Below are 72,089 nucleotides of genomic sequence, written 5' to 3'. Positions count from 1 at the left end.
GACTTGCTGCTTTGGGAGTATCTATTATCTATATCAAAGAGCCCATGTTTCAAATTTCAAGTTGTTTCAAATCCATTTGACTAGGTTTTGAATCCCTCAAAGTCGGTCAGTTATTGTTTTCATGCTTTTGCAATTAATTATGAATTCTGGGAAGCCCTGTTTTGACAAGTTATAATTTTGACCTAGTTGAGAAAAATATTAAAACTCTTTTTGCATTGCATTTTAAACATTAGATACTTGTTATGATTCAATTTTCAGCTCATGACGAATCCATTTGATCAGTTTTCAAACATGATTCCAAAAGCAATTTCTAAAGTTTTATTGGTGTCAGCATTTGCAGATTTGTGGGAACACATGTTCATGACATTATAACTCAAAATCTGTGATAGGTGAGATCAAAAAAATTGTACCATCATGTTTTCCATTAAAAATACTCCAAGTTTGTTAGTTTTCAAGTCTTGACAAATTCATTTGCACACTTTTCTAGGTCATTTCCATTCACAAAAAGTGTTTTCTATCAATGTTTCCAATTTGCAAAATCCAAGTAGCCCACTTTGACTGCTTGCTAAATGCATCCTATTATTCATAATGAGCCCAAATCATAGATCCATACTCTTCTCATGATAGAGAACTAACATCCAAATTTTCATTTCCTTATGTGCTCATTTGCCCAATTTTTGAAGCCAAATCTGAACCTAATTTATTGCAATTCTGAGAAGGCAACTTTGATAGCGAATATATTTTGACGCTGAATTTGTCATGAGATGAGATTTGAAGGGGTGAAACTATGTAGAATAAAGATTTAGTATGCTAATCTTTAGAGCTCAATATGGTGTTCTGGTTAGTTTTTAAAGCTAGTCAAGAGACCCTCCGGCATTAAATTGATAGTTTGCAAATAAGTTGTAAGATGAGTTGTAATTGATTAATCAATGGTCAACCTTAGTTCCAATCTGTATGATGGGTTCAGTAGGCCAATTTGAGAAGTCAAGTGCTCGAAAAACCATTTATTTTTTTAGCCTTGCTCACTTTGGGCCCGACTAAATTCACCATGCTGTTATGGCATCCAAAATATTTCAAATGTGGAATAGTGTTAAGTGGTATTTGCAAGTTTGTTGAAATGTCTGATTGTTTCCTTATAGAGACATATGAGCATGGAAATGTTGTAGCTTCATCACATCATAATATTATGGATCATACAATAATGCTCAAATTAATGACAGCAGTAAGTATTTGATTTTTGACACCATAATGCATCTCAACCAGATGCTAAAAATATCAGAGCAAACATTTCCATATACTAACTCACAAGTGTGCATTACTTCTCAGGTTGCATGGGAAGCCTTGATTGATGTTCTTATGCAATGGCCTATACAATCCATGGTAGACCAGGCTTCACCATGAAAGAACTTGTCACCATCAAAAGTTTAACTAACAGCATCAGAAACAACCAATCAGTCCCAACTTCTCCCACCTCTTAAAATTGCTCATGAAGCCCATAGGGTGAGTAAATGAGTAGCAAATGTGATGTGTCTATGCAATTTTCATGTTGGAAAACATAGAACTATGTATTACATAAGTTTGATGGCTCATTAAATGACCCTACTATTCTATTAGTTGTTTTAGATCCAATTTTGAAAATAATATTTGAAATTGGGCTAGAAAAAAAGGTAAAAATAAAAATGGGTGGAGTCATTTCACATTATTCACAAATGCATGAGTAAAAAGAGGGAGTCTACACATTAAAGAGGATCCCACATTGACTTTTATTTCCAAGCATCCATTCCCTTATTGCTACACTGTGCAAACATGTCATGCCTAGAAGTAGAAGTCTTTGATTGGCAAATGGAATAGGGAAGGAATGGCAAGAAACCAATTTCCAAAATTTCAAGTGTGAAAGGAGAGGCTTTAGTGAAGAAGCTCATGCAAAGTTCAAAGTCATAGGTCATCAAGAAATTGCATTAAATACAAATGGGATTACCATAAGAAGAAGTTGTTTAGAGTTGGCAGGGTAGGGGACATTCAAGCCACTAAGAGGGAAGAAAAGGGAATCATAAGGAAGTTGAAAGAAAACTTGTGGCTTGGAAAAGCCGTAGCCTATAATACTTGATGGAGTCAACAACATAATTAAAGCTCTCATGCATCTAACATCAAGAAGCATCTCATGTGAAGGCCAGAATAGTTGTTTATAAAGGAAATCCATAATTAAGACAAAGATTCACATATGATCAAAGTAGCTCCATGCAAGATGCAAAAAAGAGAGTCAATGACTTGAGTTAAAAGAGCCCACATTAGAGAAAAAACTTGGCTAATGCTATAAGCATGAAGACCGTGCCAGGTTTTTTAGGTAGAAATGCCCATGTTGGAGGGGGAAACTAGATCACAAGCAGTAGGGGCCAAAAAAGAATTAAGCACACACATTTTAAAAGGAGGTCTACATATTAAGAGGACCCCCAAGACACCACCCAATCAAGGTAGAACAACAATTCAAACAAAAGCTATTGTTCAAATAGGAAATAGGTCATCCCATTCATGCCAGGCAGGAGTCCAGGATGCATCAAAAAAGTAAAGAGCAAAAACATCGAAGGAATCCATGCCCAGCAAGGAATAGGGGAATCTAAAGGAGCAACCAAGGCATGTTGCACAAAGGTCCAATGTGCAAAGAAGTTATCCATGCAAGGGAGGAGCTCCTAGAAAAGACCCTGCAAAATGGAGAACACATGCATGGGTAGCAAGGAAGTGGTTAATATGAGAGGACATGTAAGAAAGAGAAGCAAAGTTTGAAAATAGAGGAAGGCATGGTGTTAAGTGAAGCACAACTAGTGTTAGAAGAAAGCTCCTTAATGAAAGGAAAAGTGTAAGTAAAAGAAAAGAGCCCCACATGATAGATGAAAGTACACATACAATGTAGTCACAGGAACCTCTGCTACTTTATTTGCCCTCTTAAGACCTACTGCCATCCGCGTGGCTTCATGTCTCTAGAGCACTTTTAGAGGTTTTCTCTACATTTGAAGGCCCATACATTCATTGAAGATTGTAATATTTAAGAAGGATCTCGTGGCAATGAAATGGAGAAGCCATCTAAGGGCATTCATGCGGAAAGAAGTGCAGATAATGGGTGGTGGTGGTGGTAGACATTGCAAGCCATTTTAGATTTATACCACATTGATAAAGTGGGTGTGTATTTTGCACTTTAAATACATCACCACCCATAAGAAAAAATGTCTTGAGGCAAAGGGCTTTTGTAAGCCACGCACTCATGCATCAGGGCCCCACCTTGCAGTCGACTTGAACATTATAGTTGGTGATGTAAGAAATGTTTTCATAGAAGATACAAAGATGCTAATGTGGCAGAGATAAGCTTAGATTGTGACATGTGTCCCAATCTAGCAGTGGGCGTATGCCCACAAAAATAAAGTACTCAACTGATAAACAATGTAGAACTGTGGGATTGGGACATGTGGTAGTATGGGCCCAGTTGGCAATGACATGGCAATCAACAATAGTTCAAGGTGGATGCATAGGATGCTACCATGTGGTGGATCGGATCACCAGTGCATTTTTGCATTTCAATGATGCACGCTTATTAAGGAAAATAGGTAAGCTAGCTACTAACACATGTCAGTGGGCCTCGTTCAGATCATGATGTGGTACTCGATGGAAGGGGTCGACCAATCACAAAGCACCACATGGAAGCCAATCAAATGAAGGTTGACCACTGAGTTAAAGGTAAGGGGAAAATAAAATCATTTTAAAATTGTCATTTTAAAATAATTTTTTCAAAAAGTGGGTGATGTGCAACTTTTAAATCAAAAGGACATTTAATCTAAAGTTAAAACTTTAGATTAATTTAAATTTTTCAAAATTTAAAGTATTTCAAGTTGTAGATAGACCTGAGTCTCATACTAGGAGGGCATTTTTCAAATTGGCTTTTAAGGGGTTTTTGGTAGGTTAAATATGTGATGTTATATATCGCTAGAATCGAGAGAGAATGAACTTTCTAATTCTAAGGTTATTTTTTGCATACAAAGCAATCTGTTGGAGTTATACAAGGGTTTCTCTTAGGTTCCCAATTTGTAACTGTATTTAGGTGACAAAGTTTAGAATTGATCACATTCACTCAGTAAAAACTCAAATTTCACCAGAATTTCATGAGGTTTTTATATATATTGGTTGTAGAATGGTTTTCATCATTGAGTAGAGACATTTACAAGTTTGTTGCAAATTAATAATGAAAACAAAATCAAATCAAAGTGGTAGAGAGAGGAAAGATGTTTTCAGTTGTAGGAGATGGAATTCCAAGTGGACACATGTCAGGCATAGATCAAATCTAAGAATTCATCTTCTTCCTATATCTTTCTTCTTTCATCCATTGTAAGGGATCCAATTTTTTATTACTGAGAAATCAATTGGTTCCAATTTTGAGAAGAGAATGACTCACTACTGAGACACCATTCTTTAGCATTTATTCTTGTATGAACAACATTTAAGTTTTTATGTTGATAGTTCTTACTTGTTAGGTGATTTGTGAGTTAGTTTCTGTACATCTTTCATGCATTCATTTTCAATGAGAATGAATAAAATATAGCAAAGGGTATAATTTTAGTCTAAATCTTGTCTCATATTTATGAATCTATAATTTCTTCTAGTACGTGGCCAAAGGGCATGGATTAGGTTGCATTCTGTTTAAGGATGTATGTGATTGAAATGTCTTGCTTATGGAATAAAGAGCCATGTAATTGCTTGGTGTTTATCACAGGGTTCACAAATTTAGTGATGAGATATTTTGAGTATGAGATTTAAATCTAAAGCATATGTCTATTCACAAAGTGAAAGATATATGAGTGATCTTGATGTAGGAATTATGTCAAAGATTTTAATAAGATGTATGACTATAATTCATTTAATTTCCCAATAGATAAGGCACTGATTAGAGATAGGATCATTCAATTCTATTGCTCATACTATGGTCTTTCTGATATCAACATCATTAGGATCATTCAATTCTTTTGCTCATACTATGGTCTTGTTGGTATCAACATCATTAATCAAACACTTTTTCCCTTTCATGTTGAAGCACTACAATAGAATGCCTTCATTCAGCTTATGAATTTTCTAGATTTGCAATTTTCTATTGTAGATCTATGTTATTGCATAAGTCATTAGGAGAAATAAGGGTTAAATCTACTTTGATAGATTTAGGAGTATGTTTTTGCACTGGTACCATATTGATTGAATCTAAGGTCCACCCGCCTAGGTTTTGTAGAGCCTGAAGTAAAGAAGGGTTTAGTCTTATAGTTGGCCCTGTGTTTGAAATGATGCATTAAAGATGGTAGTTAGCTATTGCTAGATGTGTCATATTCTCATTGGGATAATTCGACACCTATAATGTTTTCAAACACCAACATTCTCCTTTCCTCTCCTTTTTCTATCAGTTTGCAAATGCTCCCACCATAGTGAAGCATGACCTTTAAGCCTTGTAACCACAATCTTCATCTTTCTATTATCAGTAGTGTTTTCATACTCAAAGAACTTCTCCATATCTAAGATCTAATCTAACATAGCATTGGTATCCAATTTTCCATCATAAGGAACAACTTCTATAGTAGCCTTTGAATTTTCCCTAGACAACACTCTCAACAATCTTTCCTCATCTTGATCTTTTTCAAATTCTAGATTGAAGTTTCATCATAAGGAACAACTTCTATAGTAGCCTTTGAATTTTCCCTAGACAACACTCTCAACAATCTTTCCTCATCTTGATCTTTTTCAAATTCTAGATTGAAGTTTCGTGTTGCTAGTTCATCATCACCTACATTATTAAAATGTGCTCCTCTCCTCTATGCTATCTCTATAGTAGCTAATCTAGCTGCAATTTGTCTCAATTAATCCAATATAGCATTATCAATATTTCCTCTACCAAAAACCATATTTACAAATCAGGTTGCTTCAAGATCATAACCCTCTACAAAGGTATAAGTCAAATCTGTAGATCTACAACCCTACAACCAATATTGAAAATATGGTTCTACATGATCCAATCTCCACAAGGATGAAACTCGAGCTTTGATACCACCTGATGCAAGGAAGGATAGTGAAAAATAGGGCCAATGGCACACCTAGCTCTCTGAACCACCCTACAAGAGTTAACACAATAGAAGCAAACCCAAAGAATAGAAAAAAAAAGGAGGAAGAAGAGTAAAATAATTTTATTGACTCTTCAAATATTCGACATGCATGCCTAGCTGTAAGGACTTCTGGGTTATGACTAGATACAAAATCCATTCATACGAAAAGATCAACATTAAATTCATACTTTCCAATTATGCTCTTCAATCCTCTTCAAAACTACCTAAAAAATCTTAACTCTTCACTATCCTAGCTCCTTTCCTAAACACTCTATTTATACTAGCAAAAATTTCTTATAGATAATTGTAGAAAATGGAGAATCCACAAGTCAACTCTTAGAAAATATTACATGAAAATAAACCTAAAATTAAATACACAAGTCAGCCTACATTAGCAATTAACTATCCTCAAATCGATGTCTAAGAAAAAGCACAATATCTCTTAGCTCCAATTGAATTAGAACTCACATTTTGAAAATTAGGTAGATATCTATGTCCTCTACAACCCCTTAAGTGTTCAAAGTTTAATTCATCAAGGAGAAGTGCAAATCTAAGCCAAAATTTGAGCATAGAAAACTATTGTGTAAAACTGCTAGAAACTGATATTCTAGGAGAATTGCCATAACTCCCAACCTATAAGGAGTTAGAACTTTTTTCTTGGGCCATATATAGTACTCTAAGACTTTTTCAATATCTAAATTTTATAAAATTTAATTCATTGTGTAAAATTAGTTACATGCTCTGCAACAGGCACCCAAAAATTAGAAAACATAATTTCAACAAATTACAGTTTTAGTAGCAAGATAAGAACCAAAAACATGCAGGATAGTAGTGCAACCCAGGATGCTCCTGCATCACATAGTTATTGGTAATAAATGCATGTAATTTTATAGTATGCATATTAAAATTTACGACAAATAGAATTCATTTGTATCTTATGGAACTAACATTGTTGGCAATATCACTGCCTACTCAAGCTTGGATGAAGAAGATGATGAAGAAGCAAGAAAAAATGTAGAGAAGAGAAAGATAGAGGAAGAAGAAAAAAAGAAAGAAAGAAGTACAGAGAAAAGAAGCAGAGAGAAAGGAAGAAGAAAAAGGAAAGAAGATGAAAGAAGAAATGAGAAAGAAGCAATAACAGTTGAAAATGAGAAGAGATTAGAAAAAGGAAGAAAGAAAGTCAAGGAATAAAGTAAGAGAAAAGAATAGAAGGAGAAAATAAGACAAGAGGAAGAAAAGAAGAGTATAGAAATGAAAGCAATTGCACTAATTCATACAAAAACTCTAGTAACAACAACAATAGTATCTGATGATGAATATAATCAGAATGAGCTAATGAACTCCTTGAGAAAATTAATTAAAAAGAACAAAATAGTGAAGTCTTTGGAAAGAACACTGATAGAAGTCTTGGAGAGAATGTAGAAGATAATCTAAAAAACTATCACAAATCTAGACTTATAGACCAAGGTGAAAGAGTTGGCTGAATCTTTTGATGAAGAATTCACAACCTTGATTGAAATTGCGTCAGTACAATCACAAGAAAATCATGATGCATCATTATTTAATACAGTATGCAAAAATGTCAGAAATGATTTATAAACATTGGATATATGAAAATTTAAAGAATTAAGGAAGAGCGTAGATGAATGTAAGAAGTTGTATGGATAGTGCACAATGTCATACAATTACCTATTAGATTTTGATAATTAAATCAAAGGCCAAATAAGTGAGTTTGAAACACTCACTACAAGATTACTACTACCAAAGGCAAACATTGAAAATTTTGGAACTAAAATGGAGAAGATTCTAAATGCTATCAAAGTAATTGAAATTGATAAGGAGAAAGTAATAAAAATATTCTCTACTCTTAGAGAAGTTTTGTCACTAAAAATCTTTTCTTTTTGCAAAGGCAATTCGAGTGTCTTGCAACTAAGGCATCCTATGATAAATTTTCCTATGTTGACTTGAGTGCAGTTAAAGTTGCATCATATACACTTTTCAAACTCATTAGTATATTTGACACAGTCAAGGAGAACTAGAAGAAAAATCTTGAGAGACTGAAACTTGGTTTTGCAGATTGTATAGCTAGAATATCAACTTGATTAGAGAAAGGCAACATAGTTTTGTATACATTTTTTTAACACCTTTACCATTGATGTCAAAAGGCGAGAAGTATATGTAAGGAAAGTTGTATATATATATGTTTGAAAAAGAAAAGTATGTGTATATGTAAGGGGAGCTTACCTATGTAAAGGAGTGATAAGGAATGTAATGATCCATTAATACATTAATAGAAAAAATTGTTCTAAAGGAAATTTTGTTTAATTACTTTTTTGCATATATTTTGTTTTGTATGACATCATTTTGGGACTTAGCTAAATTTTCCCAATATTGCCATCAATTTTAAAAGGGGAGATTGTTATAAATATGGCTAGATAGATGTCTAAATTTTGTTATTTATCACAACATATATTTAGCATTTCATTTATGCAATCAGAGTTAGAAAATTGTCTAACTGTTTGAAAGGTTGCAATAGTACAAAGATAGATACAGTATGTATGGATGATAGAGTTTGAGTTTTGATATGAACAATTAAATCTCAATAGATGAAAGTGTCATGTTGATATATGTTATTGCATAGATAGGTATAGATTGTACCACGCAAGTTACATTTTAATTACTAGATCAGGTAATCAACAGAGCATGACATATAATTAGAGTATATCACTTAACAAATTATTTTGGAAACAAAATAATAACTTGATGTTTACCCTAAGTTATTTTATAATTGGTCAAGCAATTAAAACAATCAAGGCCAACTAAGTTGAGATTTATTAATTTGTTGGATACAAGTAAAGATCATATCTTGTGCAGATAAGGATGAAGTGTGAATGTGATGTGAACTATATGTGAAGAAAGCTTAAATGGTATGAAAGACTTATGTGATGTGAAATCTGATGTGTGATCAGAGAAAGTGTGAGATACATCAGTAAGACATTATTGTATGTATATCTACTCTTGTGAATAAACTCCTAATAGGGTTGAAGAAACTCCTAAAAGGGTTGGTGCTTTGATAGGACCTTAGTCCTCTAACAAGGACCTAAGATACTATATGTATTTCATAGACTCCTATCAGGGGTAATATCCTTAACAAGATTTTTTTTTAGTGGATCATCTTGTGTGTATCATCCCCACCTAGGTTTTCCCTTGGCTAAGGTTTCACTAGTTAACAAATAATGGTGTTTCGAGTTCTCTTTGTGTACAGTTAAATTTATTGTTCACTATTGTTGGTTACTTTGATATGAAAGTTATAAAGCAATTATCAATATTCAGTTATGAAGAAAAAATTGTACAATACTGATTCACTCCCTCCACCTCCCCCACACCCCCCCCCCCCCTGAAGTATTATCTATTTCTTATAGTGTCTGGCCCCACCATCAGCTATGTGGAAATATCATGCATTCTTAGGAAAAAAATAATTAGAGATTTTAAATAAATGTGTACCAGTTAATATTTAGGATGCTTAGAATCAAGGTTTACCTTATTGGAAACTATAATTGGAGAAAATGTTGTTTTGTCATTGATGTGAAATCTACTAATGAGACATGTTGCTATTTGATCTAAATGTTATATCTATTTTTATTGATGAAGAGGATTTGAAAGATTTCTCATAACAATGGCATGTAAGAGGATATGTTATGAAAAGGAAGCTACAATGGAAATTTGATTAGTTAGATTCTTATAAGATAAAATTATTATTTATATGATTAATGGAAAGCTTAACTAAGAAAGAGAGTAAACTCTAAGGAATGTCGAGTGATACTAGTGTTAACTGAGCCACAGTAAGTGTCAAACAAAATTAGTGTTGACTAATAATCAATATGAGTTGAGCAAACTAGTTGATGCTGATCCAAGAAGTTCTATAGTGACTGAATGATTAAGTGATGACTAAGTGTCAAAACTTACTTATTTCTTAGTAATAATATTTTGAACACATTTGAGGAATTTTGATTTCCAACTGACTTGGTTGATTTCATGGGATATGGAAAATGTGTTGAAAATAAGATTGATGAGTTGAATCATTAAATTCAAGGAGAGGATTAAGTAGAATACCTAAGATCAAATTAGATGGATGAGAATTTTCTAGAAAAGAAGGAATATGGACAGATATGATGAATTTAATGAACCAGATCATAAACCCTAAGATATATGATAATCAAGGAAAATGACAAAGCAAGAACTACATATTTAAAGAGGTATAGAGAAATTTTTTAAAGGTATGTGGAAATAGAAAGATGGAACAAAGGCACGCAAGGATGAACACAAGTGTATAGGTGTGAGAGCATAGCAAAAGGTATTTTTGTGGAAATACTATTGAAGATGATGAGTGAATATAAGAAAAATACATAAATTTTATGTGAAGAGGCATGACTTCTTGAAGATTTGTCAAGCAAGTTAAGAGAGAAAATTGACAAGGGGGACTTATTAGTGAATCAACGCATGAGTGGAACAATAATCTAAACTTGCAAAAGTGAGTTGTGAACATACATATCAAAACCCTAATATTTTTTCTAATAATTGTAAACAATTTTTATTGAAATCCTTTTAACATAGGTTGACCTAATAGTCATTTGAAGGACATAATAACCTATGTATATCATTTAGCAAGGTGACATTATAAATGGAATGATCAAATTCTTTTGACAAGACCACTCCTAATAGGTTGATTAAATCCTCTAACCAGGTCACATTTAATAGTGTACATTGTAACCTTTAACATGGTTGGTTCCTAATAGAGCTCACTTTGAAAGAGTAAAAAAGTGGTGACATTTTGTTGGTAGTTTTTCACAAATTGGGTTTCCATGTAAAATCATAATGTCAAGCTTGTGTCTAATTTTTTATGATGTTTTACATTTGCATGTTTACATTCAGAAAAATTTGTTGTAATAGGATAGTAAACTACTAGTAATTTTGTTAATTCAATATTTAGTAGAGATTGAGTTACAACATGATAAGAAGAATAGTAAATGTCTATGTTTGACTATTCAAATGGTACTTAATGTACTGCCTCTCCCATTTGACTTTTGTAAGTCATCTCGATGGATGAAACCTTGTTGATCTCTCCTTGAGAAGGAATCATGATTGTGACCATGAGTGGTCTACACCATTGAGGTGATTGGATTTATGTTTAGTATTAGTTTCTTTGATTATGCTTTGGTTGATTTGTGAGATTATGATGTGATTTATGGTTTGTTGAGGTTTGTGCCAGTGGTTTCTAGGATTGATGTGGTATCATGATGTCACTCCATGATTACCCTAAGATGTGTGCAGAGATTGCACTATGTACTATTACCATGCTACATCAAACTAGGTTCCTGTAGCAATGGTTATTCATGTCAATGATTGTGTTCTCTATTGTTTTGTAAGTGTTCTTCCATGTTGTTAAAACAACCATTCTAAAATTCTTAAATTATTAGAAATGAATTGACCACGTTGGATTCATTGGTTATGTGTTGTGGATATTTACCTTGTTATATTTTGATTGGAGAGATATTTGTTACTTATGTTCTGTTTTACATTTGAGATGACTTGAGGGTCAAATGTTATACTTTGATTTTAGTATCATAGATGTTAGACTACTATGTTGTTCACTAGATCATATTACATGATGATGCCATTTTGAGATGATAGTGTGTTTTATGATAATATATGGTTATCCAGTATTTGAACATATCACTAATTATGTTATGTCATAGATTTAATGCTATAGTCATTTACTTCATTCCTACGTTGTTATGCTTTATACATTTACATCAATGTGTAAATTGATTATTTCAATATAACTAAATAAATGGTTAAATTAGTCATTTAATACATTTATTTCTTTAGCTATGTTATTTTATTCAATTTCACTTGATCATGTTGTTTAGTGTGAAGGATTTATATCCCTAGCGGTGGCACATTGAGTTAGTGACTCAATCATTTATATTTCACCAATGTTATCCCTATATGGTTGATGTATACTTATTTTAATTTTTTAATTAATCATTTTAGTAATTATTAAATCTAAACTCATTTGCATTATGTGATTAGACTAGTGAGTGTGTCTGTGCATTTCGAGGTTCATTGCATTGTCAAAAAAGTTGATAAGGAAATTTTTGTGTTTTTGGGTTTTTGGGCCTTATTTAATTTATTGTTAATTTCTGGTAGCTTTTCTAGATATGAATTCCTATTTCCATGAATAGCATATTTTTGTTTGGGTCAATTTAGGGTTTAATTAGGTTGGCTAGTTATTTTCCCTAATTGATTATTCGCATGAAAAGTGAATAAATATCCAAAAAGGAATTTAATTCCTCACTTCTCACTTTTGAATTTGAAAGTTTGAGAATAAAACCCAAAATCCTCTTCATGAGGATTTACTATTTTCTTTGTTGTGGGAACTATGGGAATGGGATCAATGTGAGGTTGGTCTCATTGGATCTAGCCTGGGGAGACCTTAGATTGCTATGAAGCTACTTCTGTGGAATTTTTATTTTATGGTTTAGATTCCTATTTTGCCCTTTTGGCTGTGAGGAATGATTTTCCTATGTTCATGTTTCTGCTCTATTTCTACTTTTGTTTTTGGTAGTCATTTTTTAGGAGGCTGAGAACTAGTGTTCCCCTCTGTTTCTATTTGCTAGTTTCGCCTCATTTTGCATGCTACCCTATTTTCTCAAGTTTTCTTGGCATGAGTTTTTTCATGGACCTAGATCATTTTTTTGCATGTCAATCAAACCCTAGTTGCAATTTTATATTTAAATTGCAATGCATGCCACATCTATACTCCCAACTTTGTGTTTAGTTGAGTGATTTTATACCTAGTGTTATTGTTTCTTTAGGACCCTTGTTATGGTTTCAAAGAAACTAGAATTCATGTAGAATCCATACTCTTAGATTGAGGCTAGTTGAATGAGTTCATGATGTTTGGTCTTATTGCATCATTGGGACTCATGTAGAATCCATACTTCCAGATTGAGGCTGGTTGAGTGAGTTCATGATGTATGGTATTATTATTTCTTAAGATTCATGTAGAATCCATCCTCTTGAGTTTTTTTTTGGTGGAGTGATACTTTTCCTATGTTCTCATCCAATCCTTATTTTATGATCTTCATGATGGTGGTGCACCACACATGACCACGTGCACATACATGTTTTGAGTGACTTGTGAGGCCCGATCTTCCATGGTAGTTTTGAAAGTTATGATCATTGGGGTTGGGTTAGGAGTTTGCATGCCTTTAGGTGCTCATCATTGGATGAGCATGGGTAGTGTAGGGTAGCATAAAGAGGGGGATTCTATCTCATAGCCATGTGATCATGGCACCATAGTTTGGCAGAGGGAGCTTTATATAAGTGATAATTAAATAAAACACTAGGTGGTAATAAAATTTAAGATAATGAAAAATGTTTTGTGCTTGAGCCTTCCATTAAGGGAGTTGAAACTGCATTATCTGAGCTTAAGCTTATCGATGCCAAGTAACTCTCCATGATGTCAACCCCTACTAAGTATCCCATTGACTGTCTGACTAGGACCTATTGTACTTGCATTGTCTATGTTCTTGGTTTTAGTCATCACACTATATGACATCAGTGTTAGCCATGGATGTTGTGCTTTATGTGTGTTTTTGGTAGGATCATTATCTCCATCAACATGGTAGGAGTTGGCCTACATGTTCCATGTGGTTGGGAGGTGTAGCTACCTATACCACTACTAGGGACTGGTGTCCTAAGATGACTTATTGTCCTAGTGTGACTGTTGTTGGATGTTTTCACTTTGTACATCAGGTTCTAGAGTATTCTTTCTTGTGATTTATGCTTTCATTAGAATTCTTGTATATCATGTTAGATGATATTGGTTACAATTGCATTTCCTTATTATGATGATTAGCATATGATGGTTGATGTTAGTCATATTTCTAGGATTATCTAATGCTTTACTTCTAGCATGTTAGATTTCCTTATGCTTATTGTTGGTGTAAATAAGTATTTACTATTTACACTTTACTTAAGTTTACTAAGGTTAATACATTATTTTATTATTTATTTAGATGACACACTCATGAGTTTGTGTACTCTCATGAGTTGTCATGTTGACAACACCAAAGTAAGCAACTCTAATTTAGCACATGGTGTCTACAATATTGGAGTTTGCATAATTAACTGAGTTTTCATGTAGACAACAAAGTTATTTGCACTCCTATTTTAGCACATGTTGTCTACACCATTATTTTGTGTGCTACACTTTTGTAGGCTTATCCTTTCATCATTTTACTTCTATGCTTAATGGAGGATAACCCATATCTCGTGGACATGTTTTTGGTTGTATGACTTATCATGTTTCTAACTTCTATGCATTCTAGAAACTTTCCAGAGGCCTTTATATACAAGCACTCCTAGTGTACTTTCAATTAGTATTGAATGAATATATCATCATTTTGATCATACTCTCTTTGGTCTACTATTTTCCTTGTGCTTGAGCTCCTTGGTCTTGGGTGAATTTTTTCCTAAGGAAAATTCTTACATGGTATCAAAGGTTGGGGAGATTCTCTTCACATAGTCATTCAAGACCATAGTTGCTTCAACATCTTAACCTAAATTCAGAGAATTTACATAAATTAGGAGTGTCTAGAGCCAAATTAGACCTTGCAATTGCATCTAGCACGTTGATTTGGTGAAAATCAGCTATAAAGTTTCCTATGCTAGGCTAAAGTCGATCATGAGGCATAATCTTTTTGCAAACTGACACCCAAAGGCCAAATTTGCAAGTTGGGTATGGTCTTTTATTCAATCTATTAATCTATTGTTCAGATTTGAATTTTAATTTATTCTCTACTTTTTTGAATTTGTGTTCTCTTTCAAAAAAAATTTAGCTATACATGCCTCTATAGAGAAAATTATTTTGCAAGAAACGGGTAGTGACACCCTGGCTTCTGCAAGGAATACTCCTTGAGCAACTCAAAATATTCCTTATTTATTTTATTAGGCAATTCATTTACCATTTTCTAGCACATTCAAATAAATCTTGACTGTAGCTTCACACTTACTAGCCACACAATAATTTTGGTGAGTACACAGTCCAACTACCAATATTTATTTTGAATTTGGCAACATACATATTATTGACAACCAGAACCAATCCCCACTGACAGACAACAAGAAACTTTGGGCACTTGGGGGTTGTTTGAGTTTATAAACTTGGCCCTTCTCTTTTAAACACATATTGTGTTTGTTATCTCATGCATGTGGGATTAATCGTAGACACTCTAGCACCTAAAAAATCAACTTTTGATGATGATAAACACATTTATGGTGACTACTTTTTTGGGCACAATAGACCTCATGGATCTATCTTCCATTTGTCCTATTTACCATGTGGACCCAATTTGAAGCACGTGACATGGTAGCTAGCCCTTTGTTAATGCAGTGATAGTATCAACAAGACATGTGTCTTGCCAAGTTGGACCTAGACTTGCGACACAGTCAACAGTCACCTAGTCATTATACTATATACATGTAAGCATGCCAAATTAGTAGTCTATACTATGCCATGCAAGCCAAATAGTCTACAAAATTTGTACAATTTTATATATGATGACATCATCATGATGTCACACTTATATCATCATAGGGCTTGAGTATGCTGACATCATCAAGTTCACTAGCCTAAATTTGATGATTGTTTGACTGTTATCCAAGGGAAAAAGAGAATTAGTGTGATGACCATATGACTGCCAAATTTAATCCCATCTTTTTCTGATGCAACCCCTCTCCAAATGCATTTTTTATTTTTTTGTCCAACTTTGGGAGGCCATATTTCAGTCATCCAAACTCCAATTTAGCTGCAATTTTTTAAAATTTTGGGTTGAATTTTCTAAAAAATTTAGTGGTGTAGCTCTTTTCTAGTTTTAGTGCACAGATTTGTTAGAAATTGCATCTTTTGGTGATTGTATCTATCTAATCCTGCATTTTGCAACTTCAAATGCTCCATACGGGCTCATCTAGACACAAAAATAGATTTTTGTTTTGAAAGTACATTATTTTTTGTCTACTTTCTAGATATGAAATCAAATTATAAGGTTGTGTGGATAAAAGTGTCACTTTTAGAATTAGGTCCTTTTCTACAATGTAATGCTTTGATATATCTTCATAATTGTTGTATATCTGAGACACATTGTAATGATTCAATTTTGAACTCCGTAAGGAGGTTGTAAAAGGAAAAAAATAGAAGTCCATGAAGGCCAAAATTGGTAAGTGGCCATTGTAAATGTACTACATATAAAGTGTCAAAATCATCTTTTTTGAGGGGTTTCTTGATTGAGTGAAAGGGGGATTTTTTGGTGTTGTGTTCCTCTTTTCCTGCTATTTTTCTTTCATTTTCTACATTATGGAAAATTTTAAGTTTCCAAAATTAACTCCACATAACTATGCTACATGGTCCATTAAAATGTGGTGACATTTAATGAATAAAGGAGTTTCTCAATATGTAGACGGTATCCTTCCTAAACCAATAGGTGATCAAGTATCTACCAGTGAAATTACTAATTGGCAAACAATGGATAGGAAAGCCCTAGGTGATATTTGTTTGGGGGTTGAAGACAAGATCATATATTAGATTCAAAAGTCTCATACATCCAACCAAGCTTGGGATACCCTCAAAAACCTATATGGGAAAGTGTTTGAGCAAGATGTTTTCAAAATTAAAGATGAGATTGTCTCCTTAGATCCTAAGGCATTTGATTTCATACAAGATTTTATCATAAAAGCAAATGAATTAAGAACAAAACTAGATGATTTTGGTAGTCCTATTAAAGATGATAGGTTAATCTATCTCATTCATAATAAGCTACCATCTGATTACTCCATATTTGTTTCTACTTATAACACCTTAAAGACTACATTAGGGTCTACCTATTAGAAAGTTTCTTTTCATCACTATGTTGAACTATTGGCTAAAGAAGAAAAGAAGTTGAAATCAATGGGGATTCTCAATTCACCTAAGTTTAAGGCATTGGTGGCCAATAATGAGGGTTCTCAAAATTCAACTGGTCAATCTTCAAATTAAGAAAAGGGCAAGAATAAGAAATGGAAGAATACCAAATTAGACGATGCAAAAAAGACAACATCACAATCAAATCAACAAGGAAAGTCTTCCTTGAATTCAAATAAGAAGGGAAACAATAATAAGGAGAAGAAAAAGTGTGCTTATTGTAAGAAATTGGGTCACGAAGAACATGATTTTTATCATAAAAAGATTGATGAGTTGATGACTCTCATGAAGAAACCTAATGTTCCACTGCCTATTGCTTATAATGATAAAGGGTATTATTTAGATTCAAAGGGAAAAGGGCAAGCATTCCTAGAAAATTCAAGTTCTTCATTCTTGAATCAGGTGCCTCATATCATATGGGTTCTTCAAAAGGACATTTTTCTTCATTGAAGCACTCAAAGTTACTGCACATCTTTGTGTGAGATGATACAAAAATGGAAGTTGAAGGGAAAGGAAATGTGGAGATGGAAAATGGAGAGTTCAAAGATTTTCTCTATGTTCCACACCTAAGTTGTAATATCCTCTCAATTTACCAAATTGCTCACCTTAGAGATGGTCACAAAGCTGAGTTCCTTCCTAACTTAGTAAAGGTGTATAGTCTAGAAGATGACTCATTGGTTACAATGGGGAAAGTTAATCATAAAAAAAGGTTGTATTCTTTCTCCCACTTTTTTCCCAAGTCTGCTTTACAAGCCTTGTTGATTTAATCCAATTAGAAAACCAAATTATGGCATGAGTGGTTTGGTCATCTTTCCTTTCGCTATATTCAAAAAGTTTGCTCAAACAAAATGGTCAAATGTCTACCTACAATCAACTTTTTCAATGGTGAATGTTTAATAGGTTAAGTGGATATGCATCTAGAGGAGAAGTTATATAAAGGGAAGTCTTCAAGAGCACCAGTTGTTCTATAGTTGGTTCACATGGTACTAGTAGGTCCTTTTGTAGTGACATCAGTCAACTAGGGTTGCTACATACTCACTTTCATTGATGACTTTTCATGCTACACTTGGGTCTATTTTCTTCATCACAAGAATGAAGTATTGGACAAGTTTCTATCCTTCAAGACTCATGTTGAATAGAAATCAAGGAAAGCCATCAAAGTTTTAAGGATGGACAATGATAGAAAATATGTGAACAAAAGACTCAAAGAATTTTGCATACTTGAGGGTATTGATCTTCATAATCTACCAACATTCAATTCACATAAGATATATGTTGCAACATTGAGGATACAAACTCTTAAGTCTATGGAAAGTTGCATGATACAAGCCAAGTCTCTAGATCCATCACTTGAAGTTGAAGCAAGTAGTAGTGCCAATCACATACTGAATAGGTCTCCTCATTCTACCTTAGATGGAAACACTCTTTTTGAGGTATGGTGTGGTAGAAAACTAATTGTGACACACTTTAGAGTCTTTGATTGTACAACATGGGAAAACATATCTTCTAGGGGATGTAAGGAACCACCACCTAGGCCTTGTACTTTCATCAGATATGAAGGCATATAGCTTATAGATCCTATGACACATGAGATATTTGTGGAGAAGGATTTACACTTTGAGGAAAGTTTACCCAACTTATCCTCTAATCCTCTCCACACATCGTACCTTGTGGAAACTAATAGTGACACTAATGATAGTGCTTTAATAGATTTAGATACATGGGGTTCTATCGATAGTTATAGTGAGCAGTCGTGACATCAGCACATTCCACATGCATATATTGCCATAGTGATAAGTCCAACACAATGGGGTACACCTAGATTTCTAGCTCCAAAATTAGAGGATGACTACATAGCAGATATTTCTAGTTTGTTTGTGGATTCATACATAGTGGATTTTGGGGAGATCATTAATGATATACATCTTCTCTTTGATGGAGAGATCCTTTTTCAGTTGTTGTGAGGGCTCACTCTGACCCTTGCATTCATTCTCTACATGATCAATCTTTGTATGTTGATGTAATTGTTAATAATTATGTACAGTAGTTGTAGGAGATCTCTTTATCAGTTGAGGAGATAGTATGTTATTTGAGATATGTTCTACATTCATCCTTTACCAGGATAGTTCAAATGGTTTTAGAGGCATTAGTGATCATTAGGATTCTTTCTATGCATAGAGGAAGCATCTCACTTGTACCTATGGTATTGTTTCTTCCAAAGGGGAGGAACAATATTCAACATTTTTGGATCAAATTCTATATCAAAGCAGCTATCTCTGATCGACACTCCTCCTTTGGCATGGGAGACTACCTTGTCTCTCTTCTTCATCTCTCTTATGGGGGGGGGACATTTTCTTCTTTTGGGAAAGTGTTCTTATCACATTTCTCTATTATATATACTTGATGTATATCGTAAGGGGGAGTCCTAATTGCTCCATCCATCCATGCATCTAATTTTTTCAGATCTCTTTTTGGGGTAGGGATTTTCCCATGAGGTTTTCCCTCTTTCTTCACTTTATGAGAGATTGCATTTCATTATGTACATTGGTACCTAACATGGCCTAGTAGCTAGGACCCATTATCCATTTCATTCTAGCTCTCGTAAGCTTAAGTGCATTCCCCTATGTTGCACTTGGAGGGGGGGTGGGGGGGCTATTGGTGTAAATAAGTATTTACTATTCACACATTACCTAAGTTTACTTAGTTTAATGCATTATTTTATTATTTATTTGGATGAGGCACTTAGGAGTTTGTTCACTCTCATGAGTTGTCATGTTGACAACACTAGAGTTTGCATAATTAACTTAGTGGTCATGTAGAAAACATAGTTATTCAAACTACCATTTTAGCACATGTTGTCTACAAAATTATTTTGTGTGCCACACCTTTGTAGGCTTATCCTATCATCATCACACTTACTTTCTATGCTTAATGGAGGATAACCTATATCTAGTGGACATGTGCCTAGTTTTATGACTTATCATGTTGCTAACATCTATGCATTCTAGAAGCTTTGCAAAGGCCTTTTTATAATAACACTCCTAGTGTACTTTCAATCAATATTGAATGAATATATCATCATTCTAATCATACTCTCTTTGGTCTATTTTTGTGCTTGTGTTTGAGTTACTTGATCTTGGGTAAATTCTTCCCTAAGGAAAATTCTTACACTTATGTTGTAGCATGTTTTAGTAGTGACACCCCTTATATGATAGTACCTACAATTTGATTGGTAGCTTGGGATATTATATGTGAGGGATGGCTAGGGCCCATGATGGTCCTATAATTTTGTTATGGTTGGGAGGAACCATGTAGTTAGTTTGGTTGTATTGTTCTTTCCAATGTTATTTATGTTCTTTACAATGTTATTTCTATTCATTGTGATGTTATTTTTGTTAATTGTGATGTTTTTTCATACATTGTAATGTTTCCTTTTGTACCTTCCCTTCACTAATTGTTAGATGGTTAGAATGTGTTTCCATATTTTAGTATTTTTCTCAAGAGTTCATTCCTTGATCTATGTGGATCTGATACTCCCCAATGTGGAGGTTCTAAACTTAGTTTACCTCTTTTGTTTGTCCTTAAGAGTTTTTTCTTTTTTTCTTGGGTGACCATATGTTAGCATGGGTTAATACAATAGTGTGTCACTTGTCCATTAGATTTATGTCATATGATACTAGAAAGTATTGCACCCTCATTGAAGAAGTGTCATACGGTACTGGTATATTATTGCATGCCCTTGAGAGAGGTATTTCCTAAACCTTGAAAGTTTCTACAACCCCTTCTTGAGAAAGGTCGCATGATACAAGAAAGTATCACCCAGTGCTAATTTAAAGTATCACCTGGTAATTGTAAAATCATATTCAGGCATATAGTAGGCACTTTTTGATATGACCCAAACTTTTTGGGAAGTGTCTCGGCTACCCTCTTAGGTGATCTTCAATCCTTTGGCATTACATTTTGAATTCAAGATGTTTTGATTCAAATTCAATTGTGTGTCTTTTGTAGTTTTTCATTCTATGTTTTTGTGGTGGCATTTGGAGATGTATTGGTTGCCTAGATTGTTGGTGAAGTGTTCTATTGTGATCTTTTTGATCCTTGTATGATGTTTTCATGCACATTCATACTTATTCAAAATTTTTTTATCTTGGCTTGTATTTCATCCTTGTTCTAAGGATCTCTGGGTGGTGCATTACATCTGGTATTAGAGCCCATGTTTAAAGATTGGGATCTCTACATATATGTTGCCCATATGGTTGATTTTGCATGGTGTGAGTGTGAGTGTCTTGGTGAGAGCTCATTAGTTTTTTTTCTTTGGTATCTACTTGTGATGGAATTTCTTGTCCAGTAGATGCAGCTAGAGCAGTGTGAGGAGAAGGAAGCAAGTCTTCCTAGTTTTTCAGATGGAATTGATGTTCCTTGTTTGGTTGGTTGCTTTTATGACCCTTTTTGAATGGACCACTAATTTTAATGTATGTGCCTTGAGTGCCTCTTTTATTCTCCTTGTGGAGTGAGGTGCATTGTTCCTTGTTTTCTCCTAATTGTAAGTAAATAAATGAATCTTATTTGTGATTCTTTGTTTTGTCATTATAGTAATGAAATGGTTCCCTTTTTTGAAAAATGAGCATTTATTGTGAATCATTAAAATTAAGTAGGTGTTGTATTAAGATATTTTGGGTTAATGACTTAAGTCCCCAAACTATGTACTTTATAAGCTTATGGAAATTGTATTCAATTGATGGATATCTAAATGTTGTATTGCATGGAAAAATAATTAATAAAATTATTGTAGTCTACATATGCATCAAGTTATTTTTGGTATACTGCTTGATGTGTGGGAGCATGTTCTCTAACATTGCTAAGATGATGTATCCCTTAGCTTTGTTTGGTGATTTATCCCTCTTGTGTAACCATCTTTAGTCATCACATGTAACATGATTTGATTGATGACTTATTTTATTTGGCTAGAGGTACTTTCCTCATGTTGTTGGGCTAGCATTGGTTTTCAATATTTCCCTCTCTTAGAATAGTCATCAAATTTTATCTATCACTCTTGTTGTTTCTATTGTCACACTTGAATTATTGTTGAAATGAGCTCTTTTCTGATTTATTATTGGTGTTGAAAATTCCCCCATTTGGGCTTTTTTATTATGGTTCATGATGACTATTATGAATGTGTTTTACTACTATCCAGTTGTGTGTTGTGACTCTATCATGTTCATATTGAACCTCTAGTAGTACATACAAGGGATAATATCATAGAGAACATGCTAGTGTTCTTGTAGTAGATGTAAAGTTGTTAGTATAATTGGATGATTTAAATGGTGATTAAACATAATGATTTTCTAGAAATAAATTTGAAAAGATAGGTACTTGTTATATGGAAAGTGACTCTTGAACCCTTTCTTTGGAAACCTTTTAGTTTCATTGTGCATTAGTGCTTATGTTATGCTTAATTAATGAAATTATGAAAGAAAAGTAATGATGATTTCAATGTGTGAATTACCTTCCTTTTCATGTCCTATGTCATTTTGGTCTTGTGTATCTTTGGTTTTTTTCGATGTTTCCTTTGTTTCTTGTCTTGGTAATTGGGACAATATGAGTTTCCTATGATGTTTTATTTGGAGTGGTGATTAAAAATCTCAGGTTTTAGGACTCTCTAAGCTCCATCATGTCATAGGCCTCGTTGATATCTTTTACTCTTGTATTTTTCAAGATAATTAATGATTCTCCTTTGTAATGCAATTCTCTTATCATCAAACTTGGAGATATCATTAGTGAATTCATAAGTGTCTTCTATATGTTCACAAGACAGAGTAATAACTAAAAAACACAAAATAGTGACATCTTTTTCCCTCTTGATCCACTTATTGACAATTGGCTTTAGAGCATCATCACTTGCTTTCAACTTGTCGCATATGTTTATTATCTTTTCTAATTTTTCATAAAAAAATTTCCAACCAATACATGATAGCCTTCCTTAGTCTATCCTCATATTGAATATCTAACTCTACATGCAATGCCCATATTTTACTCCTTTCTTCTTCAAAATCCTCTACATTATAATACCAAGGTCTTTAAGGTGTATCTAGAATTTTAATAAGAGGAGTGGATTGTAAAGGCTCCACTAGTGGGTGAGGATTAATGATCCTAGGCCTACTAGTTTGCGCTTGGTGCCCCATCAACTTATTTTCAAACTCAATTCTCTTTTGAAATTCTCTATTTTAAGTATCTAAAATTTTCTCATACTTATCCTATAACTCTAATCTTTCATGTTTAATCCTCTGAGTTGTGGCTAGGGTGAACTTGACTGGTCCAACACCTAGCTCTATGACCTTTTCACAATTAAATTTCCTATCAAACAAATATCATCAAGCTAGGAAGAGTTGGTTCTAGATCCTTTTTTCATTGACCAGATCACCAAAATAGCATGATCCTCATTGAACTTGGTACCTTTCATCTCTTTCTTCACCTTCTCATCTACATTTAATATTTTGGTAATAGAATTAAAGACCATTGCATCAACAATGTCCCAATTTGGTAGTAGCAAAACTCCAAATGATTTTATCATTTTCCTACCCTCTTCAAGGTTTAAGGTTTTAAACTCTTGCATCATTTCCTACTTTATTTGGTTGTATAGATCTACCTCCTCCATATCAAGATGCTTTATTTTCATCTTATTAAACCTTTCTTTAAACAATTGAATATTGGTCCTCCATGGAAACTGGAAAAGGCTCTAGATTTAACAAAATTTTCATCATAAATGAATTCATGGATGGCTTGTTTTACAATAGGGTCCAAATACCTTCCTCTATAGTTAGCAATAGTTAACTCAAGGCTTGGCATGTGAGGTTCTTGAGGATTCTCCTCATCTAGTTCCATGGCAAGGATAAAGACTCCCCCTTGGGATCCCAATTGTTAGATCTGCTCCTTAGTGAGATGTTCATCCCCTAAATGTAATGGGGACTAATTGCATGAATATTTCTCTATTTGAGGCACCTATTTTTCTTTGACCTTTTGTCTCTTGGGCATGGGATCATTAGGCCTTGCTTCCAAAACAACATTGGTTGACCCAGCTATTTGTTTTCCTTTGTCCATTGTAGGTCTCTTATTCTAAATTATATTATAGCCAGGTCTCCTTTGAATCACTAACTACCCTAATCCTACTACAAGGGTGAAACAAAATATTCTCATCACCTCTCAGGACATATCAAGATAAGAATTAATAAAGAATTATTTGTTCTCATTCATAGCCTCCATGATCTTTAGAAAAGTGATCATCAATTTATTAATTTATCTGCCTCTATGTTTGCATCTTCTAGAGGCATATAATTCCTATCAAAATAATTAATAAATTCTAAAACCCTAGATTAAATTCTCCACTTCTTTTTAATCTCTTGCTCTTGAAGAGAGAATTCATTCCTTATTATGTCCTCAAGGAAGTAGGGTTGATGGTCCTTGGCACCATTCTTAGCCCTTCATCTAAATATATCAAAAAATCCCTCACTGTCATTGAAACAAACATGGCAGACAACCATTTTATACCAGTCCAAAAATTTATATAGAAACAACCAACCATCCTTTGTGATTATGAACTAGTGAGCAATACTACACGATGGGAAAATTGAGCCCCTATAACTACCAGTCAATTATGCTTCCTCCAATCTACCTATCTTCCATAGAATTTTAGCTATCCCTACCTTTAGAGATACTTGGTTAGGAAGTACATGGGGAGTCCCTTGGAATCCATATACTCTAAAAATTGTAGACATAGGGTAGGGCATGATATCTGCCCAATTGTGGGATACCTTCAAACTAGCAAGGTTGTCTGTAGGCCTAATAAAATGTAGTGGTGCCTTGGGAATTTTGGGGATTATCCCTTAATATGAGGTTTCTCAATTGGAATGTGAAGTACCTATAAAATCTAACAAATCTAGCCTCCTCTATATCCTAGGTCATATCTACACTCCACAACTAGACTTGTAGAGCTTCTCCCTTATATTCTCTATTTAAAACCATCTATGTTTCAAAGTAAGTAACCCCTTTAAATAAGAACATATGCATCAATAATGAAAAATGGCCAAATTTTTTCTCAACTTTTCTCTTTGCAATCCTAATCAATCCTACATGAATTTCCTCTACTAGATATGATGCAAAATAAAAGTGATATCCACACCAAAAGAGGAGATTTGTGTCATCATGTACATGAAATTTATGGACATAAAATTTTGTTCATCCTCACCAAAAACCCTACATAAAGTCATGTAAATGTCTATGGCCCTAGTAGTGGAAAATTCCTTCTTGAAAGGCTCTTTAATTGATGCTATAACAAAGGTCAAATTCCCAATTGTGGCTAGGTGTTCTCTCAATGCACCTTGCTTGATTTGGTCCTTTTTAGATAGATACTCCTTTTCCAACCCCTAAAAGTCAATGATCTCATGGTAATCTATGATTGGCTCCAGCCCAAAAACCTCTTGAATTTCTTTAGCATTAATTCTTATTAGACAGTCCCCATCTACTCTCCTCACTATCCTAGCCACTAGGTCATAACTTGGGCTATGGCTATAAGAAGGTTTGAATCCATGAAAACCTCAAGGACTACTAATTTACCCAAATCAAAATTCCAAATGTTTCCATTGGGGGAAAACAACTTCCTTTCCAAGAACCATTTCTTAAATAGCCAGAGCCCTATTTTAGAAGTAATGACATCCCTAATCCAATTCACTTTATCATATAAACTATCTTCAATCTTGAGTCTATGATTCACAAGAATTAGCTTTTTCATTTGGGCTGACTCATTCATGGACTGGTTAATTGTTCCAAGAAGTCATCATGAATATTCCTACTTGCATATTCTACTCTTCCCAAGAAACCCTTCTTTGGAGGAATATTTGATGATAATAATCAAGAAAAACAAAAATTCTCTGAGTGATATATGGGCTGAGATACTTTCTTGATTCTCCCATTTGTTCTTTGAAATTTGTAGTAAATCATTGATATAGAAAAATTCTTTCACAATTCTACCAAGCAAAAAAATCTCTTCAATAGATTCTAGATCTTAGAAAATTAAAAATATGTTTGCACGAAGGAAATCTTTGAGTTCTACAATAAGTCCTTCGTTTTTACTTTGCATGGCGAGCCTTAATTATTATAAATGGATTGTAGAGAAAAATAGAGTGGCACCAACTTCCAATTTTAAAAAAAAGCCATCAATTTTTGAAAAATCCAATGATTGAGGAATAAAATCTTTAATGACTCAGCTTCAACCCTCCAAGTTGGTGATCAACCCAATTAAATCCTTCCACATAAGCCTTTTCCTTCACTACTAAGAATTTACATTGGACTCACTTGTGCCTTTGAAAATGTACCATGCTCTCACTATGTCACCAAGGGTAAACATCAAGAAACATCCCTTAGCAACATAGTGACCATCATCAATTTCCCTTACATTAGATGGTAGAACTCATGTGATAATCTTTTTATGAATAGGGTGGGCCACAAGATTTTCCTTCAGTTTCTATGTCACTAGTAGAGAAGTTCATGCAACTTCTCATAGCAACAAGGCAACCACAATCGATCTTGAAGAGATTTGACAATGCAGATCAATAGTACATTTATTTTAGTGTGCATCCTCAATGGCATCTAACACTCTAAAAAATTGACATACTGATGAGGCTATTAATGATAAGTAAATTCACAGCATCATCTTTAGGTTTGGTCCCACTCTATTTCCTTTTTGTGTGCGCTCGCTATGTTACTAGTAGTAAGGTTCATGCAACTTCCCATAGTGACAAGGAGACCTATGTCGATCATAGGGAGATTAGATAGTGTGGGTTATTCACCTTGAAACAATGTTTACTTATTAACTAGGTCATGCATGTAATAGTTGCTTGGTCACTATGTCACTAGTGGTAAAAGGCACATGATTTTTATAACATAGTGATCATCATCAATCTTGAAGAGATTAGATGGTAAAGATTATTTCAAAAGCTTTAGGGAATAATGAAAACAACCTTTTAGAATGTTCTCAGAAATATAAAGGGGTATTTTAAAATGATTTCTCCTGCTCAAATTAAATTGAGAAGGCACCTAAGCCAAAAGTTTTTCTAGGGAAACATTTTAGTGAAATAAATTTTAGTTTTTTTTTAGGGTTAAGAAAATTAAAAACACCAAACCTTAATTTTCACAAAAGAAACATGAACCATTCACTTTGAGATATATTCAAATAGGCACAAAGTTAAAACATGACCAACATGTACAATGATTTTCTGCATTCTTGAAGTAAGTAGTAAAGTCATCCTAATAAGCAACCATAAACTTATCTATAAAATAAGAAAAAGCCACATCCATAGCTCTTTGGAAAATTTCCCTAGTAGTAGTCAATCCAAAAGGCATCCTAACATATACATATGTATTCCATGGTGTGGTAAAAGTAGTTTTATATTGTTCAACTTCATCCACTAAGACCTAATTTTAGCTTGAGAACCCATCCATCATGGACATCAACTTAAAACTAGTAAACCTTTTGTAACATAGCCTCCATGTCTAGTAACCCGTAGTTATCCTTTAAATAAGATATGTTTAAATTCCTAAAGTCTACATAGAATCTGATGTCCCCATTTTTATTCTTACAAGTACTAGATTTGAAACCTATGTGGAGTGCCTAATAGACTTGATAATATGTTCATCTCTAAGCTTCATGAGTTCTTCTTGTATCCTAGGTGCCAAAGTTGGATTTATGGGCCTTTTTTTTGTCTAAATGGTTTGTCATTTTCTTTGAGATGGATTATATGTTTGAATAGATATTCCCTATATGCATTGAGCTAATCATATGACCTATCAAAAACATGTCTATACTTTCTTAATAATTCAATCATAGATTTCCTAATAGCAGGAGATAGCTTCTTAACAATGTATATTTTCTTAGGTGTCTCATTTATCCCTAAGTTGACTTCTTCCAACTCTTTAGGGTTGTTTTCTTTTATGTCACCTTTTACCCTATCCTAGTTATTAAACATATTTTCTAGAACAACCGTTCTCTTAGAACTTTGTTGGTTTTAAGCTATATTAATTCATTCCAAAAGATGGTATCCTTTCCATCTATGTTTAAAACAAAAGAAGCACAATCCAATTCTTTCCCATGATATTTATCTTCTCTCTTAAGTAACTTCAATATATCTTAATCATCTTTAAAAACTTTCCAATTTTCAACATTGTTAGGGATGGAGGGCCTTGCCTATACTTCAACTTTTTATACTCCTACAAAAGATATATTTTTTGTCTTGATAGCCATATTTTCCAATAGGTCTACCACTTTATTATTTTTCCTATCCATCCGATTGATTATTGATGCATCAAAGGCTTTAATTTCATCTCATAAAAAATTTCTATATTGTTGAAACCTTTTTTCCTTTGATGCATATGTCTTCCTGAATTGATACACCACTAATTTAGAATCACCAATTACATGTAATTTCCTTATGCAATGTCTAGCATCTACTCTCAATCCTAGCAATATTTTATCATACTTTAAAATATTATTTGTGCACATGAAATCCAAAGAAAAAAATACCAAAAAATTTTCCTCTCTAGGGAAAGGAGCACTACTCTAACTCTTGCCCTTTCCTTAGAACTAGCACCATCAAAAACATAGTCCATAATCTATATTAGGACATCTTCTCACTTCATGTCGAATTAAAGTATTTGGGTTCCCCTTTTCTAGAACAATCTCCTCAACTCTAAAGGTATTTATGTCAATATCTAAGAAACATGTAGCATCATTTTCTATTTTTTCTTCTATCATATGGGTGACTTGGGGCTCTCTTTTTACTTTGACAACTTTATCACCAATATTAAAAGTAGCACAAGACAAGTTACATTGTATACTACCCCCCATAGAAGCACTCCACTTTCTTGATAACAAAATACCATATTGAAAAGGAATATTCACTTCCATACACTCATGGTTAGGTCACTATCTTAATATTCAACTAGTTTGTATGTTAATGCATTGATAGTTCCTATAATAGGTACCTCTTGGAAATCTAAGGAGTAACAACATCCTTGTCTATTATATACTTTAAAACCTAAGGAATACATGATTATAAGAGGCATAATAGTATTGGAAGCACCTCAATTTATCATGCAATTCTTTATGATTAGGCTTAGAAAGAAAGGGTCAATATTTTTAATATAAGATACTATAGAATTGTCAAGATACATAGGTGGGATTTGAGATAGTACTCCTTCATATTTCATTTTTAGGGTATGACTGGAATATTTCCTCCATATGATAACCTATTCTTAGTATTACTATCTTTTCTAATTTCTCCTATCCATGGTAAGGCTTTATTTTTATGCTTCTTTATCCTAAGCATTTTAGATAAAGGAACTTTCACAACGATTTGAGATGATGTAGTCATCATATTAATAGGAGTATATAGAGGTATTTTAGTAAATGTATCTTCATTTTCTTGTGGAAGATCATATCCAATTTCAACTATCTTATATGTCTTTGGATTAGATTCTGGTACTTGTGTAATTTCTTTTCTTTCATTTGTGATTTGGATGTGAACCTTCTTCTTTGGTTTCCATCTTTTGGCTTTTTTATTTATCACTTTCATAATTAGAAAACCATTTTCCTTATCATTACAAGCCATCTTGTTAGTGATATCATTGTTGAACATGCTAGATGACTTGGTAGTGTCATTTTTCACTATCATATTCCTCAAGTTGCAAGTACTTTAGATGTGAGAAACCATTTTTGTATTTATTCTATCAATTTCCTCTTTTTAAGGCTTTCTCAAATTAATGTTTCCTACATTAGATATCATATTACATTATCTATTATCCACCTCTTCCTCATTATCAAAAAAGATCTATTGATGATAACTTTCATACACATCTCTTTGATTATTTACATTTGTGTCTAGTTCCTCTTGATCTAACTCACTTCCATAGTCACTATAAGAGTCTACTAAGATAAAAGTCACATCATTAGGATTTTCTTTTTTAAAAAACCCTTATCATTCAAGATGTTGAGATGCAATAATTGATTGGGCCACATTGCAATATTGAGGGGCATGAGGAAACTCACAAGCTATACACTAGGATACTTCTTCTACAATATTCAAAATATTTCTTTGTAACATATCTAGAGCTTTTTTTTTCATTAGCATCTTTGGATGTATTATTAACATGCTTACCATCCTTCCATTTTGTGGTGTATAGGTAATTTTGCATTCTAGGCTACATATTTAAATTTTGTCTAAATTGGTGTCTATCATTGGCAACATTCTTTTTTGCATTTACCCATGGTAGGCCTCATCTCCTTCAACATACTTAGAACCTTGTCCATTGTATCCTACTCATGCTTCATGTTTCTAGTAGGTGTTTCATTTTATCTTCTATTATTTTTGGTACCAAAAATCTTGGGATCATCCCTTCTTCCCAATATCTTAGATGCTCTCATGTTGTTCTGTATATTTTCTGCAATTCTAAAAGAATCTCTTAGTGTTCAAGGATCCTTGTCCCTAAGAAAATAGGTCATCTTATTGTCAAAATTATTTAAATATTTTGTAAGGAAAACATTATCATCAAATCTCATGACTTGAAACAATTTGTACATCCCCTTTTGTAATCTAATATTGAAATCAATGGTTGATTCATTTTGGTTCTTCTTGATGTTGTTAAACTCATTGAGTATGAAACTAAATTAATATTATCTCCATATTGCTCCTTCAAAAAATTTTCTACATCATTCTAGGAAGTAATATTGTTGTCTAGAAGTCTCCTAAACCAATCTCTATTATCCTTAGTGAGATAATTTACAAATAACTTCATTACAACATCCTTAGGTTCAATGTCATAATCATTCAACATGTCCACAAAGTGAATTTGGTCACCTTATCCCTAATCTCATTTGGGACTAGATATATATATGAAAAAAATCTATTAATATCATTCTAGATATATGGGTCTAATCTAAAAACCAATTCCTATATTTTTACTAGCACCAAGATTATTTGCAATAGGATTCACCACATTTGTATTGACTAGTTAAGCATATGAAATGTTTCCATATCCACTAGAAATGATAATAGGATTAATCTAAGAATTTCTCACATTAGTTGTTGTTACTCTAGGAACATGGCAAGGGGACATACCTTGGGATGCTTTCATAGGTCCAGTGTCCTAGCATGAAGTAGACTTAAGGAAGTAGATTTTCTTCTTCGTTTATGCATCTTATGACTCATTTTTAGCCTTCTCAAATTATTTCTCCACTTCCTCTCTTTCCTTCCTAGCCTTTTCTAAGTCAATGTCCAACTTAGATATAGATTGTATATCCTTTTGGACCACAAGAGACTCATTTATGTGAAACCAACTGCCTTTTCTTTCCTTTATCTATGACCCTAATATCAACCTTAGTTGTATTCTCACTAAAATTAATCTTTTCAATGGGTTCATAAGGGTGAACTTGATTTATCACTTTCCCTTCCTTTTCAAACTCAGAGTAGGCATGTAGAGCCTTTTCTCTAGTTAGAAATTTAGATATTAGATTTCCTAAGTCTCCAAAAATATTAGCATGTAAGGATGTAGATTTTTCCTCTAATCTCTTATTTTTTTCTTTCAATAGAGCTATTCTTCTAAGAAAATTTTCTCTCTCCATTAGAGCATTCATAGTCTCAATTTCCTTATCCTTCTCCAACAACTTTCATCTAGTGTCTTCTTCAAGTTCTTTCCTCATAAGGATTTCTAGTTAGCATACTGATCACTTGTATTAATAGTAGTTTCCTAAGACTCAATGGTTTGACTAAGATCTATAAGATTTCTCTCAATAGAAGTCTCCTCTTGATGAGATCCATGGGGATGAGAATTCATTGAGACTTTATGTTTATTTTCTCCTCTAAAACAACCTATTCTAGATCTAACATATTCTACAAATGAGACTGCTTTATCCTCACATACTTCTTGTTCTTGGAAAGGGGTGTTGAAAAAATCACCTCTAAGACTAGTATTATCAAACTTAGAACCCTTGGAAGAAAAACCCTCTTCTTCTACAACTTGAGGTTGTAAAGTGCTTTCTACATTATTTTTGGGCTTCCATGGATGACTAGTCTCTCCTTTCTTCTTAGGCCAAACCTTTTCATTTCCTCTGGGTAAATCTATTCATATAGGGACCCTAGGATGTGTTTTCTTGTAGGTCCTCATGTTTTTCCTCTCGTCTACCATGTAAAATGTGGCAAATGTTAATACTAAAACACTAATAATGGAACCTTGGTTGAGTCATCACCCACATAATGGATTAAATGTTTTGAATGAAAACTTACAAATGAGGATAAAATAAGGTAATGTAGAAGTAATAATCTCATGAAAATATGAAAACATAAGAACATGTCAATTCCATCTTTCAAAATAAAATATAATACATCATTTCTTGGAAGGGACTTACAACATCATCTATGTGGGGATATACCAAACATGGCACTATTCTGACATGTATACACATAACCCATTTCAAAAATTCACTAGCAAAGTCATCATTTTGTTGGGCCATGATCTGATATGTTTCAAATACCTTCTGAAATGGCAAAGAGAAATCTTGGAATCAGCTATAGAGCATAATATATATCCTCACACAAATCAATCAAACCAACTAACAAGGCTTAGCAATCTTATGCCCTTCAATTCTACAAGATTCAGGTGGGTATACGTAGGAGTTCATTACATCTATTTCTTGTCAACAAACAAAATGAATTCCCTCTTTATAATAGACATTTTCCTTCAATTCTTCTAACTTAGAGACTATACAAGGATTTTAATTTAGCTACCATTACATACCCTAGATATTTTCTCTAAATCAAGCATAGGCTTATCCTTCAAGATATATAAACAAAAAAATAGATATGTGGCTTTGATTTATTAAATTTGATATTGTACAACTTTTAAAACCCTAGTTATTGTGACCTAATGATCAATGCCTTTATCCTTTTGGGAAGCTTACTCATAGAGCTTAAACATACTCTAATGGATCTATTTCTTTCACTTTGTGAGAATAACATCAATACTCAATTCTAAATCCTATACTTATCAGATTTCCCTGTGATATATCCAATTTTCTTAAATCATATCAAGCATTTACATAATCACTTTGATTAATATTAAAACATGTAATAAGGTATAATACTTAAAAGAGTCATACTTGGAGCTTAGAGCTTGTCCTAAAGCCTTAGAAGCCTAGAAAATAACACAAAAAGAGATAAGATCATAATTGGGCATTCAAAATACTTCTTTCTTTATATTCATTGTGCTGGAAAATAATACAATCCTTAATTTGAAACTCTATATATATCAACTCAAAATAGATATGAAATTTTTTTACTCCAACATTCTACATCAAAAAATGATACACACTAAATGGACTGACTTTGAGAAAAACATAGGAAACTCTAATCTTTTCAAAAATCTCATACCATCCTCTAGCCTTGGGAACTCATTTATATAGATGAGTTACAAAAAGCTTTAGGCATAGAAACCAAGACACATGTCACCTTTTGATTTTATATTTCAATTTGCTACAAACAATCAATTAGCTAGTTGTGTATAAAAAAAGTTAATCCATTAACAACTTGATGCGACACCTTGTACTCACATGACCTTGTGTCTCCTTTTATCATTTGCACTTTATCTTGTTCAAAATATTCCTTTATTATGGCCTTTATAGTAATGAATCTTCATAATTTGAGTCCTTGGTTTGATTATACCTTCAAACCCACTCTTCAAATTCATCATTTTTTGGCCACATATAATCTAAGATTTGATATGCTACCTACCTATATGGGTTGTATTTATCTGTGGCATGAGTAAACTCTTTCTCAAAATTCTCATAGAATATCCCAGAGTTAACCAACTTGGATATGCATTCCTAGAAGACTAGCATGTCCATATTTTCTACTATCTTTTTTACTATGTCACTAACCATGGTAATGGCCTCATTTCTGGAAGTAGTAAACTCTTTGATATTTATGTAATTATCAAAAATAAGTGGTACTAGAGGATCATGGAAACCCTCTATTATGTCCTTTAATTCTACCATTTTACTTTCAATGTAATCATGTAATATAGAAAATTTCCTATGTAACTTAACACTTTTTATTGTAGTCATAACATTTGGGGAAGGATTAGGGTCTACTCTTACACAAGTACTTTTTCAAGTATTTTCTCAATCCATTCTACCCATTTTTGATATGTTGGTTTAACCAACTTCCTTTCATCCTCCATCTTCCTAACAACTAGATAAAGTATTTAATATACTTCATGAATCCTAAACAATTTAGAATTTATCTTGTCATGTAAAAATATTAATGTGGTTCCAACAATAACTAATTTTTTATAATCAAAATCATTTTCTTGTTCTCCAACTTTATTTTTAAATCCACAACCTCCTTTATTAGTGCATAGTCACTCTTTCTTTTCTTTAAAATATTTTTCCTCAGGATGTGTTTGAGTAAATAATTTTTATTTACCCTTTTACTTAAGTTTACTTAGGTTAATGTATTTATTTAATAGTTGTAGTTGATGAGTTATTGACAACATAGAATTTTGTTCCTATCTAAGTCATACTTATCTCCTCACATTGATCAAGGATATTCCACCTTTTGCAGATGTATGCTTAGTTGTCAACCTTATCTTCTACAAAATTCTAGCTTGTTCTACAAGCATCCTAGAGGCCTTTATAAATAGGCTCTCCCTTTGCATTTTTGTACAATAATTTCATTTTCGCATTGTCGCAATATAATTTCTCCTTGTTGCTTCAAGCTCTTGTTTCTTCCTTTTTTTATTTCTCTTTAGCAAGTTATTTGCATGCAGCTGATCTTGGTGCACTATGAAGTTTTCTTTCATCAACTTCTACATGGTATCAGAGCCTCCCTATTGCTTCTTATTTCAAAGGATTTTTGAAGCTACAATTCGGAGACACAAACCTTAGTTTGTTTGTGATTTTTTCTTCAATCGCAAGGAAGAACATTTTTTTAGTATTTGGAGAAAAAGAAGAAAGAGGGTTTGAAATAATAGATCTGAAATTTTTTGGATTTTTTTCTTTATTTTTTAGAGGTGCGACAATAGCGATTTAGAAAAAATAACTACAAAGGTGATTTTCAAACAATGATATCTCCCTCATATAGACTTGTTTTTTCGAGCAATTTTTTGTTTTGGGGTAGAATTACATGATCTACACATTGGTGTAGGAAGTTTGACATTTTTGTTCCTCAATTTTTTTGCAACTCAAAAATCCCATTTTTTGCACCTTCAAAGGCTTCATTCAGGCTCATAGGGATACATATTTCAATGTTATTTTTTTAAAAGTGCATGATTTATTGTCTACTTTCCAGATCTAGAATTAGTTTGGAGTAATATTGAGCTCCTATTGTTGGTGTTGAAGTAGAGGCTTCAGTTTCCTCCCTCTCTACATCTAGAGTCCAGTGCTTTCTATAGTTGTTTTCTTTGGTATTTGAGGGATATCTTTATGAGTTGTTGGTGGGGTGGGGGGGTAATTTTATTTTCTATAATTTACTTTAGAATAAGACCCTTCTACTTCCATCTTCTTCTCTAAATGTTGGATCCTTTTGTGGCCTGGCTCATGCCACATAACTATCACGCCTAGAAAACAAAAATTACTAGGCTTCTTATGTGAAGAGGCTTATGGCCATGTCTGGATGAGAACCAACCTATTTTGTAGTGCCCTTTTGAGGTTCTTTAGAATAGAAACAAAATGGATGAAGCCATGGGATTGATTGCACTAAACATATCTGATAGTCTATTGTTTCACTTGGATGGTTTGACCACTCCTTGGGCTATTTGAACCAAGTTTCATAACTTGTTTGGCACAATGAATGAATTATGGGTATTGTAGCTTGAGGTAGAGTTGACTTCTTTGACACCTGATAGCTTTCCCACCATTAAGGACTTCTTGATGAAGTTCAAATCTTTGCATACAATTTTGTAGGGATATGGGAAAAACAAAATAGATAATGAGCATATATTTTTTATACTCTCCAAGTTGTGAGGCCAATATCAGATCTTCTCTTCCAATTTCTACTCCACTATGGATGCCTTGTGTAATAGACATCAGATGCCATCTTTTGAGACATTTTGTGATCAGTTGACATAGGAAAGTCCAAGATCACTTAGATGGATTCAGTTATAGGTTCATAGTCACAGGCATTGCTTGCCAAGGATACATAGGAGTAGAAGTCGAAGTAGATATCTAATTCCTCCTCTCAGAACTCTTCTAGTACATCCTCTTCTTCTAAGGAGAAGGAGAAAAAGAACACTAAGATTCCTACTTTTTCCTATTGTTAGAAAGGATCTCATGATGAGGCAATTTTTTTTTGGAAGAGATTTGATGGCTATGAGAAACTAATTACAAATTTGCAAGCTCCTCTTTAGAAGAGTACTATTTCCTCTCCATCCTCTTCTACCTCACAGGGGTCTTCCTTTTAGTCTTCTTCCATATCTTCATCCTCTACATTAGATTTTGTATAGGGTCATGCATTATGGGAATCCATTGCATCCCCTTCCTGGGTCCCTTGGATACTAGATTCAAGTGCTTTGCACCATATGACATTTTCTCATGGTGTCTTCTCTACTCTTGAGGCTTCTCCCATTCCTCATATTTAGTTGAGGAATAACACTGCCCTACCATTCTATGGGAAATAATTAGTTAGCATTCAGGATGGCACCTTCAATGATGTATTGTATGTTCCATCTTTGTTTACAAACCTTCTCTCAATTTCTCATATTACATGCAGTGGATCAGGGAAGACAGTTGAGTTCACTATAGATTTAGTCTTCATTTAGGATTGTGCAACAAGAGGTCTTATCACTATAGGGGTAATCGATCCTTCCACCAATCTCTACACCTTCTCACACTTTGGTCCACCATCTCTATTGTCAGAGCACACTTCTTCTCTTTCAAAGTAGCATCATATGGTGTAATTAGGATACTTGAACCTTTGTATTATTCCTAAGATCCCTATTTTGACTTCCTCACCACATCCAGTTGAGGTCTTTTATCTTTAGTAGGATTCTTCTTCTACTCTACCTAATCCTCCAACTCAATTCATCAAGCCTCCAAGTGCACCTATTGTGGATTCTATAGTGGACATTCATGACAGTGCCATCACACATGCCTTGGGGATTCCCTTTCAAGATCCTCATATTTTCCCCTTTCAACATCAGCTAGGCCTTCTAGTTTTCCCTCTCATTCAAGGGTTTCCTTGTTTTGTTCCCTTGTTTCCTTCACATTAGAGTTTCATTGGTTTGATTCTTTCTCTAGGGGCACCATTATTCTTTTGGGGCTTTAGTGTCTTTTCTATCTCTCATGGGGGGGTTGGTTGTACTTATGGTTTCAAGATAGTCTATTGAGCCATTTCTAGTGGAAGTTGTCTTTGGGGGGTCTTGTTGAGGCCTTCCTTCCTTCATGTTTTTTCTTAGCATGTTTTTATTTACCTCTTTTTGGGGGAGGGTTTTTCCCATGCAATTTTCCCTCTTTCCCCATTTTTAGAGGTTGCATTTCTTTGCATTGTACATGGGTACCCAACATGTCCTTGTTGCTAAGACCCATTCTGCATTTCATCTTAGCTTTTGTAAGCTTTAGTGCATTCCCCTAAGTTGCACTTAAGGGGGGATATTAGAGTAAATGATTATTATTTACCCTTTTACTTAAGTTTACTTAGGTTAATGCATTTATTTAATAGTTTTAGTTGATGAGTTGTTCACAACATAGGAGTTTGTTCTTATCTAAGCCATACTTATCTCCTCACCTTGATCGAGCATATTCCACCTTTTTTGGACATATGCTTAGTTGTTAACCTTATCTTCTAGCACTTTCTAGCTTTTTCTACAAGCTTCCTAGAGGCCTTTATAAATAGGCTCTCCCTTTGCATTTTTGTATAGCAATTTCATTTTCTCATTGTTGCAATATAATTTCTCCTTGCTACTTCAAGCTCTTGTTTCTTCCTTTTTTGGTTTCTCTTCAGTAGATTATTTGCATGCAGGTAATCTTGGCACACTATGAAGCTGGCTTTCATCAACTTCTATAGGATGTACTAGGGTAACTACTAAAAAAAAAGGTACTATGGTCAACTATTTTGATGAGGTGGCTTGTTCTTTTCTCAATGACTGATCCGTACTAGAATTTTTACTTGATTCAAGCTTAGCTGTCCTTTTCTCCAACATATTTACTTGATTTTTTAGATGGACATTTTTTTCCCCTTTTCTCCTATGCTTCAAACATATGGTTTTATCTATCTTGTAACTACTCATATATCTTTTATGTTCCTTCTACAACATTATGAACATAGACAACATGTTTTGAAGATTCTTTGTGAAATGTGAAAGGTTAGCATCTTGCACCCTCTATAAAACTACATTCCCTCTAACTCCATTATCCTTATCAATAATTTGACCAGAAGAAGAAGGTAAGAAATACTAATTAGCTAAAATGGCTAACTTGTCACTATAATACATTCTAGGGATGGACAACACAACTTCCTTTTTAGGCCTATTTAAGATCATGTCTTTCATGAATGAATCAAAGGAAATTGCATAAACAATATTAAGATTTGGAAATAATTAGATCCTTGATTCTTTAACAATTGTCATCCCTCCTTTATGGGTAATTTCATCAAACTTTACCATCATTTCATGTTCCATTTCTTGAGCAAGGTCACCAGGATCAAAATCTGGCTTTGGTATTATTTTATCTTCAGCATCTTGGAGAGAATTCTCCCTATAGTATTGCCATAAAAATTTCTTGAAGTGGATTGATTTAAAAAGTTCATCATTAGTCACATCTACCTTACAAGACTCTATTCTCAACTCCCTTGGGAAAGGTCCTTTTATCTCTTGTGTTGTGAAATCAGAAATTGGTACCCAAGGAACTTGAAGATATTTTCCTTCCATTGCTTCTTGAGGGACATAGATGTATTCTTCTTCCTCATCATCCTCTCCATAATGAAGATTTAATTCCCCAAATTTTTCTACACCCTGAATGTTCTATGTATCCCTTGGGACCTCTCCTTCAACAGTCTCTCTTTCCTCGAGTATATCATCATGATACCCTTCATATGGTGAGGCTATAGAAGGTGGTCTTGGAGATTCTAAAGAAGAAGATCATCTTATTGGGTCTACTACCTCTATTGCTTCTAGACTTACTAACTCAACTATCCTTGGATAAGTGGGTCTCTCTCCTTGTCTTTCCTCTGATAAATTTTCAAACCCTCTAGAGTTTCAATATCCTTATCTGAATCATCACCATGATTTTGTGACTCCTCTCTTATCCTCTTCCAACCTTTTCCTTCTTTAGGGACTACATCATTTGACTACACTAACACATTTAAACTTTCTGCATAATCTACAAAAATTAGCTCTATCTTTTTTTTTTCCCCAAATTTTTGTTCATGGTACCATGTATACTTAAGAAGTTATCAAAAAGTATTCTCAACTTCTAATCCAAGACCTTATATTTTGAAAGTGGATCATAAATTAGATCATCCTCTTTAATTTCTCCAATGTTTCATGACATGTATGCCAGTATGTTTTCTTTCTTTTCTGATAGTTCAAGTCTTTATCATTTCTAGTGATGTCCTCTGGATAATGAAATGCATTCTTACCCCTAGGTGCCATATCTATTTTGTGCATTAATATATCATAGAAATATTTTGTGTCATTCATTCTTTTTGAAATAACTTCCAAATTGTATGCTCTAAGAAACTAAACCAGATTAACCCTTCCATCTTCAATGATTGCAAAGTGGTGAAAATTTGTAAGATCATGAAAGAATGTTCCTTTTCTAGTGAGAAATGAGTATCTTGAAGCATGGTAATCTACCTCAACTAATTATTAATGGAATGTACTTGGGTAGCACAAAATGCCTTACTAGAAATCCATATAATTTGATAAGTGTTGTATGAGGGTAAAAATATATATCCCCTCATTAGTGGCACATCTATAGTTTTGTACTAAAATCAATTGGCCTCAAGAAAATTATCAAAGAGTGAGGAAAATAACTAACAACTAGAAAAATATTTCTTCTTAGAGTAGTCCCAAATTGGTTGTAAAATAACACAAAACTAGAACCCTCCCAATCCATTGACAAAATGGTTGACCTAAATTGAACAAGAAACACTTCATCATCCCTTTCAAACCCAACATCCATGCACTGTGAAAAATATTTTTTTATTGTGAAAAGAATGATATGCATAAGTAGTAAATACCATCTAAAATATGTGGAATCACCTTTCTTCAATGCTTCCAATCCCTCACTGATATTTTCTTCAAGATACCTAGAGGTATCATAGATTATTGTATCCCCATTTTTCTAAATTCCAAGACACATCCACATTGTATTTTTACAAAAATTTCTCCTCTTTGTCAACTATAATCCCTAGTAAAGATTAGTATGGGTATTTACCAAGGTATCATTATAATGTTCACAATTAACTATGGTGTGTGATATAGTTAAAAGGTGTTTATTTTATTCCATCTACCTCTTTTAAAAAGGAAACTACCAATTTATGTTGCATGTCAACCCCTCCTTGATCAAAAGCTTCTTCAAACATTTTAAAATCTATCCTATATGTTACATCTTTAGTTGGATGGAGACCAAAAGCTTCTCTAATGGAATCAATGTCTATTTTTAACGGAACCTCCCTACTTATGTCCCCAATTATGTGTGAAATTAGGTCATATCTATCCACTAGCTCCAATAGTAAGTCAATATCGAGGAAAATAATAGGCATTACCAATTTACTTAAAACATATTGCCAAACATAATTGAGAGGGCTTTCTAAAGTAGCTTGACCATACAACCACCTAAAAACTTCTAAATCTTTGGTTAGCATATTTGTGTCATAGAAATTTTCATTCCTATCCTTCAAACCATGATGAAAATCATTTTTTAAAGTTTTCTATACATCAAATGCTTCCTATTCGTCTTTTTGACATGGGTAATTGTTCAACAAAATCATCTTGCAATCTTCTATCTTTATAATTGAACTTTCTAGAATACTTCTACTTGGGAGGCATGATTTCTTATTACATGGTATCCATACAACTAAGGCTTATTCAGGGTTTGAAAACTCAAACTAGGGATTATCGATCAATTTAGATCACATAAAACACAATATCTTAAACTAGAGCATAGAAAGAGAAAAAAAACTACTTATTTGTTTGTTTCACAAATTTTTGGAACACCCTTAATCTAATTTTTAAAACCTTCGAGCTTGGATTTCCCAATCTTGCAAATTTTTCATGTAAATGTTAATAATTTAGTATGAGGCTACAACTTTTAAATCCATTTAGTAGCATTAACACCATGAATTTTTAAAAAATGTCCATCATGTTGCAAAGCTAAAGAAAACCTATTTTCTCATCTCAAAACCAAATTTAAACATCTACTATTGATTATCTCCCATCTTAAATCAGATGGTTGCAATCTCCCTTTGACATTCATTAACCATCTGATTTATCCTTTAGGATCCATCATCAAATAATAAGAAACTAGGAAAGTGATCAAGTGAAATCCTTTGAAAATTCCACACACTAAAGTAGACAAGACATGTAGAAGCATCATGCTTGATCCCACATAGATGTGGATTCCTTGCATTACAACATGAGATGTTCAATCATTTTAGGATTAAAAGTGTAGTTGCTTACATAATTAGATTCACTGACACTTTCCACATGGCCCATTCATATGTTAGGCCCTTACTGACTCCTTAGGTCCCACTAGAAACCTTTCTACCGATCAAAACCATGTATGATGATCTCACTTTTTCATTATAATATTTGTTAGATTTTGCGAGAACACAATAGCCATCAATTCAAAGAAAAGAGGACCCATTGTATTATAAAGGAAAACCTAATCCTCATGTCTACTTGGAAACATCTTGGCATCTCCATTATTTGATTCATACCTCAAACCTATTCATATTGGCTGACATGGATGTATGTGGATCAATAAGGATGCAATAAATTCTTTTTGTAATTAGTCCCAGCAAATAACTTGAGCTTGGGCCTATTCCACATGACAAGATCTCACTTCATCGCTATAGTTATTGCCCACTATTGTAAGTTAATGAGGACCATTGATTTCCTTTATATTTGAGAAGACACCAGACCATCTCCTAGAACACATGCATATCTTGCTACATTGTTACATAGAGAAAGAAATTTTGCAAATGAGAGGTAGTTGTTGATTTTTTTCTTCTATTGGCTTACAAAGAAAAGTATTTGGCCTTACCATCATCCATGTGGAAAAATTGCACATTCTTTCTAAAATAATTTCCAAAGCTTGTGAATAAACATGTACCATTGATCTTAAGTCCCACCATATCATGCACTTAAAACCAATTAATATTTAGGATGCACACAAGCAGATTTTATCTATCAATTAAAGTGTCGGCCATAGGAAATATAAAGTTCAATACCTAGGATATTTATGAAAGGGCCCTAACTATGAATAAATAACCCTTGCCTTTTTTTAGATATAAAAATATTTAAAATAAAAAGGTACAGGGTCGTAGTTTAAAGATAACAATGCCTAGGCTAAAACACATGATGTTGGTCATGTCCCTCTTTAAGAGAGTCAAAAAGTAACAAAGGAAAATAAACCTTTAGGGTATTTTCAAATTTGACTTAAGGTTTTCACTTCAAAACTCTTGTACATAGGGGAAATACAATTTGGTATATTGCCAAGAAAAATTTTAAACCCAATTCAAAGAAAAATTTCTTGCATAAAACTACACCAACACTTGGAAAGCCTAACTTTTGAATCTTCTCTAGAAGCTAACTTGTGAGGCATGGCCAACAAGTAGTGCATTATCTTGTGCCCAATTCACCAATAATAGGTGTTTTATAGGTTCAAATAGATCATATTCTAGGTGAAGGAGTGAACCCTAACCTAAATATCAATAGTTTATATAAGGTCATAGGAAAGGCCAAGTTCAATGAAAATCATCCTTTGAGGATGAGCATTAATCAAAAAATCAAGTTCCATACAAATCACCTTGCCAAAGGTTTGCAAAATGACATAGGTAAAAGATCAACAAGGCATGAGAAGACCTAGGAACTCAAACATAATAGGGACCTTCAACTTCTTATCATTTGAGATAGAGAAGTCATCAGACCATCACTGGAAAACCATCAGCGAAGACCTAAATATTAAGGGCTTGTGGTTAAAAATCACATCAACTTGGGAAGGGTTTGAAAACCAAAACAAGAAAATTCCCTTAGTGAGACCCCATGAGGAATCTAGGACTTGGTAACCCATTTTTTTAAGCATACTTTTAGGAGGAGTTCTACCCACAAAATATAGTATCAAAGTGTGCTTCTCTAACCTTTCACGGGCATTACCAAAACTCTAAATGTTGAGAAAAAATATCAAGGGACACCTTACCTCATGAAACACTTCTAAAACAAACTTGAGAGAGTGTTTGTTCTGTGAAGGCACCATGAGCATCTATTGCAACAACTCCAACTTTAATATTACCTACTAGGCTAAAGTTAGTTGGAGCCATGATAAGAACCACTAATTCTCTTGTAATTAATGTGGTATGACATGTGCAAAATCAAAGAAAAATTTAGAGAAAAAGTATTACTACATGCAAAGCCCTAGAAGAGTGCATCACTATCTCTCCCTTGACAAAATTTTATCTTTGTGTGACTATCAGAAATTGGATGAATGGAATATTTTTAAAGGAATATGTAGTGAAGTTCTTACTTTAAGCATTTTACTTACTTGAGTAATATTTTAACCACAATAAGTTTTAAGGTTTATAAAATTTTCTTGGTATATATGAATGCTAGTTGGTGTAGAGAATTTGAAATGACAACATTGATATTTTGTTCAAAATATTATTTTCAAAATCCAAAAGCTAAACCCCATTTCAAAATCTTCATTTATCAATACCTTGCCTATGCTTGAATTTGACTTGGTACCTCTTGGAATATGTAGGTAGATATTACATGGAATCTTTGCATTGTGTACTTCTTCTAATACAAGTAAATATCTAATAGACATATACTACATGAAATATCCATCTTCCTATTTCATGATAGATATTAGATGAAATATGTCAAGAAAGTCGAAATATATTGCATGAAATATTTTCATTGTATCAGATATTTCAAGAAAAAACCTCTCATGAGTAGAGAGTAAGGTATCATAACTAGCGGTGAAAAAATTTAGAAAAACATATTTGGAAGCCGTTAATCCATAAAGCTAAAAGCATCATTTATGTCATAAATGTCATAGTATATGTCAACCTAGAACTTGAATGAGATATCTAACATGACATGTTGAATAAGCTAAAACCCTTATTTACAGAGTAAGAAGGAAAGGTTACATATAAAAAAGTCACATGTTTTCCAAAAAAAAAATTCAAAAAATAGTACAAACATTCATTTTATGGCATTCTTGACATGTTTATCATTGAAAAGGATTTAAAATTTGAGACCTAGAAGCTCCAGGAAGGATAATTATATATTTGCATATGTTTATGCCACTAAAAATAACTAGTACATTGAGAATTTTCATTGGAATTTAAAATTCACAAAGAAAAAAAAGCTATAAATCAGAGATACCTAAGCAAAAATTAGAGTTTATAGAGAGTTTTAACAATAATAAATTTAGACTAGAAAGATGGGATGAACATGCCTCTATAATCGTTGAAAATTATATCAATGTCTCAATGACCCAAGGAATACCATTTATTTAGCCATAGCTCTTTGATCTATAATTTTTACCCCCTATTGTTGCACATTTAATTTTGATAGCTTAAGACCATATGAAAATATTAAGAAAATTCTAAAAGAATTTTGTCATCTTCTAGAATTTTTTTATTGCATTCATTTTCTAAATCAAAATTATACAAATACATAAGATAAAGAACTAAATGTTACTCCAATGGTGATTCCTTCAAAGAAAACCAATAACGAGGGCTTTGATAAACACTCTTGTGCCAAGGGAAAATTCATAAGAAGTCTTTGTGAAAACAACTAGTCTCCCTAAAACCAACAAATGTACATGGAATAATAAGTTACTATTAGATACCTACTTTTGTAATGTAGGAAAAAATGGCAAAACCCGAATAGATCTAGGAGAAAAGAGAAAGGGAATTTTACTTTTACAAATAGAATAGCAATTGTGCCAAGCCACAAAGCCAAGAATTGTTCTTGTTATAAAAAGGGTATTGTTAGTAGAAAAATACTCTACTCGTCAATAGCCATCGAAAGATTCAAAACAAAATGTAGGTCTTTTGGGTAAGTACAATTGATATTAAGAAATTCTTAGATAATGGAAATGATCTAACCTTGTTGAAAGGACAGCTAGTGTGCTCATTGCATGGAGGAGATGATGATTTAAACTCACTTCTAATGCTCAAGGGGGATCAAAATGCTAACTGTTGGAATTTCTACTATAAGAAAACTTGACTTACTTTATTTGTTTATGCACAAGTCTCTTTGTTTAATTCATAGTGGTGATGTTGATGTCTAGAAATAGATTTTATCAAGATACTAACATCATACTCATTTCATAACATCAAATGGTATTAATGATCCCATAAAATGCTACAACAGTAGTGGTGAAGATAAATTTCAAAATAGAATTTTACAGAAATTACATTTTTTAACTTTTAAAATACATTCAAATTAATAGAACTTTTGCAAATATTAATATATCTCAAAAAATTTAAGATTAATTTACTCTCTCAAAATCATATGGAATATAATCATTCCATTTGTTAGATTCCATTAGTTACCTAACAAAGACATGAACTAGTAATTAATTAAAAATTATATTTTATTTATAATATATTTCTACCACCTCGTTGATTATTGATATATTCCAAAGAAACTCAATTATTTTCTTAAATTATTAGGTTGGCATACCTCTCCCATGTGATTGATTACTAAGATATTTCAACCAGGTTCATTAGTCAAAATTGTGTCAAATCAAAGTAGACAAAATAACATACAAGTCTTGTCAAGTTAAATAAATGCATATAAAAATTAGCTACCTACTTTTTTTCTCATTTTAATTTTATAAATTATATTTAAATGAATTAAAAAATTATGGTAGGTGTACAACTATTTCATTTTTTTATTCTAGTGTATGTACCTCTCACAAGAAGTAAAAATTCATTATATTTTTTTTTTTGACATTCACTCAAGTTTGTTATTAGTGACAACACTTATTTAGATTTTGTATACAGTGTTTGTGAAGCACTTCAATTTAGATCAAGTAGTTTAATGTTTGTCGAGATTTACAATTTCTACTAAGTTAATAGCTTGATTCAAGTGAAGCTAGTGTTAACCAAGTTGAATGGAAAATAATGTCTAGCAGGTACAGTCATAGTAAAAAGGGAATGTAGTTTATACCATGTTACATAGTATCTACCAAGTCACTAGTGGATACCAAGTTTGAAACTATGTTGAAGTGATTAGTGTGGACCAAGCTTCTACTTCTACCGAATGTATGACAATGTCAAGTAATGATAGTGGATGTCATGTATCAAAATTTCACCAACTCAATTTTTAGAACCCAAGTATCTACATTTAGGCCAACTTTGTAATACTAGTGTTAACTTGTGTAATGGATGACTTTGTGATTGGATTGATATATATAATATATCATTTCCTTAGATGACATATATGAGATAATATGAATGGAATGTAAGCACACAAATTTGAATTAGTAGAGTTATATCTATCACATAGAGATGAATACTTCAAGGATCTCAATTAAAAATTCAATTGTAAGTCAGAGATCAACTATTTCATCCTAACAGGTGAATCAACTTCAAATCCTTTCACAAGGTAGACTTAATAGTCTTTTGTTAAATCATTTTACTAAGTGCATAGTTCATTGTATGTTTGTAAAACGTCTAACAAAGTGGACCTAGGAGTCCTAATTTCTCCTAATAGAGTAGATCATGAAAAGTTATTAATGTAAGCCTTAACTAACCAACTTTATGCGACAGTATTGAAGTTTTGTGGGTATCATCCCCACCCCAGTTTTACTTTCTATTTGGAAGGTTTCTAGGTCACCAAATATTGTGTTCATGGTGTCATATGTTTCTCAATTTCTTATGCATGCAGTAGATCAGATTTATTAATATTAATGCAATTAATTTTTGAATTTGTCAAAAGTTTTTTAGGTTGCTGATTCATCCCTCCCCTCTCAATAACCTAGCTAGTCCTAAATATTTCCAATAATAGGTATTAGAGCATTGTGGTTCTCAAGATAAAGTTTGATAGCTTGAGAAAAGATCAAGGAGAATGGAGATATTTAGACTTGGCAAAGCTATTGACAATGGAAAATTAGATCTAGAGATGGCCATTGTTCAAATTAAGAAAGAAAAAGAGCATCTTTCTGAAACTCTAAAACGAAGGAAGTAACTTGCAAATCAAATGAATAACCTCCAATATATTGAAGAAAAGATTGAAGATTTTCTCTCTTCAAATAGTTTAGATGAAGAAAATGATGTAATCAAAGAACTCCTAGAAAAGAATGGTTCCCTGCAAGAAGAATTAAAAAAAATGAAAAGAGAACAAGAAATTCAGTCAATAAGATTGTGTGAAATCTCAAAACTGAGAAATAAGGCAAAAGAAGACTTGGATGTAAGGAACAATGAAATTCAAAGTTAATCCCTTCAGCAAGAAAATCTTATTGATCAACTCTCCAATGCAAATGAACAAATCATGAGTCTGAGATCTAAAAATGAAAGAATAAGGAATGATCTGAACTTTGAAAGACAAATCAATGAAAGGTTAAGGAATGACTTAATATCATGCCCAAACTACATGGGCAAAACACAAATTTTTTTTTTGAATAGATTTAATTGGAATAATTCAACCTTTGCCAATAATTTCTTTTTAAATGAAAATCCATAAAGCCTAATTACAACCTTAACATACAAGAATATGAATTATCCATTTTAAATCAATAATGTAAGAATTGTTTGATTCAAATAATCATGCAACCTGAATCTACATCCATGATCATAATTTTCATTTTCAACATGAAAGAAAACTAGAAATTTTACCAAATTGAACATCATCAATTCCATCCTATTTTGAGATACATCCATCTAAATTTAAATCACGATTTAATCACATGATACCCAATTATACTCAACCACCAATTTTATCAGCAAACCTAATTGAAAGGCTCAGCCGAAAAGAACCAGGAAGAAAACCCGGCTTCGTTTCCATTTACAACAAATTTTAAAATACAATTTACAATAGGATATCAATCCCAAATTTCAAAAATATAGTTGAATTTTCTTCATGTCCCTCATTGAGAGATTCATTTCAAATTTTGCAACACATTTATACGAACCGAGGAGGAAACAAATATCTGATCGGGTGACAACCAAGCATAACCAAGAACAATCAAACAAGCATAATCATACATGGTTTACACAATAGGATTCACAATGAATCAAAACTAGGCAAAGGTGGATTCTTCCAACCAGGAGAAGTCAAGCACAACACCAAACAGATGCCCAATTGGGGCTATATACCAAGAACTTCCGTTCTTCCATTTCAACATACCAGAATCATACAAGGTTTGTGCTGACAGGTAGGGGCCCATAACACCCTACCCTTTCTCCCTCTTCTCATCCTGAGAAGAGACTCTACACTGGATGGAGTCCAACTAAACAGACCTTCCCCAAAATTGGTCACTTCTGCCCTCTCCAAGGGTGAGTAATACCAAAACACCCATGCAAGAAAAAATCTCAAAATTGCAACATAAACATGAAAGAAAATCAACCAAAAATAACATGGTTTCCAAAGCTTCCCAACATACCCACAAACATACAAACATTGAAACAATAGCAAGGTAGCATAAGCATGAAACAAGAATGAAATCTGAACAAGGGAGATGAGAATTCCAACCTTCACAAAGAGGTAATGGCAATGAACAAGTTTGAGTAGAGTTTCCACTTCCTTTCTTCAACCTTCCAAAAGCTTCTCTCTAAATGTAGAGATTGGGTAACAACCTCCCCAAGTCCAAGAAGGGCCTCTAAATAAGCCTCTAACTTAACCACCCAAAAGGAGCAATAACTACACCCACCCACTTACAATTCTAGAAACTCCTAACTCAACCTACACTATGGTTAGACACTAAAAAGGAGGTGGGGTAAGACAACTCATGGCAACCACTTGTAATTTTCGCACAAAGGCAAAAAGAGACTTTTTGAGTGGCCTCAAAAGTCAACAAAAGGGGCTTAAGGGTTGGAAAAGACCCCTATCCCATACCCATACCCCTTGGGTATAATTATTTCATGATTTGAAGCCTAAGGAATGGGTTTAGAGCCAAACAAAAGCTAGGAAAATTATTAAGACCAACTAACAACTCAAGTAATGCAAATTAAGCACTAATCTAGATTAAGGGTGACTAAACATGATTAAGAACCAAATTAGCAAAAGATACTAACTTAATCCGACTTAGGTCCAAGGGTTATACAGCTAACCCTAACTAGCACGCTAAAGAGCACAAACAATTCACGAGTGTCAAGTGACACTAAAAGAACATAGTTATGAATATTAACATTTACTAATCACAAAAAGATACATACATACATCTCACAATTAAAATACATGAATTACGAACAGTAGGGTTTCCAAAATTAACACATAGAGATCAGTTCTGTTCCTCCATCAGTTTCCTCAGCTAAAATATCTGCACACTCATTGCACACATCAGTAGTCCCAAAAGTCACATGTACATATGTATATATACGTATCAAAAATTTACATAAATTGAAACATACATTAATCAGGGTTTCTTTCATCCTACTTATATCTTTTAATCATAAAGATTCCAAAAATCAATGTGTTAATCCTACATTTTACTTAATTCATCTACATCCATATACCTAAAACCAAAAATGACGAACATCAAATATCTAGAAGTAACATCACACAGCATGAAATAAAAATATTTTCAAGCATCAGACAATGTCTTGACATCTCGAATCGTGAGTATCCAAATAATATTAATGTATCGCTATGCTACGATGGATTGGGGAAAACTCAGAACATAATGCTTCAATTAATTAACTATTTAATTTATTTCTACTCACATTTAATCATCAGTAATTACATAATCAATATGACATATAACTTATTCATTAATTCAAATTAAGTACAAGAATAATCATTGTCAAGCATGCATATACCTAAACATCATAACATCACCAATAGTGAATATTGAACTATCTAAATGCATAAAATCCTAATCATTGAGGTAACACAATCAATAACATCATCATTAAGTGAGACACCTTGTACTATTGTTAGTGCAAATTAAATGTTTAAATAGTCAAGACAACATAGTCGTTCTCTATTCTTAAGTATTAAAGCATGGATGTATCTCTTCTCAATTTTCATAAGGACATCTAAAACCTTACAACATTACTCCATATCCATTCAAATCTCCTACAACAGATTTGACAGATAAATTCATATTTAATAGGTACATGCGAGGAGGGACCTTACACTTAAAATCTGAAAGGCAAATAAATGAAAGGATGAAAATTGATCTAAATTCTAAAAAACATCTCAATGAAAGAAAAATGAAATCCCAAGCAGACATGGATCAACCAAATTAGCAAAATGAGCAAAATCTTTATAGGCAAAAGGGTAAGGCAGGAATTGGATACAAAGAAGAAGACGAGTCCTCCAACCAAGGTGCACAAAAGAAATAAAAACCTACTTGCAATCAATGTGGTAAGATAGGTCATACATCTAACAAATGTTGGAGTAATGGAAAAGAAAAATTCAATGGAAATTGCCACAATTGTAGTCAGCATGTTCATAAAGCTAATGAATGCAAAGAAAAACCAAAGTTTGAGGGCAAGTGTCACAAATGCAAGAAACAAGGTCACAAGGCATTTGAATGCAGATCTAAGTCATTCAATCAAGCTAAACAATTTGTAAAACCAACATCATGTTGGGACTACAACACTTGGTGTAGATGTCATTACTATGGAGAATATGGACACTTTGGCATGAATTATGTTGAACATCACATGAGAAGAAAGGATACCACCATAAGATGTTACACATGTACCAAAATTGATCATATAGCCAAGAATTGCATGAATATAGGTAGAATTGAAGATGAAAAGAAAGAAAAATTAGATAGCATTAGGAAGAAAATGAGATAGCAATGGATTCCTAAATCTATTGAGCAAGCTAGTTGAAGCGATGATAGTCATGTCACTCAAGAAGTGCACGACTCCACCATTTTTGATTAAGTTCTTAAGAATTGAAACTATTCTTTCAAGGTCACATCTTAAATAGTTTCAATTGAAAGGAAGAAAAGATTCATATTGGTATTTAAGATACAGAAGGATCATTAGTAAGATCGGCAATATTTATCACCAAATTGACTTCTGTAGCGAGCAAGGTTGGGTCATGGATTCTAGTGAGGAAATTCGAGAGTAACATGGTTATGTTTGGTTGCTGAGTTACAAGATTTCACTAAGCAATTCATACAAATAGTGGATGATAGGATGTCATACATGATGTCATCACAGCTCCTGCCACACCAAGCATTAATGGGAAGTTTTATCAAAAAGGTGTCAAATTCACTTCATTTTCACTAAGAATTCAAAATATTGCAAATAGAGTGATTTGCAACATATCCAAGTGACTTTGAGTAGAATTTGTTGTGAATTTATTTTGAAAATTTTCTTAGCTTACCAAGTTACCATGGCATCTAGTAGTAGTAGCAAGGAAAAGAAAGGTTCTTAAATGTTGCTTCGAGGTGTTGAATGGAAAGCCCCTAATTTCAAACTTGTGCCAGAGATAGCTGAAACTCTCGACCCAAATGGAGCTCAATCACAAATCCCACCTAAGGTACTTCTCATAAATGATATTTGAACTCACTTTAAATGTGCAATTCAGGAGATAGGAACTCTTGAAATGGATAATTCCCTAAGTGAGCTTTGTGTGAATGGAATTCTCAAACCTGAGCACAAACCTTTGGAAGACAAAGGTTTAACTCATATTCCTCATCTGCCTCAAAAATTTCAAATCAAATGGATTAGGTATATCCTAAGCCAAGTTAATAATGGTCAACTATGGTTAGAGCAACCAATTTTGATCACCAAGAAAATGATACATCACATTACTGGTCCCCCCATTCTCACCAAAGCTAAAGCCACTAAAACCCTAGGTCAAGATGAGTTACAAAAGAAAACCCTAGCTGAATTGGATGGTAGAGGAATGGAAATTGGTAATGTAACTAATACATAACTAAAATTTCACATCCATGTGATAGCACACATGATTTATAGTTTGAGCTGACTCAATAGTGTGTCATGTGAAGCAATTGACTTAACTTTTAAGGTTGTGAAGAAGAATCTATTATATGACTTAGCAAATTAGATTGTGACAACCATTAATACATCAAATGTCCAATCACTCCCTATTACCTCTTAGCTCAGCACATCATTGATAGAAGTGTCTACCATTTCATCCGCCGAACTATAGCATCCTTCAGTTATTGGCTCTACTTCTATAATGGATACAGAATGTTCTACAATTTTAAGCTCCTTAGTAGTACATACAGTTTTAGATTCTACAATTTTGGCAACCTTAGTTGTGCATACTCCTATAAGCACCTTAGTTGTGCATACTCCTATAAGAGCTTTTTTGTAAATACTTTTTTCATCACTTCACTTGTGAATATTTCAATTTTGAAAAGTTTGGTAAAAACATCAATTTTGGATTTTGCAAGTATTCCAATTAGTATTCAACCAATAGGCACTATACAAATGTTCACCGCTAGTCCTACTATTTCCACTATTCTTTCTATTCCAAATTCTAAAGCATTAACTTGAAGGATAGTTGAATTGAAGATTCAACCAAGACTTTTTATTAGTGGAAAGGAAATAGATGAAGATATAGATATGGATGAGGAAATTGAAATTCTCAAATGGGACTTTGATAATATCTCTATAGATCAAATGCATATAGTTGACCATCTTCTCCAAAAGAAGACAAAGCATAAGAAACTTAGAGAAGAGAGAGAGAGATATAATATAAGATTATTGAGGATGCAAAGAACATTTTAACTAAAGCTATAGGTGTTGAAGTTTGATACTTCTCAACACATTTTGTTACAATTAGAAGAGGTAGTCAATAAATTCAATGAAGATTCCAGTGGTCAAGATAAATTGATTGAGAAAGAAGAAAATACATTTGATAATGAAGTACTTTAGCACATTGCTCAACAAATAGCTATCCAGTAGTTAGAGCTTTCTTCAATTTTGACAAGTCTTGAAACCTCTTGCACAAATGTAACATCACATTTTGCAAATTTATGTGATATTATCGAACATACTAAGGAAATAAAGAGAAAATTGAATAAAATTGATGAAGATGTGATGGCTAGTGCAAAGTAGTTGAAACTTGACCCTAGTTCAAGCTCTGCACATTATATGAAGATTAGATTCTTATTAGATATGTAGGCAGAATTTTTGAGAGAGGAAGCAAGGATCCAATCTACACTCCTAGATATTCAAAATATGATCCTTCCCAATCATAGATACAATGTAGAATCACATTGCCTATTCCAAAACATTGATCCATGACAATAATTTCTCGATTGCATATCACATGATCAAACTATTTGTAGAAGTGTAAGTTGCTCTACAAATGTGAAAAGTTTTGCAAGATAACTAGGATAAGGCCTTAACTCTCATTCTTAAAGTACATTCTAATTTTTTTTCACATTTTGATGTTTCCTTATAAATAGATTATGTATAAATTGTTGGCATTATTTTCAAAAAGGGGGAGATATATTTATATAATTAAGGGGTAGAGATATTTGTAAATACCAAGAGAGAAAGATACCATACTAGGAGATACACTTAGTATGTCAATATGCCTAATATGATATGTACATTGTATGGGGGAGAATCATGCAAATAAAAATTATATATAACAGAGTTACAAAGACAAATTTTGAAAAATCTCAAGAATCAGCATGCCATACCAAGCTAAGTATCACGCTATGTTGTACATAATTTTTGGCTAATAAGTGTTTTTGTCACTGGGGAGATTGTTGACATTCAGTCAAATTTTTTATTAGTGACAACACTTATTTAAATTCTATATATACATTATTTGCCAAGCACATTAGTTTAGACTGAGCAGTTCAATGTTTGTTGAGCTTTACAGTTTCTACCAAGTTAATAGCTTAAGTCAAGTGAAGCCACTATTAATTGAGTTGAATAGAAAATATTGTCTACCAAGTACAGTCATAGTAAATAGAGAATGCATTTTATACCAAGTTATACAATATCTACCGAGTCACTATTGGATACCGAGTTCAAAACTACATTGAAGTGATTATTATGCACCGAGCTTCTACTTCTACCAAATACATGACGATGTCGAGTAATGATAGTGGACACCATGTATCATAACATCACCAAGTCAATTTTAAGAACCTGAGTATCTACATTTGGGTTGACTTTGTAATATTGGTGTTAACTTGTAAAATGGTCAAATTTGTAATTAGATTGATATATATATATAATATATCATTTCCTTAGATGACATATATGAGATAATATGAATGGAATGTAAGCACACAAATGTGAACCAATAGCAAAGTAAAGAGTATTGTAAGGCCATATCAAGAGCAAAAAAGTTATATATATCACATAGATGATGCAAGAGCATCCAAACATATAAGGGCAATCCTATGTCACCAAAAAATATACCTAAACATAGTTTCTATTTCATGTGTTTTCATTTTTGAATGCCCATTTGGGTCAAATAAAGGTTCCACCTCTCGCAGTTCCACTACTAGTGTTTTGGTTTAGATTTTTAAAGCACCTTGGGATACGTGTAAATGCCAAAAAATTAGGACTATGTAATTGAGCCATGATTATGGTGAGTTAGAAGGTGTAAATTGGAGGGATGATTATAATTGTAATTTTGAACATCCAAAAAAAGAATCAGGTCAAAAGGCCCCATGGTTTGAAAGTTATTGTAGTTTTTCAATTTTTGTAGACCTCCTAAGAATGCTTCAAAGTCAGGTTAGAGGCACTAAATAACCTCATATAGGTCCAAAAAAATTAGGGTTATAGAACACTTCGAGAGCTTTCCAAAAATGTAAGCAATTCATGAATCAGAGCTATGGTTCAAAAGTTATGCCTCCCGAAAGTTTGATTACCATTTCTGGTTTCTTCTAATTTTGCACCGACTTCTAATGCTATTTTTAGAGCCTTCTATTTTGGTGGTGGATGCCAACTAGCACTTTTTAGAATATATTCCTAATCCTTAACCCTTTGGGGTCTATTTAAGAACATTTCTAGCATTGTAAAAGGCAATTTAGAGTGGAGTTTTAGAGGAGGTACTAAAGAAGAAATTATCTCTAAATTTAGACTATTTTCTCTGTACTGAGTGTATTAGCATATTTTCATAGCTAATAAAGTTTTCCCTTTCCTTTTATGTCCATTCTATTATTAGGTCTTGACTTCATCAAGTGGTATCAGAGCAAGGTTTTCCTGAGTGTGTAGACAGAGCACTGACTATGAGGCAGTTTGCACCAGGACTGTGTGGTTGTGGGTTTGAGTTAAGAAGATGCCTCCATGAAGAGAGCCTGGTGGAAGGGCTACAGCTATTAATCCTGAGGAGGTTAGATCCCTCCAAAGTCAAGTTCAAGCATTACAACAGGAGCTCCATAGAGGAACAAATGTTGCTGCAGGCAATAAAAGTGAGGACGACCATGAAGAAAAAGAGTTAAATCAATCCAAGAATATACGAAGGAGTTTTACTGACTTCTAATTAGAGTAGGACATGAAAAAGTAAATAACGAGAAAGTTTCTTGATATGTTAGTGGGTTGGGACCTAGCATCTAGGAGGAATTAAGTCTACTAAGAATGACCAGCATTGAAGAGGCATACTAGTTTTCCCTACGAGTTGAGGAGAAGCTAAATAAAAGGTTTGAAGGGAGACAAAGAGGGTGTGGTCAAGGAGGAAGGGGTAGTGGTAGATCATCTGGAGGCCGAAATGAGACCCAAAAGAAAAATGAAGATGTGGGTACTAGTAGGAACCATAGGAACAAGGATTTCAACCGCTCTCGTGATCAAAACTTTGGAGATCAGAGAGGAAGAGGTAGAGAATGTGGACAAGGAAGAGGAGGCTTCCATGGTACCTATTTCCATTGCAATGAAGAAGGTCATCATGCCTTTGAATTCCTCAATCACAAGGAAGGATAGATAGAAGAGATGAGGGTCAAGCTAGGGTTGCTCATATGGATGAGGATGCACAATCATCACATATAGAGGATGCAAAAATATGAGATACTTTAGTAAATGAAAGGGTCCTACAAAGTGGTGAGATTGAACTAGGACAAAGGAGGAGTCTATTTTGTACCAGGTGTAAGTGTGAGGATAAATGTTTTGATGTCATGATTGATGGTGGTAGCACTAACAACTTGGTGTTAGAGGAGACAGTCTCTAAGTTGAAGCTCAAGAGGGAGAAACATCCCTAGCCCTATTGAATCGATTGGGTGAAGGATGATCATAAGGTCCTAGTAAGTGAACAATGTTTAGTGAAGTTCAAAATTGGGAATTACCATGATGAAGTTCTTTGTGATATTATTTCAATGGATGTCTTCCATCTATTGTTGGAAAGACCATGGTAGTTTGATAGGCATGTAGTACATGATAGTCATGCAAACACATACTCTTTAACAAAGGATGAAGTTTTCCACAAACTGAAGCCCATGATAAAGGAAGGAAAAAAGGTATGTAACAGTGCTAGGATCTATCTTGTTGATGGTAGAATGTTTATAGATGGCATGAAACATGAGCATATGTGTTATGCTTTGATTCCTAAAAAAGATAAGAAAGGTAGTAGTGAAATACCACTTGAAGTTTCAAAATTATTAAGTGAGTTTGGAGATATAATCTCTGATAATGTTCCAAAAGGATTGCCACCAGTAAGGAAAATTAGTCATCAAATAGATTTAATCCCTGCAGCTAGTTTTCCTAACAAGGTTGCTCATAGGATGACTCCTACTTAAACTAAGGAGCTAAACTGATAGGTTCAAGAGCTATTGAGGAAGGGTTTAATTCAAGAGAGCCTGAGTCCATGTGCAGTACCTACAATACTGGCACCAAAGAAGGATGGAGAGTGGAGAATGTGTATAGACTCTCGAGCTATAAATAGGATAACCATCAAGTATTAGTTTCCTTTGCCAAGAATGGATGATCTTATGGATTGCTTGAGTGGAGATCAGTACTTCACAAAGATAGATCTCAAGAGTGGCTATCACTAGATATGGATACAAGAAGGAGATGAGTGGAAAATTTCCTTCAATACCAAGGAGGGCCTTTACGAGTGGCTAGTCATGCCCTTTGGATTGACAAATGCCCCAAGCACCTTCATGCAGCTTATGAATGAGGTACTTAAGAAGCTCTTGGAAAAATTTGTTATTTTTTATCTAGATGATATTTTAATTTTCAACAAGACCTTGGAAGAATATTTATTGCATATTCATAGTGTCCTTGAAAGGTTGAGAGAAGAGAAACTATTGATTAATTTGAAGAAGTGTAGCTTTGCTAAAAAGGAGTTAGTCTACTTGGGGTTTGTTATATCACCTAAAGGTCTCAAAATGGATCCAAGGAAGGTAAAAGCCATCTTGGAATGGCCTAATCCAAGGTCTTCTACTGAGGTGAGATCATTTCATGGTCTGGTTATTTTTTACAGGAAGTTCATTAAGAATTTCAATGGCATATGTGCACCCCTAACTGACACAATAAGAGGGGATAGAAAAGAGTTCAAATGGACTACAATACCCATGAAAAGTTTTGAATTGTTGAAGAAGAAGGTGACAGAACAACCTATTTTGGCACTTCCTAATTTTAGTAAGGTGTTCCAGGTGGATTGTGATGCTAGTGGCAATGCTATTGGGGTTGTATTGAGCCAAGAAGGTAAGCCTATTGCATATTTAGTAAAAAATTGAATGATGCAAAGAAGAAGTATTTGATTTATGATTAAGAGTTCTATGAAATAGTTCAGGCCCTAAAGAAATGGAGGCATTATTTATTGCCAAAGGAATTTTTTATGTATACTGAACACCAAGTATTATAGTACCTAAATAGCCAAGGTAAATTGAACCAGAGGCATATGAAGTGGGTAGAGTTCTTGCAGAGCTATAATTTTGTGTTGAAGCATAGCAGTGGATAGTCTAATAGGGTTGTAGATGCATTGAGTAGGAGGCAATTTTTGCTTATAGTAATACAGGTTTAAGTAGTTGGGTTTGATGAACTCAAGAATCTGTACCCTGACGATCCTAATTTTGCTGAAGCATGGAAAGTTTCTAAAGAACCTGTTGTTGTAGACATAACCAAGTGGCTAGACTATTTGATTCAGGATGGTATGTTGTTCAAGGGTAGTCAATTGTACATTCCAAGGAGTTCCATGAAGGAAAAATTGATTAAGGAGAAACATAGTGGAGGGATGGCAGGACATTTTAGTCGAGATAAGACCATTGGAATTCTTAGAGAACATTATTTTTGGCTTCAAATATCACAGGATGTGAAAAATTTTGTATAGAGTTGTCAGGTTTGTCAAGCGGCCAAGGGATTTAGTCACAATACTAGACTATATCAGCCATTTTCTATTCCATCAAAGCCATGGAAGGACATAAATATGGATTTTGTTCTTGGATTTCCAAGGAGAAAAAGGGGTAACAACTTAGTATTTGTGGTGGTTGATAGGTTCTCCAAAATGGCACATTTCATCCCATGCCACAAAGCTCATGATGTTGTCCATATTGTAGACTTATTTTTTAGAGAGGTGGTAAGACTACATGGTCTCCCAAGGAGTATAGTTTCTAACAGAGATACTCAATTTTTGGGGTATTTTTGGAGAACATTGTGGAAGAAGTTGAGAACGAACTTGAAGTTCAATTATACACATCACCTGTAAACGAATGGATAGACTGAAGTGGTAAATAGAAGTCTGGGCAATTTGTTGAGATGTTTAGTTGGGGATAAGCCCAAGGGATGGGATTTGATTCTACCACAAACAAAATTTTCTTACAAAAAATCTATAAATAGGAGTACTAGTAGATCACCATTCCAAATTGTATATGGAAGTACTCCAAGGATTGCACCAAAATTGAGGAAGATGGAACAAAGGGAGAGGACAAGTGTTGAAGTAGAAGAATTTGTTGGACATATCAAGCATCTACATGAGAAGGTCCAAGCACACATTACCAAGATGAACCAGCAGTATAAAGCTAGGGCTAATAAAAGAAAAAGAGATAAGGAGTTCCAAGTTGGGGATCTAGTCATGGTACTCTCAAGAAAAGAAATATTTCTAGTAGATACTTACAACAAGATGAAGATGAAAAAATTTGGCCCTTGCAAAATTCTAAAGAAACTTGATGTAGGAAATGTATATGAGGTGGAGTTGCCAAATGGAATTCACATTTCTCGTATCTTCAAAATTGTAGACTTAACAGTGTATCATGATGATGGTGCAGACAAGGGGTTGACGTTGGACCCATGTGCAATTCCTACTTCTAAGAAGGAGTAGATAGAAGAGATTTTGGATAGTTGTGTGGGTAGGAGTACCAAAAATAGGAAGTATGAAGAGTACTTGGTTAAGTGGAAAGGACGGTTGATAGAGGACTCAAATTGGATATTAGTAGCTAAAGTTTCCCATTTTGGATTTCCTCTACCATCCATCAAGTGACAAGGTCACTTTTCAATCTACCTTAGGTGTCTGATGTAGGAGCATCTAGAGGTATAAAGGTAATCTTATGTCACCAAAAAATATACCTAGACATAGTTTTTGTTTCATGTGTTTTCATTTCTAGATACCCATTTGGGTCAAATAAAGGTTCCAACTCTCACAGTTCCACTACTAGTGTTCTAGGTTAGAGTTTTAAAGCACCTTGGGATATGTGTAAATGTCAAAAAAAAGGACTATGTAATTGAGCCATAACTATGGTGAGTTAGGAGGTGTAAATTGGAGGGATGATTATAATTATAATTTAGAACATTCCAAAAAAAGAATTGGGTCAAAAGGCCCCATGGTTTGAAAGTGATTGCAATTTTTGAGTTTTTGGAGACCTCCTAAGAATGCTTCAAAGTCAGGTTAGAGGCACTAAATGACCTCGTACAATTCCCAACAATGGGGGATGAGAAAAGCTCCTCCATAGGGCTATAGATAAATTTGAGAGCTTTCTAGAAATGTAAGCAGTTCATCAATCGAAGCTATGGTTCAAAAGTTATGCCTCAAAGAAGTCCGGCTACCATTTCTAGATTCTTCTAATTTTGTGTCGACTTCTAATGTGACTTTTGGAGCCTTCTATTTTGGCAGTGGATGCCAACTAGTACTTTCTAGAATATATTCCTAATCCTTAACCCTTTGGGGTCTATTTAAGAACTTTTATGGCATTGTAAAAGGCAGTTCGGAGTGGAGTTTGATAAGAGGTACTGGAAGAAGAAATTATTACCAAATTTATACTATTTTCTTTGTACTGAGTGTATTAGCATATTTTCAAAGCTAATAAATTTTTCCCTTTCTTGTTGTGTCCATTCTATTATTGGGTCTTGACTCCATCAATAGAGGTGATCAGTACTTCAAGGATCTCAATCAAAAATTTAGTTGTAAGTCAGAGATTTTCTATTTCATCCTAATAGGTGAATCAACTTCAAATCCTTTCACAAGGTAGGCTTAATATTCTTTTCTTAAATCTCTTTACAAAGTGCATACTTCATTGTATGTTTGTAAAACCTCTAACAAGGTGGACTTGGCAATCCTAATTGCTCCTAACAAGGTAGATCATCAAAAGTGATCAATATAAGCCTTAACCAGCTAACTTTATGTTGTAGTATTAAAATTTTGTGGATATCATCCCCACGCCAGTTTTACTTTCTATTTGAAATATTTCTGGGTCACCAAATATTGTGTTCATGATGTCTTATGTTTCTCAATTTCTTATGCATGTAGTAAATTAGATTTATTAATATTAATGCAATTAAGTTCTAAATTTGTGAAAAGGTTTTAAGGTTACTAATTCACCCCTCCTCTCTCAATAACCTAGCTAGTCCTAAATATTTCCAAAAAAATTCTATAAAAGGCAAGGAAATATTCCTACAAAATCACCCTTTTAAATCTAATCCTACACTATGCAATGACTCTCATGTGTGTCTCTTCCTCTAGCTTGAGCTTGACTTCAAAATTTAAGACCACTCATCTCATAAAAACTTTTCCCAAATCATTCCCAACATTAGCAAAAAAATGTTTGAGGAATCCAATAATGAATATTAAAGCCATGGCTACCACTAGTGTTCAAGAAAATGTCCCTAGGTGTATAGGAAATCATCATGGAAACTTTTGGGATAATGATGTTGACATTTAGTCAAGTTTATTATTAGTGACAAAACTTATTCAAATTTTGTATGGCTATCAATCTCATTGAACAATCTACAGTGTTTTCCATGCATTTCAGTAGCCACTAAGCACTACAATTCCTACCAAGCATTCTAGTGGTTACCAATTGAATTCAGTTAGTGTGAAGCATAGTAATTCAACCCAAGTAGTTCAATGGTTACCAAGCTTTTTAGTTTCTACCAAAATAGAAATTCATGTGAAGCAAAGTTAGTGTTAACTGATTTGTATGGAGATTAGTGTTTACCAAGTGCAGTTATGGTAAATGAGTAATTTAGTTTATAGAAAGTTACACAGTATCTACTAAGTCACCAGTGCAGATCAAGTTCCAGACTACTCTAAGATGATTAGTATGGACTAAGCTTCTACTTCTACAGAATGCATGATGATGTTGAGTAGTGATAGTGGAAGCAGAGTATCAAAACTTCACCAAGTGAGTCTTCAGAACCTGAGTATCTACATATGGGCCAAATTTTTAATATTGATGTTAACTTGTATATTGGTCAAGTTTGTAATTATGTTAATTGGATTGATATATATGTAATGTATTGTATCATATCTAAAATAGTATGAAAAGTGTAATAGTAATATGAAATAGAAGCATGCGAATGTGAATTAGCAATAGACAAAGTGTATTGTAAGGCCATGTTAGAAAAGGAGCATCAAAGTCATATCTATCACATAAAGGTGATCAGTACTGTAAGGAATCTCTATCAACAAATCAGTTGTGAGTCAGAGATCTATTGTTTCATCCTAATATGTAAACTAGTCCAAATTCTTTAACAAGGTAGACTTAATAGTCTTTTCTTGAATCTCTTTACCAAGTGCATACTTCATTGTGTGTTTGTAAAACCTCTAACAAGGTGGAGCTAGTAGTCCTAATTGCTCCTAATAGGGAAAATCATTAGAAGTGATCCTTGTAAGTCCCATCAAGCCAACTTTATGTTGTAGTACTGACATTTTGTGGGTATCATCCCCACCCTAGTTTTACTCTATTTGGGAGGTTTCTGGGTCACCAAATTATTGTGTTCAAGTGTTATGAATGTTTTGTGCTTTTAGTTTCTCATACATGCAGTTAGATCTAATTTAATGAACTGAATGGTAATTAGATTATTGCAATTAAGATTTGAATTTGGTAAATTTTTTGAGGTTACTGATTCACACCTTCCCTCTCAGTAACCTAGCTATTTTTTAATATTTCCAACAATTAGTATTAAAGATTTGTGGCTCTCAGGATAAAGTTTGATAGCTTGAGCAAAGATCAAGGATAATGGAGATATTTGAACTTGATAAGGCAATTGACAATGAAAAGTTGGATCTAGAAATGGCCATTGTGCAACTCAAGAAAGCTGAGCAACTTTCCCAATCCCCAAAAAGAAGGAAGGAACTTGCAAATCAAATGAATGATCACCAGTACATTGAAGAAAGAATTGAAGATTTTTTTCCCTTCAAGCAATTTAGATGAAGAAAATTATGCAATCAAAGAACTCTTAGAGAAGAATGGTTCCCTACAAGAAGTAAGAAAACTCAAAAGAGAACAATAAATTAAGTCAATAAGGCTATGTGAAATCTTGAAATAGAGGAACAAGATGAAAGAAGAAATGGATGGAAGAAAAAATGAGATCTAGAACCAATCCCTTCAACATGCAAATCTTATGGATCAAATCTCCAGTGTAAATGAGGAAATCATGAGCCAAAGATAGATCAATGAAAGATTAAGAAATGATCTAAATTTGGAAAGACAAATCAATGAAAGAATAAGAAATGAGTTGAGATCTAAAAAATAAATTAGTGAAAGATTGAAAAATGACCTAAGCACTAAAAATAAAATCAATGAAATAATGATAAAATCCCAAGCAGATATGAATCAATTGAATCAGCTAAATGAGCAGAATCTCTATAGAAAAAAAGGTAAAGCAGGAATTGGATATAAAGAAAAAGGTGAATCTTTCAAACAAGGTGCTCAAAGGAATCAAAGACCTACTTGCAATCATTGTGGTAAGATAGGTCATACACCAAATAGATGTTGGAGTAATGATCAAGCAAAATTCAATGGTAAATGCTACAATTGTAGTCAACATGGTCACAAGGCTAATGAATGCAAAGAGAAACCAAAATTTGAAGGCAAGTTGCACAAATGCAAGAAACAAGGACACAAGGCATTGAATTGTAGAACTAAATCATTCAATTTATTAGTGAAAATTGTGAAAGCAATATTTGATTGGGACTACAACACTTGGTGTAGATGTCATTACTATGGAGAATATGGACATATTGGCATGAACTATGTTAAACATCACACAAGGAAGAGAGATACCAACATAAAATGTTTCACTTGTACCAAACTTGGTCATATAGCTAAAAATTAAATGAATACAAGTAGAGTTGAAGATGAAAAGAAAGAAAAAGTAGATAACATTTGAAAGAAAATAAGGCATCAATGGATTCCTAATTCTATTGAGGAAGCTAGTTCAAGTAATGATGGTCATGTCACTCAAGAAGTGGGTAACTCCACCATTTCCAACTAGGTTCTTGAGGAAGAACTGAAATTGCATTGTCAAAATCACATCCAAATAGTTCCAATTGAAAGAAAGCAAAGTTCCAAATCAATATTCAAGATACAAAAGGATCATCAAGTGAGATTGGTATTAGTTACCATCGAGTTGACTTCTCTCCTGAGTAAGGTCAGGTCATGGACTCTACCAAGAAAAGTCAGGAGTAACATGAACATGGTTGATTACACAGTAATGAAGCATTTACTGAGCAATCCAAATAGATAGTGGATAACAAACTGGCAAGCATGATGTCATCAAAGCTACCTTTGTATCAAGCATTAATGGAAATTTTTTAACAAAATAATGAAATTGAATTCATTTTCATCAAGAATTATAAGTGTTATTGTGATCAAGCAAATTGCAAAGTGATCAAATGACTTCAAGTGGAATTTGCAGCTAAAATTCTTCGAAGTTCTTCATAGCTTACCAAGTAGCAATGGCAACATCAAGTAGCAGCAAAAAACCAAGGAAAGGCTTAGAGATGTTGGTCTGAGGAGTAGAATGGAAAGCATCTAATTTTAAACTTGTGCCAATGGTTACTGAAACCCTCAACCCAAATGGAGCACAATCATAGATCCCTCCAAAGATACTTATCATTAATGACATTTGAACTCATTTTAAGTGTACTATTTAGTAAATTGGAACCCTATAAATGGATGATTCCCTAGGATAATTATGTGTTAATGGAGTTCTCAAACTTGAACATAAGCATTTGGAAGACAAGAGTTTAACCCACATTCCTTACTTGCCCCAAAGTTTTCAAATAAAATGGATTAGATACACCCTTAGCTGAGTTCATAATGGTTATTTATGGCTTGAGAAACTAGTTTTGAACACTAAGAAGATGATTCATCACATTGCTAGCCTTCCCATGCTCTCTAAGGCCAAAACTACTAAAACCCTAGGTCAAGTGGAGTTAGAAAAAAAAGCCTAGCTGAGTGGGATGGAAGAGGCATAAATATTAGTAGTGTAATTGATGTAGAATTTAAATTCAGCATACATGTGATAGCTCAAAAGATCTACAAATCTAGCCATCTCTATAGTGTGTTATGTGAAGTAGTAGACTTGGCATACAAGCTTGTGAAGAACAATTTTTCATATGACCTTGCAGATTTGTTGTTGAAGCAGTTCGAAAAAAACATGGAAATTATTAGAACCTCCAAAAATAACCCTTGCATATTTGGTTCTTTGTTGACATGTTTATTTTTCTATGTTCAAAAGTTTTTCCCTTCTAAATGCACGGTAGTATGGAGAAAACATGTGCTAGTGTTATATCAAATTAATGAGTATATTGCAAAAATGGGAGAAAATTTTGTTACTATAATGGATAATTATTTTGATGTCTTCAAGGAGAAAATGAATAAAAAATTTAGGATAGCTAGAAAATTAGTTGAAGATTATAAAGATGATGTTTGTTTCATGGTAGACTATGATAGAGTCTATATTTAGGCAGTGAAACCCAGAGTTGTATGGGTAAAACCTCTTCCCTATAAGGTGAAAATTGATGAAGTAAATGACATAATTGAAGCCTTGATTAATGAGCCTATTGATCCAAAGGCACCACACTTTGGAACATATGATGAGGCCAAGGCAAGGATAGACCTTAAAATCAAGCTTTCATAGGTGGTTAAGAAAGGTAAGAGGAGCATAGCCAAACTAAAAACAAGCACACCTCTTATGTTGACCAAGGTAAAAGGAGAAGATGTTGAAGAAGTAGAGGATGAAGAGGAGTCAAAAAAGGAAGAAGAACCAGTAAGGAAGAAAGGCAAGGTGATCATCACCAAGCCACCCAAGTCATCCACTATAATGTTCACCAAAAGATCAAGGAAGAAACGCAGTGAAGTTGTCATTAGCAAACCTCCTCCCACCTTCCAAGAAAAATTGAAAAAATTGGAAGAAGGTGCAGGCATAAACAACTTCAAATCATTGAATTATGAAACCAAGACAACAGCTAAGAAGAAACAGGTTGAAGAACTAGTGTTAACCATGATGGGAAAATGGAAGTATTCACCTAATTAGATAGCCTCCCAAATCTCTAATGAATTATTAGAGAAAATAAAGACAAGATGGGATTTTTCTATGCAAAAAACAAAAGATATCTACGCACAAACCCTGAGATACTTGCTACCTAGCATGATAGATGAGGTAAAAGAGTCCTTAACGAAAAATAAAGATAAGATGACTCTTAGATTTAATACTTGTTTAATTTTGATAAAGGATATAGAGCATGTGGTTAAGAATGTCACAAGTATGTGGAATAATGTTTATCATTTGCATAAACAAAGTGACTTCCCAGTAGAAGCCAAGGATGATGATAGTGATGATGAGGAAGAAGAAACTTATACTAAGCCAACACATTTTGACAATGAAGTTGAAGAAGATAAAGAGGAAGAAGCTATCAAGGAAGACAAATAAGATGTTGAGGAGATTGATCCTATGAAGATAGAAGCCACAGTCATTACCTCACTTCCTCACTCTACAAGAAAACTGGTAGCTACATCAAGCTTGGAGACAGCTTCAGCAAGTTTTATTGTGACAACTATAGGTACATCAAATGTCCAATCATTCTTTTCTCTTTCATAGCTTAGCACATCATTGATAGAAGGGTCCACCAGTTCATCTACCGAGTTGCAACCTCCCTCTTCTTAAGCTACTAAGTTAGCATCATCAGGCATGAGTACAATGGCTTCTACAATTTTGCATTCTTTTGCAATAAGTGATTCAATTTTGGATTCATCAAGCATTTTAGTGAGTATTTCATCTATTGGCGCTATATCAATTTTCACTGTTAGTCCTACTATCTCAAATATTGTTACCATTTTGGATTCAAAGGCATTAAGTACAAGGATAGTTGAACCTAAGGCTCTACTAAGTACAAGATTTTTGAGTAGAGGAAAGGAGATAGAGGAGGATATAGACTTGGATGAGGAGATTAAAATTCCCAAATGGGATTTTGATAATATCATTGTGGATCAAATGCATATAGATGGTCAACTCCTCCAAAAGAAGGTAAAATAGAAGAAATTAAGAGAGGAGAGAGACAGATAATATAAAATCATTGATGATGCCAAGAATATTTTGATTGAGGTGATAGGTGTTGAAGTTGATACTTCTTAACACATTTTTTTGCAATTAGAAGAGGTAGTCCAAAATTTTAATGAGGACTCTAGTGGTCAAAAAAAATTCATTGAGAAAGTAGACAGTAATACATTTGGTACCAAATTGCAATGATAGTGTTGTTGTAGTTTTTCTGTCACAACCTTATCATCGTCGCAATTACGACAGTCTATCATCGCAATTGTGACAACAACAAGGTTGTGACAGAAAAAATGCAATGGCATTGCCAGTGTAATTTGGTACCAAATTTATTAGTAAGAAAAGAAATTTGATAATAAAGTTCTTGAGCACATTGCTCAGCAAATAGCTATCCAACAAGTGCATCTTTCCTCAATTTTGACCAATCTTGAAACCTCTTGCACCAATGTAAAATCACTTTTTGGAAAATTGTGTGATGTTACTGGATTCAAAAAGGAGATAAAGAGAAAACTAACAAAGATTGATGAAGATCTAAAGGCTAGTGCATAGCAATTACAACTTGACCCTAGTTCAAGCTCTGTACATCACATGAAGATCAGATTCTTGCCAGATATGTAGGCAAAGTTGTTGAGAGAAGAAGCAAGGATCTAGTCTACACTGATAGATATTTAGAATATTATCCTATGGATACAATGAAGAAGCATATTGTTTATTCAAGAAAATTGATCCATGATAACAACTTCTCCATTGCAGATCACATGATAGAACTCTCTGCAGAAGTGCAAATTGCTCTAGATACGTGAAAAGTTCCACAAGAGAATTGCAATAAGACACTAGCACTTAAACTTAAGTTACATTCTAATTTTCTTTCTCATATTGGTGTATCCATGTAAATAAGTTTTGAATAAATCTTTGGCATTATTGTCAAAAAGGGGTAGAGACACTTAGTATGCTATATATGGGGAGAGACACTTATTATGCTATGTATAGTGAGATACTTGTTATGATATGTAATTTCTATGGGGAAGAATCATTCAAATGAAGAAAGTGTATATAGTAGAGAATTTGCAGATATAGTATACTAAATATACCTACAAAGACAAATTTTGAAAAATCTCAAAAAAATAGTAGACCATACCAAGCCAATACCACATTGTGATGTATATAAGTTTTGGTTGTTAAGTTTTTTTGTCACTAATGCCAAAGGGGGATATTGTTTATATTCAATCAAGTTTGTTATCAGTGACAACATTTATTTAGATTTTGTATGGCTACCAAGCTCATTGAATAGTCTACAGTGTTTTCTATGCATTTTAGTAGACACTAAGCACTACAGTTCCTACCGAGCATTCTAGTGCTTACCAAGTGAATTTAGTTACTGTGAAGTGTAGTAGTTCAACCGAAGAAATTTAATGATTACCAAGCTTTATAGTTTCTATTGAGCTACCAGTTCATGTAAAGTGAAGTTAGTGTTAACCAAGCTGTATGGAGATTAGTGTTTACTGAGTGTAGTCATGGTAAATGAGTAATTTAGTTTATATTGAGTTACATAGTATCTACTGAGTCACCAGTGTAAACTAAGTTTAAGACTACTCTGAGATGATTATTATGGACTAAGCTTCTACTTCTACCAAATGCATGATGATGTTGAGTAGTGACAGTGGACGTCAAGTATCATAACCTCACCAAGTTAGTCTTTAGAACTTGAGTGTCTACAAATGGGATGACTTTTTAATATTAATGTTAACATGTATATTGGCCAACTTTGTAATTGTGTAAATTAGATTGATATATATGTAATGTATTCTATCATATCCAAAGTAGTATGAAAAGTGTGATAGTAATACGAAATAGAAGTATGCAAAAGTGAATCAGCAGCAAACAAAGTGCATTATAAGGCCATATTAGAAAAAGAGTAGCAGAGTCATATCTATCACATAAAGGTGATCAATACTTCAAGGAATTTCTATTAGAAAATCACTTGTGAGTCAGAGATCTATTGTTTCATCCTAATAGGTGAATGAGTCCAAATCCTTTAACATGGTGGACTTAATAGTCTTTTCTCAAATCTCTTTACCAAGTGCATACTTCATTGTGTGTTTGTAAAACCTCTGACAAGGTAGACCTAGCAGCCCTAATTGCTCCTAATAGGGTAGATCATTAGAAGTGATCATTATAAGCCTTAATAGGCTATAGTATTTATTTTTTGTGGGTATCATCCCCACCCCAATTTTACTTTCTATTTGGAAGGTTTTTGGGTTACCAAATTATTGTGTTCAAGTGTTATGAATGTTTTTTGTTTTTGTTTTTATTTTTCTCATATATGGAGTTAGATCTGATATAATGAACTAAATGGTAATTGGATTATTGCAATTAAGATCTAAATTTGGTAAAAAATTTGAGGTTACTAATTCACCCCTCCCCTCTCAGTAACCTAGTTAGTCTTGAATATTTCCAACAAATGATTTCATACAATCTCCCTAAACTACCTTAGGATGTAAGCCTCTTTCAGACCATTATTCTATTCTTTTCATAAGATGATAATATGAGCCTCAATGTAATTATCTATTTTTTGTGTATGTAATTTTTTGGGGTTCTGAGTATTGTTAGCATGTTGATGGGCTAGTTGGAGAGGTCAAAGAAAAGTTCAATGCAATGGGTTCTTTAGATTCTTCTTCACAAAGTGTCTATAAATGTCTAAATAGCCCAATGCCTACAAACAACATTTATCCCCTTGTGAAGGAGATATACAAAGTATAAATATAGGAATGCTTCCTATTCTACATGTTAAATAGGAAATGGAATTCAAATGTAGTATGATTATTTTTCCTTTGAAATATGATCATGCATCAACATTTCCTTTGATGATAAAGGTTCTACAAACCAATTAGAATCATCCTAATCATATTGGAAGGTAACAAACAAGAAACCAAACCAATGAAAAATAGTTGTGAACAAGCTCCAAAGGAAAAGATGAAGATGAACTGACAATATTTCTCCTACAAAAATCATCTAATAAAAATGATGCCTTTAAAAACTAAACGGGAGTATCCAAACGTTGGAGAATCCATCACATGGTTGGTGTACTAGATTTGACCAAATATAAGCCCACTAAGAAAGAGGTTTGACCATGTTATTTTTAGATCCTTCTAACTGAGCATGTGTTAACTTATCTTCCTCGATCAATAAATGTAACATATCAAGTTAAGAAACAAACTTGTGAATTTCAATCTTGAAATATGGTGAAGAAGATTCTCCTACTATAGTAAATTTTTCATCAAATAAAAGTTAAATCACCTCAAATGTGTCTCCCAAATTTGAAGTGTGAGAATTTACCTTGAGAATACATCAATATCTAGAAAATAATAATTTTAATTAACAAAAAATGGTATCTCTTCTAATGACTCCTTGGAATCACCAACAATAGATGAACATGTTACATAAGCCTAGGAAGTAGGAGGTATTGGGGTCTTTGGATAATTAGTCCAACTAGAGACTAAAAGTAGGGTGTCATCACCATAGGGGATATTGTCTACATCATCGATCATAATGAGAATATGTGCAATACAATCATTTGGGAATTGAAGAACTTGTTGACCTTCAAGCTTTCAAATAATGGAACAAATTGGGCATGGAAACTCAAACTTATGAACATGGGTAGATATTGAGGCACATACATGAATTGATGGTTTTAGTGTTTAGACACCTAAATCTAACTAATGATTTCATGATCAAATATAGTTCTCCTTTGGACATTTTAACTAAATATTATTATTTAATTAAGTTATGATGATCACCTAATTAATTATTTTTTGGGGGATGAGGAATAGGCCAAACTTGATATCAACATAGGGCTTGAGTATAATCAAACATAAAACCTCTTAGATATGATTGCAACTTAGCATTTCCTTATAGAGTGTTCTCTCCTAATGAATTAATTATAGCCCATTTTATTAAATATACAACCATGCACTATTTTGTTAATCAATTATTCCAATTTATTTAATAAATTAAAATAAATATCCATATTTGGTTGAAATAATTCATTTCCATTTTTCTTATATTTTGTGAATTAAATTAATTAGTTTAAAATAGCTGTGGATTAATAAATACAGTTAGTTAATTTAATCTAGTGTTTAATTCATTATGATTCAATTGAGTTAATTATATGTTTATGTTTTCTAGGCTTCAACCCATTACATATGAAATAAAATCCATATGTTTATTTTTTATTTAGTAGTTTAATGTCAAATAACCTATTGGTGTTTTAAAATATTATGCTTCACATTATTCTAATGAGAATAGAACACATCTAAGAGCAACTACTTCTCATCTGCAACATATCCTTTTGGACATCAGGCCAACTATAAGGCTAGACCCTTCTTCTCCTTGAGGCTCTACAAAACCTAGGTGGGTGGACCTATAAATTCTTCATATGGTACCAATTGTTCAAAAGAATACACTTGAATCTAACAAAGTAGATAAAACCCTTATTTCTCATATACTCATGCAATGACAAATATACGTGATAACAAATTGCAAAATCTATGAAACCCACAAGTTGAGTGAGGGCATCCTTTTAGCTCCAAAATGGAAAGGGAAATGGATGATTATAAATTTGATTTTAGAAAATCCCCAAAGATGTAGTAGTAATAATAAATTGATCCTACAACTGATCAATGCCTTATCTATTGGGCAGTTCCATAAATCACACACATACATCTGTGATACCAATGACATATACCATACATCAAGATATCAAATCTATCCTATCACTTTTTGAATCAAACATCGATGTTCATAATGACCTTATTCTCATGAAATATCCTTCTCAAATAACTA

This window comes from Cupressus sempervirens, chromosome 1, assembly GCF_028749045.1.
Source record: "Cupressus sempervirens isolate cs-2001-9-10 chromosome 1, ASM2874904v1, whole genome shotgun sequence".
Classification (NCBI taxonomy): Eukaryota; Viridiplantae; Streptophyta; class Pinopsida; order Cupressales; family Cupressaceae; genus Cupressus; species Cupressus sempervirens.
The sequence above is the reverse complement of the archived record's forward strand: the minus strand, read 5'-3'. Positions refer to the sequence as shown.